Consider the following 67,984-nt stretch of genomic DNA (forward strand, 5'->3'; position numbering starts at 1 on the left):
CCAGGGAGGATGCTTTCCCACCCCCAGGGAGCTCAAGCCGCTGCTGCCATGGTTACATCTGCTTCCTGTTTGATTCATCTCAAACAGCAGAAGTGGAGGTGGGGTGGGGGGCGACGCTGGCTCCTTGCTCAGGCGGCCGCTGCGTGGGGCTGTTTACAACAGCCGTGTGTGGGATTCCCAGAAAGAGACTCCAAACCGGACATCCTGCGGCTGCAAAATACCCAGGTGTCAAGAGCTAAAAATAGCTGCCTCAGGGCCCCAGCTGCCCTGAGGTGGCAAGAAAGAGGCACGCTCGCTGTGGAGGCAGGAGGCTGGCCTTGCCACCCATATATCCAGCCTCCTGCTTGGTGTGCAGGAGCTTCTCTGTCCCTTGCCTCGGACTGACGGAGGCCTTCGTCTGGGTAGGCAGACATCCTGGCTGGCTCACCTGGCAGTTAAGCCGCTGCCCTGATGGGCAGCTGGCTCCTCTGCCAATACAGAGAAATGGTGGAGCTTGCTTTGGGACGCTAATGAGAGAGTCCTAGAGGGACTTGGGAACTTCTAGAGAAGGGATATGGCAGGGCACTGAGAGCAGGGGAGTTGGAGCTGAGGGTCCTCTAAGACCCCAACCCATTGCCAGCCACCTATTCCCAGCATACAGTCCCAAATCATTGCTTGGTTTCTACAAAGTCAACAGTTGCTCCAAATGATTCTTTGGGATTGTCTTCATGGGTACCCAAAGATGACATAGCTTCTGCCCTCTCACCTGCACAAGGCTGGGGATTGCTGCTGGCATGGGTTTCTGTGGGTCTGTGTGATTTTTTTCATCTTTCTGCATGCCCATCTAGGTCCTGCATGTGTCCTGTGCTGGCTAGCCTGTGGCGAATGGGAATGCTGGAGAGGAGGGGTAGAGTGTATTGGTTGAGAGCGTGGATTCTGAAGCCCAATTTCCTGGGCTCAAGTCCCAGCTGAACCTCTACCACTTGTCTGTGGCCTCAGACAAGTTATCTAATACTGCTGGGCCTCAGTGTACTCATTTACCTAATGGGGATAAAACAAAAAATACCTCATAGGTTTGTCATGAGGACTAGATCAGTTAGCAAATGTAAGGCACTTAGAACAACTCCTAGCACATAATAAGGTGTTCGCTTACAAAAGTTCAGGTGAAAGAGAAAGGGAAGAGTTGGGAGAGGCTGGCGATAAGAGATAGGGCAGGGGGCTGGGCACAGTGGCTCACACCTGTAATCCTAACACTTTGGGAAGCTGAGGTGGGCAAATCACCTGAGGACGGGGGTTTGAGACCAGCCTGGCCAACATGGCAAAACACCGTCTCTACTAAAAATACAAAAATTAGCTGGGCTTGGTGGCTCATGCCTGTAGTCCCAGCTACTTGGGAGGCTGAGGGAGGAGAATTGCTTGAACCCAGGAGGCAGAGGTTGCAGTGAGCTGAGATTGTGCCACTGCACTCCAGCCTGGGTGACAGAGCAAGACTCCATCTCAAAAAAAAAAAAAAAAAAAAGAGCGAACGAGCGAGATGGGGCAGGGGCATGCATCCAGGAGAAAATGGTCTGTGGTAGAGGAGGGAGGAGAGTTGGGAGCAGACACTGAAATGCTAATGCCAGGAAGGAGGCTGCAGACAAGTGCAGCAGGCAAACTACCACGAAGGAAACCACCCCCCCCCACCCCACATGTGCTGGGTGCATCACAGACAGCATTGCTAATCTCGGGTGACCTCTTTGAAGTAGGTATTCTTTTGTTTTGTTGTTGATGTTGTTTTTGAGACAGAGTCTTGCTCTGTCGCCCAGGCTGGAGTGCAGTGGTGTAATCTCAGCTTGCTGCAGCCTCCACCTCCTGGGTTCAAGCAATTCTTGTGCCTCAGCCTCCCAAGTAGCTGGGACTACATGCTCCCGCCACCATGCCTAATTTTTGTATTTTTATTAGAGATGGGATTTCACCATGTTGGCCAAGCTGGTCTCGAACTCCCGACCTCAAGTAATCTGCCCGTCTTGGCCTCCCAAAGTTCTAAGATTATAGGCGTGAGCCCCCACGCCCAGCCTGAAGTAGGTATTCTTATCTCCTGGTTACAGATGGGGCAGCCTAAGCAGGTTAAATTGTGTTTCTGGCTTGCCTTGCCAGTCACTGAGGGAGTCGGGTCTTAAACCCAGTCCCATCTGACTGTAAAGCAAATGTCGTGTGTGCTTCAGACCTTCGATTCCCTCACATTTTGTGGCCTGCCAGACCTCATGTGGCGGGGGCTTCCAGCCCACTCTGAGCCCCCTGCTGGATTCTGGATAAATCTAAGCAAGAAGCATTCAGTGCCAATCCATGAGCAGTGTAGAGAATTCTGGAAGGGAGACACAAGAAGCTGTTAGAAAGGGTGGCTTCCAGGGAAGTTCTAGGGAGTCTGGGATGAATGAGAAACTTATCCTAACAACTTTTGGGCTCTCTGAATTTTTTTAGTATCTGCAAGTATTGTACTTGTTCAAATATGTTTAAGGCTGCAGGCTGTATTCTAAACTCCTTGAAAGTGAGAACCAGGTTTCACTCGTATTTCTGTCTTTTCAACCCCTAGATCAGTGACTTCCCATGGAAGTAGTACCTGCATTCGGGGTCAACCCCTGTACTGGTCTGGCCTGGCTGGACCACTGGCTGGCTGGGTGGCTGTGACCTTGCCCCTTCTTTCTCTTTCCTCCTGTATCAAATGAGAGTGTTGGTCTGAATGATCTCTAAAGCCTGGAAGAGGAGCTGATCCTCTGTGCTCAGCCCCCACCCTGTGTCAGGGAGGCCTGGCAACCACAGTGTTCTTTCTCCTGTTTGTTTATTCTTGGATCTTCCTGAAGCTATTTCACCACCAGCCTTCATCTTCTCTGCCAGCCCCATGGAGACTCAAGCTTTTTCCAGCCTATGTCAGGGAAAGAGAACCAGAGACAGCAACCTCGGGTGTGAAGGGAGTCAGCTCTGAACCCAGGACTATGGCCTCCTGCCACTGCCTGCTTTCCTCTTGCTGCTGGGGCCTAGGTCTTCTTGCTGCTGCTTCCTTTTCAGCTAATCAAGAGTCCAGGGAGGTGGGAACAGCCTCAACAAAGACATTGAAGGTGAGCGAGGAGGATCGCTTGAGCCCAGGAGTTATAGACCAGCCTGGGCAACAGGGGAAGACTTTGTCTCTACAAAAAAACAAACCAAAACAAAAAAATTTAGCCAGGCATGGTGGTGCATACTGTAGTCCCAGCTACTCGGGAGGCTGAGGCAGGAGAATCGCCTGAACCCAGGAGGTCAACTCTGCAGTGAGCCTTGTTCACACCACTGCACTCCAGCCTGGGCATCAGAACAAGACCGTACCTCAAAAAAAAAAAAACAAAAAAAGACCCTGGAGGCATTGGGAGGGGGCATTCTAGGTGGCAGTGCTCCTTTCTGTCCCACTGAAGACATGAAGCTCCTGGGAGAGCAGGTGGTCGGCAAGGCTCAGGTTTTCATCCACCTTGTGCAGATCTAGGAGGCAAAGTCATACCTGCTGGGCAGGGAGGACCAAGACTGGAGCCTGAGGCAATAAGGTAGGAGCAGTAGGGAGGTCAGTTTGTTCCAGGTGCTTAGAATTGTGTTTATATCTACTCTGGAGGTTGCTGAGGGCTGGGGTGCACCCATTGGAACAGGGGCTCCACAGGTTTTTGGGTAAAATCAGGTGTTCTGGTTTAAGAAGGTGACTTGCTGGCCCACGTGCCCCAGTGCCAAGTAAACTGTTTCTTAAGTCTGACTGCAGTTGCCTCCAAAGAAGATAGAAAAGGGTAGAGTAGCCAGGATTCCAAAAAGGAGAGTTCTCCAACCTGGCAGAGAGCCATGTGGAGAAGGTTCCAGTGCTAGATAGTATTCCTGGTACCTTGGGTCCATTTACTTCTCTTTTTTTTTTTTTCAGGCTGACCCCAAATTAGTAGTAACAGCCCTTGGAGAGAGGCAGTGATGGGAAAAGAGGTCCCCACACTCAAGCCAGAACTGGGATGCAGGATGTTCATGTTCTGGCTTCAGTTCAGCTACTAACGGGGTGCCATTAGATACCTTTCCTCTCTCTAGGACACAAAGAGAGCTGTTCCCAGGTCTTATCTCTGTTGCTCTGGGTTCTTCTGAACTTGATGGCCCTCAGCACGGGGCCAGGGAGCGGGGGAAAAGCAGAACTTTTTCCAGAAGTTGCTATTGGAAGCAGCCCCCATTGCCAGCATACACGCACACATGCACACAGCTTTTCTGGACAGACTTTTTATTATGGATTATCACCACAAAACATCCTTTTGGGTCCTGGTAGCCAACACCACAGAGTTCAGGGTCATTAATTTTTCTCCTATCCAGAGAGTGCATGGTGTCCAAAATCTGTGGTTACCAGGGGAGCAAGGCGCAGAGAACCTGGCTCTGCTCCCAAGCATGAATGCTTCTGACCAGCCCCTGGGTAGGGACTGGGGAGGTGGGACAGAATTCCCAGGAGGCAGGGGACTCAGCCTGACACAGTCTCTGGGAGTACACCCTGGAGCCCAGTCCAGAAACCTCTGGGAGGACTAGGTCCTGCAGAAGAAAGAAGAGGTATAAGAAAGCCTGGGATTGGGGGTTACCATGTCATGGGGAGGGGAGTTTGCCTCTGAGGCCCACCACCTTGAGAAATAAGCATGCTCTGTCTCAGGCAGGTTGTCAGGAGAGAGTCATTGTATTTGGTTTGCCAGTTACTAACAGATCCTGCCATGTGCCCAGTGAGGTGTTTGGTGCAGATGGCCATGGCTCCCACAGGGCACCGCAGAGATCATGATAAATGAAGTGTCAAGGTAGTAGACACAGAGCGAGTGCTGTGGAAAAGGAGGAGGGGAGGTCACGGGGAGCTTCCCAAGGAGGTGGACTTGGGCTGGACCTCAGAGGATGGGCAGAATTTAAATAGGTCAAGGTAGTAGACACAGAGCGAGTGCTGTGGAAAAGGAGGAGGGGGAGGTCACGGGGAGCTTCCCAAGGAGGTGGACTTGGGCTGGACCTCAGAGGATGGGCAGAATTTAAATAGGTCGAGCAGCATTTTCTGACCGAACTTTGTCACCCAAAGCGTGGGATTTTTTGAGGGCAGTCGGTGGGAGTCTCCCTGTGCCCAGGCTGCCCCCTCCCCCAGCAGCGCCTGCCTGCAGGAAGTTCTCATTTCTCAGCTCTGAAGAGGAACTGTGGCTGCCTCTGTGACACAGAACCAAAGGAGCACCCTGGCAGTTTCTCAAAAAATACCCCTTTTGCCCCAAGTCTGGCCAGCAGAGGGCTTCTGTGTCCACCCAGTACCCCCTCCAGGCAGCCTCTGGGTCTCCTGGCCTCCTGTCCCCTTGACCCTGAACTGGACAGCAAGAGGGAAAGCTGTCTGTCTTGGACAGGTGGCCTCAGGACTCATCTCTGTCTTCTCCAACCCCCGCCGGCCTCCACATCCCCTGGGGGCCTTCTGCTGCTGACCAGAAAATCTGACCAGCTATAGGTTTTCCTGTTGGGCTTAGAAGAGGTAGCCATTTCCAAAAGAAAAGATTTCTGTCTCAGATAATCTGGGAAAGAGGCTGAGTAGGTCCCTTCTCTGAGGAAACAGAGGCAGCAGGACATAGGATGGGGCAGTGTGAGGAAAAGGGTCTGCACTACGGGGTCCTTAGGCTGTGCACTCCTGCCCTTACCACTTCACAGTTCCCACCAGATCTGACTTGACCTCCGGGCCGTGACCCAGTCCCTCCCCCACTCTGGAAACCTCTGTGTCCCCTCCTGCTCCTTTCACTCCCACTTGGGAGGCTCTGAGCAGGCCAGGTTCCCTCTCTCCAGGCCTGTTCCTCCCCATCTCCTCCTGCCCCCACAGCCGTCCCCCCAGCCGGGCTCTCCCACCTCTGGCCCCACCTCACCTCTCGGCCCTCTTCTTTCCCTCGGGCGATGGGAGCCTGGTTTGGCTGCCCAGGGAAGATCGTATCTGACCACAGGAGGGAGGGCTAAGGGCATTGCTAGGTGACCTGAGGCCTCCTTCGGTTCTTGTTCTGTCTGAGCTGGAGTCATTTAGAGTGAGTGACTTGAGGAAGAGGGAGCTGGGAGCCCTTTTCGCCAGCAGGGGGATTGGAGAAGTCGAATGGGGTAGGGTCTTCTCATTTTGATTAACTTCTGGTGGAGGTCCCAGGCTTTGGCGTGCTCAAGCTTGGAGTGGCAGGGAGCAGGTCTGGCTTGACCCTCTTTCCTTCCTGCTCCCTCTCCTCACCCCTCCCTGCAGCTCTTTCACTCCGTCTCTCTTCTCTCTACAGATGGGACCCAGGTGAGCCCGGGTGCCCACTATCGCAGCCCCACTGGCACAGGTAAGAGTCAAGCCCAGGGAAGCCCATGGTAGGGAATGGAAGATGAGGGGTGGAAAGGCTGTAAGAAGGCGAGAAGCTGAGGGGTTGGAGAAGCAGGATCGCTGCCTGATCTGCCAGAGAGCCAGGAGGTGGGGGCTCCAGGGAGGGGCGAGGAGCCGGGGTAAGAGAGGCAGCTCTGGATGCTGGCTGGGCGCAGTGCTGGGAAACACAACAGGAAAAGGAAACACAGGATGCCCTTCTTGTTCTTGCTGGGAGCAGTGAAACAGGAAGGAAAGTAAGAAGCTAATATTTATGCTGAGATCCCTGCCCCATGTCAGGCACCAGGCAAGGTGTGTTCTTGTGTGTGGACTCATTCGGTTCTCACACCGGCTCTGCAAGGTGGGCATGGCAGCCCTTGCAGAGCCCTTGCTCTGCTGGAGGGGAAGTGTTCTCTCACTGCCTGCACCTCCTCCCTCTGCTGGCCCGAGCCTTCTCTGCTGCTAGTCTGCCCTGGGGAAGGACTGGACTTCCTGCTGCTGCTTTGGTTTAGGACATGCCCATAGGGCCAGGTCTGGACTAGACGCGGTCTGCCCTTCCTTCAGCGCAGCCAATAGCAACTGAGGGCCTACTGAGTGCAAGATACACAGCCTGATGCCTAGTAATTCCATATAGCAGGGAGAAATGGAGTCCAGGTATCCTCCTTGCTTTAGTCCTGGCTGTTGAAAAGCTAACAGGCAGGTTAGGGAGGAAGCAAACACAAATACAAAGAGAAAAAAAAATAGTAGAATGCAGTAATGTGACCAGTGCCCAGTGAGAGGACACTGATTCATGAGTTTATCCATTTGTTCAAGAATCATTAATGAGCTCTGTCTCTGTGCCAGGGTACTTTCCTCGACATTTTAGGAGAGACACCGATTTATTCATTGATTCTATGTTTGTGGAGTGCCTGTCATGTGGTAGGTACTATTCTAGGTGCTGGGAATAATAAGCAATGCATGAAACCAAGTCCCCGCCCTATGGAGCTTAACTCAGACATGGTGCCTGCCCACAGATCACTGATCCTGGTATGGAACGGCCACATGATTGGAGTCCAAAAGAGGGAGGGATGCTAGACGACCCTGGTTGGGTCCAGGGATGAGGGAGGACTCCAGCTGAGCTTTGAGCAGAGAGTAGGATTTGGAAAAGTAGAATGTAGGGATGAGGACAGCACAGGCAGGGGGACATTGTGAACAAAAGGTCAGAGAACAGAAGAGATGTGGATTTGTGACAGGTGGAAGCTGATGGCCAAGGTGGAGGGTTTATGTTCAGATGCAGACCAAGTTGAGAGAAGCCAAGTTAGGACCAGACTCTGGAGCCTCAGGAGTGCTACAGCACCCCAAAAAGTATTTCCAGGGCTCCAGGCAGAGCCCATCCTGTATTCCCTTCTGCTGTGGAGGCAGTGGCCATGCCGAGTGTGAGGGGAAGGGCCGCTGCTGGGGGCTGCTCACAATCCGTGTGTGGCTGAAGCCACTGATCTTCGGTTCAGGTGGCTGGCCTTGGTTCCCACAGGCCCCTCTTGCATAATCAGGGGAGTCACCCCGGGAAACCAGGACACAGAACATGGAAGGACTGAAACCCTTCCTGGGGCAGGAGTGTTTTCGTATTCGAAACCCAGACTCAACCCAAATGAGAATCCGGATTTCTTGAGAGGCACCGTGAACAAGGGGTGGGGCATCAAAGCTGTGCATTTTCTACTGTGGGCGGCATCTGGGTGCATAGCCATCACCGTCCCTCTGGGCCTCTTGATATTCGGGGGGCATGGCGGGCACCTCCTTGCTGGGCTCCTGTCTTGTGTTCATGTCACAGTCAGGGAATGTTAGAGTGAATGCCCTTTCATGACAGCCTACTGCAAACCCCTGTTCTTTGCTTAGTGAGAAAGCCCCTTGAGGGGAGGTGAATTACTGAAAGTTGGTGGAAAACTGGAGTACCTGCCTTGGTAGGACCAGAACCCATGTTAGCTCTGCCCCTAGCTGGGTGACTTTGGATAGGGCCCTTCACCTCCGAGACTCAGTTGCCTTGTTTAGAATAACGAGATAGTAATGACTACCCCCCAGGGCCAGTGGGTTGATGAGGTGAGAGGGTTTTGTACATGTTCACTCGCAAGTGCTGTAGATGTAAAGATTGTGGTTAGGAGTGGCTGGCTTGGGCCTGGAGGCTATGATTTCTGACTCCTGGACTGGTGCTTTGCCACAGGCCTTTCCAGCCCTCCTCAGCCCCAATCCCTGAGGACAGTCTGTGGCTGCCCCACTGGGAGATGCCCAGCTTTGGAATTGCTGAAGAAGACCTCTCCAGGAAGGCTTCTCCACTTGTGTGCCCCCCCCATGGGGCCGGCCTGCTCCCACCCCACCCACTTCCCCTTCTCCAGGATAAGCCCGATGCAACAGCTCCATCTCCCAGTGTCTCAGCCTCTCTGGCTGCTCAGCCCAGCCTGGTCCAACTGGCTATGCTGGCATGGACCCTAGTCTGGTGGCTAGTTATAAATAGCCCCTGCACCCACAGCCTTGGCAGGGTGCTTCTAGCATGGGTGCAGAGGATTCTTGAGAAGAGGCAGCCGTGCCTGCCATCCTGACCATGCCAGGCCCAGAGCTGCTGTGGAGGCACCCAGGAGCAGGCCCAAGGGCACATGGGCCCTGTGAGCTGAGGAACCTGCCCTGGGCACAGGGTTTTGCAGGCCCAACGTGGCTGGTCAGGGCTGGCTGTCGGCTTGAGGCATCACTTTATCTCATGACTGGGGATAGAGCATGGGAGGGTGGCGACCCAGAGGGCCTGTGAGGCTTGGGGCTGGAGGCGGAACAAAGTGGGCCTGTTTGCCTGCCTGATTGCTTCCTTTGAGCCCAACTCATTAAAGGGCAGCTGGGCAAATCCTCTGATTCCAGGGAGGAATGAAGGGAGGGAGAAGGCAGGGCCAAGAATGTCCCACCATAGGACAGTGTCCCATCATAGATCACCATAGCCCTCAGCCCTAGGCCCAGGGAGGAGCATGTTTAGTGGAAGAGCACTGTGGTGAAGTCGGAAGGCTCCATTCCACCACCACCAGCGATACAGTGTAACTGTGTTCAGTTCTGTGACTTTTTTCTCACGAGTAAAATGGAATTGATAACACCTACTTTGCAGGACCGTGACAGGATTAAGTGAGGAGAAACCCCCATGAGAGTGTTTTGCCATTGTCAAGTGAGCCTGATGAGGGAGGCTGAGGGAGGACTAGGCTGTAGTCATGCCCCCGAGGAGAAACTTTCCAGCTTACCCTGCTCCCTCTCTCTGTCCCCAGGCTGCCCCAGGCCCTGTGCAGACACACCAGGCCCTCAGCCCCAGCCCATGGACCTGCGGGTGGGCCAGCGGCCCCCAGTGGAGCCCCCACCAGAGCCCACATTGCTGGCCCTGCAGCGTCCCCAGCGCCTGCACCACCACCTCTTCCTAGCAGGCCTGCAGCAGCAGCGCTCGGTGGAGCCCATGAGGGTAAAGATGGAGCTCCCTGCACATGGGGCCACCTTGAGCTTGGTCCCCAGCCTCCCCGCTTTCAGCCTCCCTAGACCCCAGTCTCAGTCCTCAACTTCTTGTCCTTTTCTGGGCTGCCGGCCCTGCCCACAGCTCTCCATGGACACACCGATGCCCGAGTTGCAGGTGGGACCGCAGGAACAAGAGTTGCGGCAGCTTCTCCACAAGGACAAGAGCAAGCGAAGTAAGGAGGAGGCCGCCCCAGCCCAGCCCAGCCCAGCCCCACCAGCCGGGTGCCTGTGGCTGCCTCTGTAGCTTGTGAGGGGTGAGGTGGGAGGGGCGCAGCCAGCTGAGCCGAGGCTTTCCCTCTGCTTGCCTGGGCTCTGCCTGTGAATGTGTGTGGGATGTGGGGTCGGGTGGGGAGTGTCTGGAAGCTTCAGGGAGGGGTAGGACCTCGGGCTTGGCTCTTGCCCGGGGAGTCCCTGGGACGCTTCCTACTGAGGATGGGGACAGGGCAGTGGCCAGGGAGTGTCATGAGGCTGCCTGTCCACCCACCTCCAGCCCCTTCGTGACTCTGCCGCTACAGGTGCTGTAGCCAGCAGCGTGGTCAAGCAGAAGCTGGCGGAGGTGATTCTGAAAAAACAGCAGGCGGCCCTAGAGAGAACAGTCCATTCCAACAGCCCCGGCATTCCCTACAGGTAACACCCTCCTCACCTGCCCTCCTGACCCCACATGCAGCCTCCACCCCCACCCCCAAGTTAGCCATGAACACACACACACGCCTCCTTCCTCCCCAGCTGCCACAACCAGTCCTTAACCTTCCTCTAAACATAATGCCCCCAAGCCCCTCTCTCAACTGATACGTGCCCTCTTCTCGCTTTAAATTCTCTCCCCACTCCCACCCCACCCGAGGCCCTTCACACACACATATACACACCCTACTGGCTTTTTTCTTGCACATGAGCCCCTTCTCTCTTTATATTTTCCCTGAGCACAAAAATGTCCTGGTTCCCAGAGCAGGTTCCTAGTGCAGGTGACAGAGCCCCCAGTGGGCTCTTCACCTACGCACCAAGCACCTGGCTTCTATGCCTAGGTCAGAGCTCTGCACTGTAGCTGCTAGAGAGGACAGGTGGCCCACTGCTGCCACCTGGAGATGGTCCCCATTCCTACCAGCCCCACCTTGCCCAGCCCCACAGGTCCCAGGGCTGGTGCTCAGGGTGGTGCCTGTGCAGTGTCCTCACCGCTCTGAAGCAGCCTTGGCACTCATTCTGTAGAACCCTGGAGCCCCTGGAGACGGAAGGAGCCGCCCGCTCCATGCTCAGCAGCTTTTTGCCTCCTGTTCCCAGCCTGCCCAGTGACCCCCCAGAGCACTTCCCTCTGCGCAAGACAGGTGAGCTGGACAAACAGGTGGGACCTTCCAGGCAAAGGAAGGGGGAAGGGCCTTAGACGTAGGGGAGGAGTGTGCAGGGGTGGGCGGGCTGGACTGGGCCAGGCCAGGGGATCGTTGGTAGGCTAGGATCTTCTTTCTGGTTCTGCCTTCTCTTTCCTTGACTGATAGATATGACTGGGACTGAGGGACTAAAGGGTGGAAAAAAGGGTTAGGGGGGCCTGAGTGACGCTGGTGCTCCCTGCAGTCTCTGAGCCCAACCTGAAGCTGCGCTATAAGCCCAAGAAGTCCCTGGAGCGGAGGAAGAATCCACTGCTCCGAAAGGAAAGTGCGCCCCCCAGCCTCCGGCGGCGGCCTGCAGAGACCCTCGGAGGTGAGGGCCGGCTGAGCGGGTGCAGTTGCCATCCTCAAACCTGGCTGGTCTTGTCCCTTTGGGTCAGGCCCCACCTAGACAGGGGTCCCCTCCTTAGGACTGCCATGCATGGTTGTATGGAGGTGTCCCACACACTTGCCGAAGCACGGGACTGGGGCTGAAACCCAGTCCCTGCTCTGTTAGCTAAGGTGACATCTCCCAGAAAAGGGGACACCCTTCAAAAAATTGTGCAGAGGTTCTGTAGGCCAAAGGTGGCCTGCCTTCCTCCTGCTCTTATGGGAAGAAAGCAGGAGGCCAGGCGCGGTGGCTCACGCCTATAATCCCAGCACTTTGGGAGGCCGAGGCAGGTTGATTACCTGAGGTTAGGAGTTTGAGACCAACCTGGCCAACATGGTGAAACCCTGTCTCTACTAAAAATACAAAAATTAGCCGGGCATGGTGGTGCATGCCTGTAGTCCCAGCTACTTGGTAGGCTGAGCCAGGAGAATCGCTTGAACCCAGGAGGTGGAGGTTGCAGTGAGCCGGGATCGTGCCATTGCACTCCAGCCTGGGAAACAGAGCAAGAGTCCGTCTCAAAAAAAAAAGAAAAAAGAAAAAAAAGGAAAGCAGGAAGCAAAGGTGCCCGTTAAGGAAGGGGCTGCTCCTGGGTCTCCTGCACCAGGTGGCCTGGCTGTACCCTCCTGCCCACCCTGGCCTCTGACTGCATTTCCCTCTCTCCCCAACCCTCAGACTCCTCCCCAAGTAGTAGCAGCACGCCTGCGTCAGGGTGCAGCTCCCCCAATGACAGCGAGCACGGCCCCAATCCCATCCTGGGCTCGGAGGTAAGGCCTTGCTGAGACTGGGCTCTCCTGGGGCAGTTCTGAGGCTCAGCCTTCTTCCAGCAAGCGGCCCTACCCAGGCTGGGGCTGCAGGGTCTGGGCAGCCCCTCAGAGCCTCCTGGGTGTTCTGGGGAAGGTGCGCTGGGGTAGAGGTCTGGGACCGGTGACCCTCGCCCTGCTCCCTATGGCAGGCGCTCTTGGGCCAGCGGCTGCGGCTGCAGGAGACTTCTCTGGCCCCGTTCGCCTTGCCGACAGTGTCCTTGCTGCCCGCAATCACGCTGGGGCTGCCCGCCCCTGCCAGGGTGAGTGGCTGGGGTGCCCACCCCCACTCCAAGCCCCCGCAGCTTCTTTCACTCCCTTTTCCTGCTGCCTCACCCCAACACCTTCACTGTTCTCTGCTGGAATCTTCTTCCCCATGACTTCTCCTGCCTCTCCCCCAGGCTGACAGTGACCGCAGGACCCATCCGACTCTGGGCCCTCGGGGCCGATCCTGGGGAGCCCCCACACTCCCCTCTTCCTGCCCCATGGCCTGGAGCCCGAGGCTGGGGGCACTTTGCCCTCTCGCCTGCAGCCCATTCTCCTCCTGGACCCCTCAGGCTCTCATGCCCCGCTGCTGACTGGTGAGTCTGCTGCTTCTCTAGGGAAGGGGCTGGGTCCCTGCATCCTGCTGAGGGCCCAGCTTGGGATGGGCCCATCCTTCCTCCCCATCTCTGTCCCCCTGTCCTGTGCATCGCCCTGCTGCACCCTGGCTCCCCACCCTATACCCTCACTTCCTTCCATTGCTCCCTGTGGTTCCCTCCTTATTCCATCCCCCGATTCTTTCCAGTGCCCGGGCTTGGGCCCTTGCCCTTCCACTTTGCCCAGTCCTTAATGACCACCGAGCGGCTCTCCGGGTCAGGTCTCCACTGGCCACTGAGCCGGACTCGCTCAGAGCCCCTGCCCCCCAGTGCCACCGCTCCCCCACCGCTGGGCCCCATGCAGCCCCGCATGGAGCAGCTCAAAACTCACGTCCAGGTGATCAAGGTGAGAGGAATTGGGTAGTGGAGGTGTTGAGGGGGTGCTTAACTGGGACCTTAGGGGCTGAAAGAAGAGGGGTACTTAGAAAGGGCAGGGACTTGGAGGACAAAAGAAGGGGATGTGACTTCTGGGAACCCAGAGCTGCATGGCAGCTAGAGTCCTAGCAAGATGATTGCTGCCTGGCCCAGCGCACTACCTCCCACCCCATGCCCCTCGCTCCACCATGGCTTCTCAGCCAGGGGTCTCCCCTCCCCAGAGGTCAGCCAAACCGAGTGAGAAGCCCCGGCTGCGGCAGATACCTTCGGCTGAAGACCTGGAGACAGATGGTGGGGGACCGGGCCAGGTGGTAGACGATGGCCTGGAACACAGGGAGCTGAGCCATGGGCAGCCTGAGGCCAGAGGCCCTGCTCCTCTCCAGCAGCACCCCCAGGTATGGCAGTCCCCACCTGCCCCTCAGAAAGCGTCCTCAGAAGACTCTGGCACCTGGCATAAGATGGGGAAGGGAGGGAGATACGACATTAGTGCAAGAGGCAGCTCTAGGACCCATGGTTGTCCTATAAGATCCTGGGTGCTGGATCCACACCAAGGTGTAGGCACACACACACACACGTATGCATACTCACACACCCATATACACACATACACAACAGCTTGCCAGTCTCAGGTGAAGCATGTCCCTTTTCCAGCAGGGAGTCTGGCCTTTCCTGGAGCCACACACACTCCTGCCCTGGTATGTCTCCCTCTTTCCAGAAAGGTGGCTAGGGCCAGAGGTGGAATGCAGCCAGGCTCCAGCATGCCCAGCAGAATGCTCTCACTGTGGGAATCAGGACCCAGTGCATTAGCTTGCCAGAGCTGTTGGGATATGTGCTATAGGCTGGGTGCCTTAAACAGCAGGCATTTACCGTCTCACAGTTCTGGAGGCTGGAAGTTGAAATTGAGGTGTTGGTAGAGTTGATTCCTTCTGGTGGCTGTGAGTGTGAGGGCAGGGGCTGTTCCAGGTCTCTCTCCTTGGCTTGTGGATGGTCATCTTCTTCCTGTGGCTTCACGTGGTTTCCCTCTGTGTGTGTCTGTTCAGATTTCCTCTTCCTATAAGGACAACAGTCATACTGGGTTAAGCCCACCCTAAAGACCTCATTTTAATTTGATTACTTCTGTTTGTGAAGACCCTATCTCTGAATAAGGTCATGTTTAGAGGTACTGGGGGTTGGGACTTCAGCATATAAATTTGAGGGTGGGGAACATAATTCAATCTGTAACACATGATGACAGGCCACATACATGTTCTTGAGCAGTTACACAGTCCAGGAGATGAGGACATCCTGGTCAGCGCAAGATCCAGTGCCCCTCCCCTGCTTCCTGGCTTTGGAGTCCCAAGGGCCCGGGGAGCTCTGATGGAATGAGTGGTTAGTCTGGGGTGCAAGCCTTTCAGGGGGCTGCAGGGGTCAGGGGGCTTAGAGAGTCAAAGGCCAGAGCCCCACTGGACAGCAGTTCTAGGTTTATCCTGGAATCTCTCTAGGAAAGGGGCCTGCTTGGCAGTTCCCGAGATCTCAGGCAGAAGTAGAGGGAGCAGGACCCTGAGGCACTGGAGACCAAGGCCTCATCTTTCCCCTAGGTGTTGCTCTGGGAACAGCAGCGACTGGCTGGGCGGCTCCCCCGGGGCAGCACCGGGGACACTGTGCTGCTTCCTCTGGCTCAGGGTGGGCACCGGCCTCTGTCCCGGGCTCAGTCTTCCCCAGCCGCACCTGCCTCACTGTCAGCCCCGGAACCTGCCAGCCAGGCCCGAGTCCTCTCCAGCTCAGAGACCCCTGCCAGGACCCTGCCCTTCACCACAGGTGAGACCAGGAGGAGGGTGGCAGGTGGAGGGAGGGGCTCGGCTGCACGAGTCCATGTGGGTGTCGTGGTGTCACTTGGGACGTTTTTAGAGGCCACAGAGCGCTTAGCCTTGTTAGGCCCACGCAGTACCCATGGAGCACATGGAACAGCTGGTTATTGCATTTCCCCTTTGAAGACCAAGGAAATCTAAGGTGACAAAGCCTGTGGTCAAATAGCAAGTGGTAGTCAAGCCAGGATAAGAATTCCAGTCTCCTGCCAATGCACTCAGACCTTTTAAAAATGATATTTATTATTGTTTGCTCTGCTTGTAAAAAGAGCTCAGAAGTATTTTAGACATTTTGAAGAGTACAGAAAACCTAAGAAGAAAAGAAAATCACCAACCAGTATCCCACCACCCAGAAGTAACGCCTCTGAAATTCTGCTGTATTTCAGTCCAGGCTTTGTTCTGGCCATATGTACATGTGCAGATGCCATGAACACATGAACTACGTTTTGTATCCTACTTAGTTAACATATTATGAATGCTTCTTGGCATAATTAGTCTTTAAAACTGAGAGTCTCGTAGTATTTCATCATTGTATTTTATTTTTACTGAGGGATTCCTTATCAGTTAGACATTCAGATTACAGTTTATTTGAATTTCCTTATGCATAAATCTTTCCTCATGCTTGGGATTATTTCCCAAGGTTCACTCTAAAGGAGTAGCATTCCTGGGTCACATGGTGTGAGCATTTTGACAGTTGTTACTGTCCTAGACGCACAGAAATTGACCCTCCCACCCGCAATGCACAGGTCCCTCCTCTGAAGACTTCCCATGGGTCAGACTGAAATAGTCACTTCTCCAAAGCTGGATTTGTCTTATCACAAGGTCCAGTGTCATTGTGGGCTTCTTAGCTCCCGGTTTTGGGGTTTCCTAGGAATTCTTTCCCCTCCCAACACCCCTTGGTAACCTCTCTGGGTTCATGACACCCATGTGAGATGCTGTACATTAGACCTCGACTTCATGCTTTGCTCTGAGCACTTGAGTGCCTGATGCTGGGCCCTCGAGTGCTGGGCCACCCAGCAGTCGTGTCCGCATGTGGGAAGGCCATGGCTCTGTGGCAGCCGTGTTGGCTGGAGCTGTGTCGGTGTGTTGGCTGCCGCCACCTGGGCAAGTGTCTGGGCGTGTGTGGACAGGTATGAGGGCCTGGGGCTGGGGCAGGGGGCAGGATGAAATGCAGGCCTGTGTGAGTGTGAGGGGTGTGTGCCTGCCCGGCTCCGTGTGGGTGCCTGCTGTGGCGGTGCTGGCATTTTCTCTGCAGCCAAGGCCATGGGGCGTGAGGACTCCCTGGGTCCCCGCTCTGACCCTTGCTCCCGCAGGGCTGATCTATGACTCGGTCATGCTGAAGCACCAGTGCTCCTGCGGTGACAACAGCAGGCACCCGGAGCATGCCGGCCGCATCCAGAGCATCTGGTCCCGGCTGCAGGAGCGGGGACTCCGGAGCCAGTGTGAGGTGAGGAGGTGCCGGTGGGGCCCGAGGAATGGGTGGAGGGAGGAGTCATGGGAGGGGAGGGGTGGGGGGCCCTGGGGCCCATGAGAGATGAGGGGCACATGAGCTGGTGGTGATGGGAGGGAAGGGGCGAGCATGGGCTCAGAGCTCTGTGGTCCCCTTTTCAGTGTCTCCGAGGCCGGAAGGCCTCCCTGGAGGAGCTGCAGTCGGTCCACTCTGAGCGGCACGTGCTTCTCTATGGCACCAACCCGCTCAGCCGCCTCAAACTGGACAACGGGAAGCTGGCAGGTAAGGGCCTAGTGGCCCTGTCTCCCCGTGTGCGCTCACCTCACCCAGCTCCCATGCACTCCTGTCTTGGCTCTGCCCGCCCAGCTGGCCTCCTCCCACTCCCTGGACGTCCCTACTCCAGCTTGCTGCCGAGCCCCTCTGCAGCCCACCTCCACCTCTCCCTTCCATATTTCTCTCCCCCAATACTCACCCAGCCCTGCTATCTGGGTTCCCTCCTCCCTATTGGGCCAAAGGCTGAGAGTATTCACGCTGACGCGGGCTGGGCCTCTCCTCGCAGGGCTCCTGGCACAGCGGATGTTTGTGATGCTGCCCTGTGGTGGGGTTGGGGTAAGTGTGCCCTAGGGTCTCGGGGCATTGCCAGGGCTCTCAGCTCTCCTCCGTGTGGTTCTCCCAGGCCCAACCCCTGCAGAACCTCTGCTTGTTGTGGTTCTGCCAGACAGGGTGGGCCAGGGACTTCCTGAGGTGCCCTCTGCAGCAGGAAGCTCCTTTTGGACAGGCGTGTCTCGGACCCACAGTGTCCCCCGAATGCGGAGCCCAGCCTAAGCCTCGCCCTTAGAAGGTGTCTGGTAGATGTTGAGTGAGGTTTCAGGAGCAGGGCCAAGGCTGGGGCTTAGGATCATCTCTCCCTTCAGAGACCCCCATGATTGGGCACTGGCCGCCAGGCTGCTCTGTCTGCTCTGAAGTGGGGTACCTCAGCCTGGTCCCCAGACCTTGGGCTGCCTGGCGTGACGTCACGGTGGTGCTTCCAGTGTCCTTGGCGATCCCAGCACTTCCCTAGTCCGGGACACAGCCCCAAACTCATGAGCTTTGCTTCCTCAGTCCTCACCCCTTTGTGAAGGGAGCTTCCCGCCCCCTCTGGCTCAGCTCTCCTCGCCTAACACTATCTCTGCAGTAGTTTCTCAAGCAAGGTGTGTAGAGGCAGGGGATGGAGGCCTCATTCTGGAGGGAAAGTGGGAGCTGTAGCTGGTGGGGGACTTTGGGAGGCAGTCAGTGCCCTGTTCACAACTTCTCATTTCTTGCCACTTTCTGGTTTTTCCAACTGTTGTTGCTTCTGTTTTCTCCTCCCTCCTCTCCCTCTCTGTCTTTCCCTCTCTCTCTCTTTCTCCAGCCTCTTGCGACTCTCTCTGCCTTCTTCGCCTCTCTTGGTCTGCCTCGCCCTTCCCATCTCCCCATCATGCCCCCCGGCCCCTCCCTAGCCTTGAGGCCCAGGGACTGGGTTTGGGGGGCCTCCCAGCCTGGGCTAGGGGCCCTGAGTGGAAGACAGTGGTGCAGACGGCCCCTCCAGCTCCGACCGTCCCGCAGGGCCTGAGCAGAGTCAGCTGGGGCTTAAAACCCCCTCCCGGCCCAAACCCCAAGTCCCGCCCAGGTAACGCCATGCCCCCTCCCCTGACCGGGGAGGCAGGCGTGATGCTGCCAGCAGAGTGCTGGCCAGATAATGGGCTGGTGCTGGGACTTAAGCTGGGAAAAAGTCATGCTGGGATTGGGGGACACAGGAGGCCTTGCCTTTGGGCGGTGGGGCACTGGGGAGGCAGCACTGTCTGCCCAGCTCCCTGCCCCTGGGGTCCTGGCCGTGGGGTGGGGACCGCCCCCTTGGGCCCTGGCTCCTGTGTGAAGCCTTGGATGATGCGGGCCCTGACTCTGGCTCCCGCAGGTGGACACTGACACCATCTGGAATGAGCTGCATTCCTCCAATGCAGCCCGCTGGGCCGCTGGCAGTGTCACTGACCTCGCCTTCAAAGTGGCTTCTCGTGAGCTGAAGGTAGGAGGTTTGGGTTGAAGGTGAGCACACCACAAAGGAGGCAGCAGAGCGGGGTAGTGGGGGATGTAGGCCCAGAACCCCAGGCATTGCGTTCATCTTAGAAATTGCCACAGGGTTTTCGAGGGGAAATTGAGGGCTCTGGGGACCAGGTTGAGATTTAAACTGTTGGGGTACGTTCATGCAGCTGTGGGAGAGAGCTGTCTGTTGATTGACAAGCATTCTTTCTTTTTCCAGAATGGTTTCGCTGTGGTGCGGCCCCCAGGACACCATGCAGATCATTCAACAGCCATGTAAGACTAGGGGAAGACCTGGGTGGGATGAGGTGGGGGGCAAGCCCCCAGGAACTTCCTTTAGGGACATTCTTTCTTCTTCCCTGAGCTTTCTCAGGCTGGGCCAACCCAGGGGCCTGGGGAGGTGAGGGCATGTGGGGAGAATGGGCTGGCAGGAACTGTCTCTCCTTCCAGGGGCTTCTGCTTCTTCAACTCAGTGGCCATCGCCTGCCGGCAGCTGCAACAGCAGAGCAAGGCTAGCAAGATCCTCATTGTAGACTGGGTAGGTGCCTGTTCGTAGCACCCTCTGATTCGAGAGCCCTGGGGGAAAAGCCCTGAGCCTGATGTTAAGAGATATGGCTTCATGTCTTAGTTCTGCAGTAGCCTCTCTGAGCCTCAGTTTCCCCTTGTATAAAACTTGAGTGAAGATAACACCCACATCACAGTTGGGAGGCCTAGAGGGGATGGTGTGTGGGAACGCATTCAGCCCTCGCAAACCCCCGCGATGGGTAGGAGCTGTCATTTGAGTGTTGTCTTTTGACCTCTATTGGCTTCTTTTGGCAGATCTAGTAATTCCTGCATTTCCTGTACAGGTAGCGATGATGAGAATAATAGCAGATAACATCAGTACACCACTAATTACATCTAGACACTGATGGTTTTACACATGATAGATTTAATCCTGACTATAACCCACTTTACAGATCAAAGTGAGCACAGAGAGATTAAGTAACTCACACACAGTCATTCGTAAGTCGTGAGATGGATTTGAACCCAGCCCGGTTAGCTCTAGAGTGCTTGCATTTAACTGCTAAGCTATGTCCCTTCTGCACTGACAGCTGTGAAAGAGACATTTCTAAGCAGATGTTGAGAACAGTGGAGGACCTTTGCACACTTGAGTCCCCGCGTGGTCCTGTGAGTCAAGTGTAGGGCCCAGCTTTCCCTAAGAGGGATGGGGCTGGGCCTCGGGTACCTGCCACTCTGTAACCGAGCTTGGTTTCTGATCGCCTCATAACTTCATGACTTTATGCAAGACAGAGTGGTTCCTGATGTGTGTCACCCTGAACCCTTCCCTCTCCTTGCCACTAACCCCATGTCCACACAGTTACTCTCTCAGGTGGGCTGGCCTGAGATTGGGACACCTCCTCTCCTTCAGGATCTTATATTACAGCCAGCCCTGTCCAGCACAGAGAGGCCGAGGTTCAGAGCTGGGCAGTGGATTACGTGGGGCCACTCAACCATGTGGCTATAGGAACCCCAGGTTCCTGATCCCCAGTCTAGGGTCCTGACCTCAGAATGGCCACTGACCTTGAAACCCTTCTAATCTGTCCTGGCCTCCGTCTCTCTGCCTTCCCTAATCACTGCCCATCTCCCTACACAGGACGTGCACCATGGCAACGGCACCCAGCAAACCTTCTACCAAGACCCCAGTGTGCTCTACATCTCCCTGCATCGCCATGACGATGGCAACTTCTTCCCGGGGAGTGGGGCTGTGGATGAGGTAACCGCATGTCAGAGCTACATCCTCCAGCCTCATTGACTCTCCTCCTGGCACTTACTCTGTCTCTGTCATGATGAGCTATGTGATCCTGGGTAGACTGCTGAGCCTCTCTGATCCTCAACTTCCCTATCTGGAAATGAGGAGTCTGGATGAGCTGGGGTGGCAGCTCTAACAAGCTGGTGTTCCCCTTCTGGGACTCTGCTGTCCTCATGTCTCTCTTGCCTCCTGCTTTCCAGGTAGGGGCTGGCAGCGGTGAGGGCTTCAATGTCAATGTGGCCTGGACTGGAGGTCTGGATCCCCCCATGGGGGATCCTGAGTACCTGGCTGCTTTCAGGTATGTGCTCTGGGGGCCCAGAGGGGCAAGGCCACCCTCTCCTGTCCGTTCTCCCAAGAGCACCAGGGTGGAGGTGATCATTGGATTGTCAGCCTGTCCCCACCAGTTCCTAGACATTGTAGGTGAACACTAGTGAGAATAGGACACACAGAGAGAAGAACGCAAAAGTCAAAGCGTGCTTTGCAAAGGCATACATTACCAAGAGCCAATGTCAAACTGATTGCTGGCAGATGGGCAGTGGAGTGAGCAGAGCTGGCACATTTAGTCAGAGAAGGCTGCCTGCAGGAGGTGGGCTTTGAGCAGAAGAGCAGACATTTAAATTGTGGAGAAAGAGAGAAAGCAGATAATGTCCATATTGGGGGAGTAACTTAAAAAAAGTCATTCTGGAAGAGGGCCTTTGGGATTTGTTCAGGAGACCTTATATATTTCACACTGGGGTCCCTGCACTCCATTTGGGAAAAGAGAATTCTGGAAATGGATCTTCAAACACTTTTCTGGAGTTATATCCATGACAGCTAATTCTATGAGAGCCCTGGGCTGGAGTTCCTGGAGTCTTCTCAGAGCCCAGGGCTATGAAGAACACCCAAGCAGACCCCAGAGTTGGATCAGGGTAGAGGGAGGCAGTTGTGGGGGAGGGCTGGAAGAGGGAGAGGATGGAGAGAATGTAGCCAGGTGGCCCAGGACCTCAGAGGACCTAGCTGGAAGAGGGAGAGGATGGAGAGAATGTAGCCAGGTGGCCCAGGACCTCAGAGGACTAGCTCTCAAGTAGTGAGTAGCTGGGTGTGGTCAACTCAGTCCAAAGGACTGAGCATTTCTAGTCCCTGAAGCCTCATGACCTGAGTCCATCTCTGCAAGGCCGTGAGATTACCCTTTCCCTGTGGCTCAGGCCACTGCACCCCACAGATGCTTCCGTGCACACACACTCCTCTTTCATTCTCTCTGGTGCCCCATCCTTGGCTCCTTTCTGCCTTTTGCTAGTTAAGTCCCCTAGGGGGCTGAGTCCAGGGTGTGTGTGCCAGGGACATGGGTGGCCAGCCAAGATCAAGGAGGTCAGAGAAATCTGCCAGTTGTTCTGGGGCACTGGGAGCCTTGGAGGCCTAAGAACAGGGTGCCCCACTGCAACGTTGGCAGAACCGCCCCTGGCAACCCTGCACAGTATGATGATCACCACTTCTTGTGATCTCACAGGACAGTCGTGATGCCCATTGCCCGAGAGTTCTCTCCAGACCTAGTCCTGGTGTCTGCTGGATTTGATGCTGCTGAGGGTCACCCAGCCCCACTGGGTGGCTACCATGTTTCTGCCAAATGTAAGGGAGCCTCAGCTGAGGGGGAGATATAGGGACTGAGAGCCAGGCGGTGCGGGCAGTGGGGAGGCGGTGCGGGGAGTAGGGAGGTGGTGCGGGGAGTGGGGAGGCACTCCCAAGTCTGAAAGGGAAGGTGGGCAGTGGCCAGCCCAGTACTTTCAGCCTGAGGACTGGAGTATGGCGGCTGGCCCCCGGGATCTGAGCACAGCCCAGGCCCTTTCTCAGGACCAGGCTGGTTCACCATAGAGGGCTTGACCAGGTCATACTCATGGGGACTTAATTCCAGTAGGCAGGAAGCTCAGCCATGGGACTCCCCACCCTAGCTGGGTTGATTCCAGGTGGGCTGGCAGCTCCTCCAGAGGAAGGGAGAGAGGAGCAGCACTCTCAGAATAGAGGGCGCCCACTCAGCCCACTGGGCCACAGGGCCCACAGGACAGAAAGAGGAGAGGGTGCAGCTCAGTGAAAAAGACACAGGCTACAGCCAATGACCCAAGTTCAAGTCCTGCCTTGCTGCCACCTACTAGCTGTGGGGCCTTTCCCAAGGCCCTTAACCTCCCTGAGCCTTGAGTGAAGCATACTAGTAGGTTTTGCATGACATTCAATGTGAAAGCACTTTGGAAATAGTGATTGATACATGTGAGTCATTCTTTATTAGGGAGGAAGCAAGCAGGGAAGCCACAGGGGTAGGGAACGGGGTCACCTCTCCACTCCCGCCCCTCCCATTTCTCCCCACACAACCTCTAGGTTTTGGGTACATGACGCAGCAACTGATGAACCTGGCAGGAGGTGCAGTGGTGCTGGCCTTGGAGGGTGGCCATGACCTCACAGCCATCTGTGACGCCTCTGAGGCCTGTGTGGCTGCTCTTCTGGGTAACAAGGTGAGCCATCTCCCTCCCCTATCCGTGTTTCTGTCAGGCAGGTTAGCCTGGCTCTCCCAGGACTACCCAAAGAGCGGCAGATGGGATGGGACAGGGTGGGAGTGGCCAGGCCTGAAACAAGGTAGGCGAAGCGGAAGCCTCTATTCCGAGTTAGGTCCGGGCAGCGCCTCCTGGCCTCGGTAGAGTGTGCTTGTGGCTAGCAGGCCGGGGCCCCTGGGGTGGGAGTGCGCTGGGCCTGTGGGTCCCTGAGACTGGTGGCTGATGTACTGTTTTCTATAGGTGGATCCCCTTTCAGAAGAAGGCTGGAAACAGAAACCCAACCTCAATGCCATCCGCTCTCTGGAGGCCGTGATCCGGGTGCACAGTAAGTGTGGAGATGGGACACTCACTGAGCTCAGACTGAAGGATCTTGGTGGTACCCTGCCCCCCGTGGCCAGAGTCCTAGGGCTTCCAGTGCCAGCCAGGTGACCTGCTGTTGGTCTGGAGTAAGATCCTGTGAATGACCCAGGCAGCAATGGTGAGCACCCCCCGAGCGAGGGGGTGTCCTCTGAGCCTTCCCGATGGAGCCAGCAGGGCGCAGTAGACAGTGGCCCCTCAAGGTAGTGACTGGCCTCCATCTCTAGCTACAGCCCTAGACCAGGGCCAGGTGAACAGCAACACTCAGGCCTTGTTTGCCAAAAGGCCTCGTTCCCATCCCTCCCCTCAGTCCTGGCCACGGGGGTCTCAGGAGCTCTGCTGGCTTGGGGGCTGGGTCTTAGGATAACCCCCACATTTGTAAAGTACTTTAAATTTTCAACTTCATCTCAGTATCTATGGAGCATCTTATGTCAAGACTCATAATCTATACTAGGGATAAAAATGAATAAAATAGATTCCCATATCAAGGGCTAGGTACAGGAGCCATGATGGTAAAGACATGTCTGATTCCTCTTACGGTGGGTACCCTCACACTGAGCCAGGTTCCAGGACATGGTTCCTCACAGCAGCAGGCAGGAGGAGCATTCTTCTGGCCTGGGCACCCATGCAGAGCGGCCATGGTGATGGTCAGCTCTCCCACGTCGTGTTCTTCCCACCTCCCAGGCCCTGCTTTCCTGAGTGCTGGGCTGAGCACTGGTGGGGGCTGCATTTAAGTGGGAGGCCCGAGCTTGGGGCTCTGGGAGGTCACTGCGACACAGACCCTGTCTGCAGGCAAGCAGGCCCTCCTGATGCTCTCAGGAGCCCCGCACCTGTGGGGAATGAGTCAAAGGTGGCCTTGCAGCCACAGGGGATGAGAGAAAGGCTGGGCACCTGCTAGGACCCCCTCACAGCCATGTTGAACCCACTCTGCTTACCCTGTCAGGCTGTGGGGGAGAGGGAGCGAAGTGAGGAGAGGGGCAGGTGGGAGAGCCAACCCCAAGTGGAGGACAGGCCCGCTACTCCGGGGCCCCGGGCCTGAGACACCAACCTCAATATCCAGTCTAGGACATGGTGTTGGGGGGCTTGCTTTCTCCAACCCTTTCTGACCTGGCATCTTACCCCAGGTAAATACTGGGGCTGCATGCAGCGCCTGGCCTCCTGTCCAGACTCCTGGGTGCCTAGAGTGCCAGGGGCTGACAAAGAAGAAGTGGAGGCAGTGACCGCACTGGCATCCCTCTCTGTGGGCATCCTGGCTGAAGACAGGTAATGCCAGACCCCCCGCCCTGGGCCCACAGCCTCTCCACCGCTTCATTCTTCCCTGCTTGAAGACCCCAGGTCCCCTATGCAGCCACCCCAACCCTCAGGCTTCCTGACCAGGGTTGAGAGGAAGCTCAGCTGAGGCCCTTCCTGCAGCCCTGGCGCTCCAGCATCCCACCCTTGTCCCTCCTCGCAGGCCCTCGGAGCAGCTGGTGGAGGAAGAAGAACCTATGAATCTCTAAGGCTCTGGAACTATCTGCCCACCCACCATGCCCTTGGGACCTGGTTCTCTTCTAACCCCTGGCAGTAGCCCCCATTCCTGGGTCTTTAGAGATCCTGTGGGCAGGTAGTTGGGACGAGAGAACAGCCTGCCTGCCTTGACAGTCATCCCAGGGAGCCTGAGAAAATCCCTGGGTCTAGAATGGGGACTGGAGAGGACCCTGAGAGGAGGCGGGCTGGGCAGCGACCCCCACAGGGCTCTCGAGAACACATCCTCCCCTCCGGTGTGGGCCCTGGCTGTGGCCCCCCTTCCTCAGGACTGCACAGAGGAGGACTGGCTCCGGCTCCGTCGGGCTCACCCTTAACCACTATCCTGGCTCTGCAAACCCCAGACTTTGCACACAGCCCCGGGCTCCACACAGAAATGTGAACTTGGCCTCAGACAGACTGGCCCTTCCTAGACTCTAGGGGCTGGCGGGTAGTGGGGAGCCAAAAGGTCCCATATTCCTGAGTGCAGGGGGAGTCCCTCTCACCTGCTTCCTCAGATGACTCTGGAAGCTTCCCTTACCACCGGGCACTGAGACGAAGCTCCCTGACAGCTGAGACTGGCAGCCCTCATCTGGTCTGTGTCCTCGCCAGAGGCCCCCTACATCAACCTCCTGGCGATGCCCTGGTGGAGCGGATGGGTGCTCTGGGACTCCTGTGCTTCCTGATCCAATGGTGCCAAACCCTTCATCTCCCCCAGAAGCACAGCATACCCCTGGGATCCCTCGACCACTGCCCCCTCCGGGAGCCTTCTGTTTCTGGGGTCTCCCCCACCACAGCTCTGACTCCCACCCCACATAGGACTAGCCTGGCTGAGGGGGAAGGGGTGGGAGAGAAGATACCGACATGGAGGAGGGGAGGCTGCTCTGGCAAAGTCTTCAAGGCTGTTGGGGGTCCAGGCCTGGGGTCAAGAAGGAAAATGTGTGTGAGCATGTGCGTGAGGAGTGTGTGAGCGTGTGTGAGGGGTGTGTGTGTGTGTGTGTGTGTGTGTGTGTGTGTGTGTCTTTCCTAGGGCCCACCATACCCTGTGTATGTATGCATGTTTTTGTAAAAAGGAACAAAATGGAAAAAAATCTGAACAATAAATGTTTTATTTGCTTTAAAAGTGCCTCTGCAAGGCCCCCCCGGAAGTGAGCAGTGTGCCGTCAAGCGGGTGTGCAGGGCACACAGATGCACGGCACAGTGTGGGTCTGAGTCAGTGCCAGAGGAGGGACCAGGGTGGTCTGGGCTGCAGCCCCTCTAACTCTTTGCCCTTCGTGCCCTGCAGGAAGAACCCATTCTGAACATACCCTGGCTATCCCTGGCTGCCCCACTTTGGGGTGACAAAGAGGAGGCAGCCCTGGGCTGAGTCCACAGAGACCAGCCCTGATATGGTGGAAGTGGGGGTCGGGTGGGGGCGTGGGAATACAAGAGCTTAGCCCCAGCTCACCACGGCGTCCCCAAACAGTTGTGACTCAGACACACCTGGGTTTAAGTCCCAGCTGGAAGCTCAGGTAAGTCAAATAGTCTTCTGGGGCCTCTGTTTGTTAGTACAAGGCTCCAGAAGTATATACACTGTTGATAGTTCCTTCCTGCTCTGATGCACCATGCCTGATTAAGCATACGTTGAGCCTAGAAGAGAGAAGTGGTGAGGCACAGGCCTGGACAAGCTCGCCCAGCCTAAGCAGAGAGGAAGGCGCCAGGCTGGCAGCACCTGCCTTTGTGGTTCTGAATCAGCCCGGTTTTTCCAGCAGGAAGAGGAGCACCTCATTACCTTAGACCTGGCCCAAGCTCCCAGCAGCCTGGCAGGGTGTGAGGGAAGAGGTGTTAATCCTTTTCCCATCTGGCCTGGCCTCTTGGGTGTGGACACCAAATCCCACAGGGGTTGCTGCAGCTATGCCCGTGGGCATCCTTGCCCTGGCTGGGGTGTGCTAGAGAGAGGAGAGTTGGAGGAGGAGAGCTGAGCTGGTGGTTACCCCATGCCAGGAGGGCCAAGGCAAGAGGGCCTCCAGTCCCAGAGAGACTAACCCTGTCCCCTGCCCTCCAGGGCACAACTGAACTAGGGGAATGGCTTAATCAGGCAGCCCGAGAATTGCCACTACCACTCCCTCCCTGCCCACTCCTCCCAAAGTCCACCTGTCCCCACAGGATTCCCACCTCACAAGCAACCACCAGAGGCTGATACAAATGGCCGCTGTATTTTTGCTAAAGTGACAGTGACACAGATAAGGCAAAGAGCTGAGGGGCAGGACACATCAGGTGGGAAGGGGAGACCGTGCAAAATGGCAGTCTAACATAAAATCATCCTTGTAACAACAGCCCCTTCCCTCCCAAGTTAGGTGAGCCCTTGGGCCAGTGTATGGGCAGGAAAGCAGATTTGTGTCCTTCAGAAGGGAAATGTAAAAAGGTGAAAGCTCTAGTTGAAGGGCAGTGAGGGGCTGGAGTGGAAGAGAAGGTCTCTCCTGGCCAGTGGTCTGGGTGCAGTAAGGGCACTCTGAGAAGGCAGAGTGGAAACACAGGGCTAGAGGGGCATGGGAACAGGTTTGGGGGCTCCTTCCAGCCTCTGCCATGTTGCCCCCTGCCCCAAAGCCCTTCCAGGGGCGAGAGCACATTCCTCATGACCCTGAGTCTGGCCTCATTTGGGAAGTCCTCCGGGGTATACGGATGCCTGTGTGTGTGAGTGGGATGGGTGGGGGGCCATGGCTATCTGGCTCTAGCACACTCATGGGAGACCAGCTCTGGGAACAACAGGATGGGGTGCTGGGATGGGGGCTTAAGAGGTCTCTGCTAGATATTCCTGAACTGACCTCCCCAGGTGCCCACCCTGGCCTTGGGAAGAGAGTGCCTAGGGCAGCAGGGATGAAAGCCCTTGCCTGCAGCATAGGTCCAGGCCTCATGGCCCTACCCCTTAACCTCTTGACTTTGTTGCCCTGGCCTTACATACAAAGATTCCTCACTGCGTGCTAAGAAAACAGATCCAGGCTGGGCACAGTGGCTCACGCCTGTAATACCAGCACTTTGGAAGGCTGAGACGGGTAAAATCACCTGAGGTCAGGAGTTCAAGACCAGCCTGGCTAACATGGCAAAACCCCGTCTCTACTAAAAACACAAAAATTTGACAGGCATGGTGGCAGATGCCTGTAATCCCAGCTACTTGGGAGGCCGAGGCAGGAGAATTGCTTGAACCCGGGAGGCGGAGGTTGCAGTGAGCTGAGATTGTGCCATTGCACTCCAGCCTGGGTGATAAGAGTAAGACTCCATCTCAAAAAAAAAAAAAAAGAAAAGAAAACATCCATTTGAAGAGGTCTAAAGCTGCCCTCTGGACAGGCTGATGAGCAACATGGCAGGATCCCCTGTCTACCACACCCAGGTCTCCCCCAAAGGGGACGGGTGGGACAGCTTCCTGGGAGACCACACTCATCCTGCTGTGTATTTTCTGCCACAGTTCTGGGGTCCCCAGGGGGTGGGAGCAGCCTCTCCCAACGTCTCAGAGGCTGAGTCCAGGTCCTAAGGACCCCCCGGGGTACAGAGACCTCACCCCCTGGGTCAGAAATCGCTGAGGATGCTGATGTCGGCAAAGTCAGCCCGGTAGCGGTGGGCATAGAGGCTGAGCAGGAAGGCCCACTTGAAGGAAATGAAGCTCCAGACGCTGGAGAGGTAGTAGCTGGTGGGGTCTGTGAGGCCTGCAGGGAGAGAAGAACCGACAGTGACTTGAGCAGGCCCTGCCCTCAGCCTCTGCACTGGCCACGAGGCCAGGGCCACCCTCCCCACTCAACATCCCTGCAACCTCCCGGCAGCTGAACCAACCCTTCAGAAAGAGATTGTGATGGAGGTTTTACAGCCATGGTCCCCAACCTTTTTGGCACCAGGGACTGGTTTTGTGGAAGGCAATTATTCCACAAAAAAACTGGGGGAACCGTTTTTGGGATGAAACTGTTCCACCTCAGATCGTCAGGCATTAGATCATCAGGGGCACGCAACCTAGATCCCTCGCATGTGCCTCACAACAGGGTTTGTGCTCCTAATGCCCACCGCTGACCTGACAGGAGGCGGAGCTCAGGCGGTAAGGCTCCCTTGCCCTTCACCTGCTGTGCGGCCTGGTTCCTAACAGGCCACGGGCCACTACTGTTCCACGGCCTAGGGGCTGGGGACCGTTTTAGAACATTCCAGGGTTTTCAGGCAGGAGGCCATGGGGATTAGGAAAGGGCAGGGCTGGCCAATCACAGGTCTGTATCATCCACTCTGCTTCTGTGACAAGTACCCTAGGACACTTCCAACCTGCTTTAGTTAGCATCAGACTCCAGGAAGAAGGGCCTCTGGTTACTTCCAGCCACAGCCACCAGAGGGCGCGCCCATCCCAGAGCTGGGCAGAGACTAATGGGTCCCAATATCATGGGTGTTTGTATGGGCTATGCACTGCTCAAGACTGCACATCAGTTTCACTGAATCCACCTAACTTGGGAGGTGGGGACTTGTTCTCTCCACTTGAACATAACAAAACCCGTGCTCAGGGAGGTTAAGTGATCCACCCAGTCTCTTTGGAGGTAACCTGTGGAACCAGGATGGGAATGCTGCTAAAATCCCCCCTGCTGTCCCTCCCATGCCCTCTTTCCCTGGGACCCGCCCTCACTCTGATGCCGGGTGATGGCCAGCACGAGGAAGGTGCAGAAGGCAGCGATGGAGACAGCCGAGAAGAGGACACCCACGAAGAAGAAGCCGCGCAGCCCCTTGAGCCAGGTCCTCCAGTAATCTTGCATGTACATAACGTGAGTCACCAGGACCCACAATGCCAGCACCCCTGCAGGAGAGACACATCAGGGCCCGTCCCCAGGGTGCTCCAGGGCCCTGTAGATCCACTAGGCCAGGCCTATTTACATAAGAATACCAAGAATATGGTCTTGTCACTCACTCCCTCATAGAATGGAGTTTTCCTTTTCAGGGGCTGTGGTATCAGAAGCAGGTAAGAGACTGAGCTGCTTGCTAGTAAGCCCAACATTAGAGAAACCTGCAGAAACACAAAACCCTGCCATTCTCTCTCTCTTTTTTTTTTTTTGAAAACATGACTATCTCTCACAAAATGTTATGTTAATTCATGTTATTTTTAGTATTACTTTAAAATGCTAAAAAATGTTCCGTTTTAACTTCTAATATAGTATATATCAATAGATAAAACTCACATACATAAAATTTGCATGGAGTTTCACTACTTTTCAAGAGTATAAAAGGATCCTGAAAACCAGAAAATCTACGCCTCAGCAGCCCAGCCTGCTTTCTGGGAACTTGTCACTGTCTACCCTGAGGGCCACAAAGCAGGGAAGCCATGCTCCTGCCCCATGCTCCTCCTCCACTCAGCCCTCAGAGGCCACAGTCTCAAAGTCACAGGGCCTGCAGGGCTCTGCCCAAACTGCCTGAGTTGGTTTTGCAGGATGAAGAGGTCCAGCCATGAAGACTCCAGGGTCACGCAGCCCCTGAGTGGCCTTATTGTTCTTAGCCAGACTTCATGCCACTCCCTCCATTTTGCGGCAAAGGGCAGGCCATCACCACCTGTACCCCCCCGCCCCGTCCCCAGCTTTTCCTGGGCCTGGTCTCTGCGCCTGGGTGGACACTTCCCCTAGGATGCCAGCTGCCACCCAGCCAATACAATACAATACAAAACAACCCTCTGTGCCAGGCAGTGACTGCTGGTGCAGCCCAAAGAGTGGAACAAACATCAACTCCATTGGCAAGGGTCCGGGCAGGGCGGTGGATCCCGGCAAGGGACAAATGAGGAAAGAGGCAGAGCCAGCTGCAGGCTCTCAGCTGGTTGGACTGCAAGGTGTGGGCCACTCAGGCCACTGCATCCTAGGAGTCAGGAGGCCTTTCCAAAAGGCGGCTGCATACATGCCACTCAGAGTAGTTACCAAATGTGCACAGGAAGGATAAGCATCTGGTTGGGGAAAGTGGTTATCTCTGGGAATGGAGACAAGGAAGGGAAGTTGATGGGGTGGTTCGGGTGGGGAAGTGCTTTGAGGGAATCTATGCTATTTTATCTGCGCTATTTTCTTAGGCTGGGTGATTAATACAAGGGTGTTTGTTAAATTGTCTATCCTTTTTTATGTGCCTAAAATATTTCATAGTTTTTTTAAGGGGGAAAAAGGCAGGGGGAAGCTAGTCACCATGGAGCTATGCTCTGGTTACCAGCTCAGAGGCTGTCCCAGTTCGGCTGTCCCCAGGCAGTCCAGTGAAGAACAAAAATCCATGAGACTCCAAGCCAAGAAATCGGGAGCCTGGCACTGCTGTGTCCCAAAGCCTTGGTGTTTCCACGTCTAAAAATGGGTGGGCCCAGGGGTCCTGGCAGTTTGGGTAACTGGGCCCAGGGTTCTACCCTAGTGAGGGCGAAGGCCTACCAAGCCTACAGCTTCCCTTAGTCCCTGCCACTGTTTGACCCCTCGAACACTCTCCCAGCCCTGCCCCTGCCCACCTCCACTCTTCCTCAGGGGGTGGGGGCCTAGAATGTGGGTCCCCCTCCCACTGAGATCAGGGTGGGCCAGGACAAGCATCTATCCCTCCCTGCCTAGTCTGGATGTTGGAGCGGGCCAGAGGTGGACAGGACAATCATCTCATAACCTCCTACAAGATCTGGATTTTATAGCAGCCACCTTTCCCAGAAGTCCCTCCCACTCCTCACATGTGTCCCATGTTTTCATTTGAGGGAGCTGTTTGGTTTCTTAAAGGGCTCTAGGCACAAGGCTTGTTGTCACTGAGCACACTGAAGGAACAGTCTGATGGGCACCTGTCTGGAACAGGTCCCCTCCCCCTCTGTCTCCTCATACCACAAGGGGCTGGGGAAGTTGAGCTCTAAGATCCTTTCCCACTCAAAGATTCTAGAAGCCAGCTTGGGAGAAAAATAAGGTCAGAACAATTCCTCTGTGACTCAGCAGTTTCTGGGTTAGGAAATGCTGAAATAGGGGCCCATGAAGATGCCATCTCTTAGTCCACTGATCACGATCCAGTGGTTGCCCAAAACTCCCACCCCCACGTACACGCACATACCAAAGAGGGCTGACAGCAGGAGGGAGAGGAAGACAGCCATTTGCGGTGTTTCAGGCCCTGTTCTTTGTTAATAAGCAGGCATGGTTTAACCACCTCTCACCTTCCCTCAACCCTGCTCCAGGCCCTACACAGAGGCCTCCCCTCCAGATAAACACACACCAAGTTTGGAGGCAGGCCTGCTGCCCACGCCCTGGCTCCTACCACCCTCCTGGGAAGGGAGCTCTCCACCAGCCCTACCCAAGGGGGTCACTGAAGGAGATGGAGCCCCTCACTGGTCCCCTCCCACACATCAGGCAGGAGGCAATGTACCTCCCTAATACTCTTCCTTAGCATACTTGGGGACTCTAGGAAGCCTGGTTTGTAAAACTCGGGGTGGAACGGACAGGTTACCAACCCCAACTAGCTGCAAGCCCACACCAGACCACACCATTGCTCCATCCTACCTGTTTCAAGGAGCAGAGCCCTGCTTGGCCTCTGGGCACACAGGCAATAAGCTAAGGGCAAGGAAGGCATAGGGGAGGGCGGTGAAAGCATCCCCAGTGGCTGGGCTGCAGGTGAGGAGACAGGAGACACCTGGGGGATCCCACAGGGTAAATGCAGACAAGAAGGACACTGGGCCTAGGTCAGGCCCCTCTACTCCTTCCTAGGAGGAAGACAGTCCTGGAGCTCCAGGGCTCTTGCTCACAGCTCACGTGGGAAAAACCTAGAGCTGTTTAGACTCCAGGAACAACTTTTCTTTTTCCTTTTTCCTTGGTCTACTAAACCCAGAGCAAGAGTCTGTGTTTTCCCCTAGGGCTCCCACAGCAAAGCCAGACCAGGTAGATCCAACCCACACCTGCCCGCCTCCCCAGGAAAAACAGCCTTGCTTCTGCCACTGCCTTTCTCCAAAGCCACTTCTTCGAAGGTGCCCATCAGGATGGGAGAGGGTGTCCCCACCCGTGAACACTCTGCCCACCAGATCCAGGGGCTCCGTGACTCTGCTCCAGAAACCGGCACACCCAATCAGTCCTTGCCTGATCCAACACGGGAGAAGGAGCACACTGGGGCTGCCCTTGGGTGACTCAGCAGATTCTGAGCTATAAAATGCTGAGTCACAAGTAGGGTGCTCACAAGTTAGTAAATCTGCTGACACTTTAACCCCAAAAGAGGAAGAAGGCTGACTGGCCACAGACCCTCTGAGAACCCACTCATGGTGGGGAAGGTTGGAGGCCCAGGCTTGGCAATCCCTCTCGCTGCCACCATCCACCACCACCACTACCAAGCAGTTTTGGCTCTTCCACCGCCACTGTCAAAGATCAGACCATCAGGGAGATGCCAGGACCCTACTCCAGCTGGCTGCTGCCCTAGCACCTCTCTCTGAAGGCAGCTCCACAGCTGGCCTGCCACATAGGCCAAGGGAAGCCTGTGGGGAGGGAGAGAGGGCAGAGTTGGGTCGGAAGAAAATCCCAGGCAACTCCCTAGAGTATAAGAAAGAAGGCCTTTTCCACAACCCTCTAGGAGGCAGCTGGAGAAGCAGGGAGTGGGCAGCACTGCAAGATTTCAGATCTGGAGGGAATTCAGATGTCTTTCGGGGACATCTCCTACCACTCCTAATAGATGAGGAAACTGTGGCCCAGGATGGGGTCAAACGGCCAGGTAGGGCTCACCTCCACTTGCACCAGGCCAGAGTCAACATAATCTGCTGGGATCCCAGGCTGGCCCTCCCTCCTCATCCTTCTCTCGCCTTAGGTCTTAGCAATGCAATCACAGGGCTCTGACGCTGCCTTCCTGAGGGGAAAGCAACAGGCCCAACAGGAAACAAAAAAGTGGCAGGGAGAAGTGAACCTTGAAAAACATGGAGGGTGGCAGGGTGCAGAGGGGAAAGGAACTAGGGCTCTGTAGATAATGCGCAGAGATGGGCCAGGTGTCCTCAGGAGCCCACAGGTGGTGAGGCAGCTGGGCAGGCAGAGAACACCCTAGCCACGGTACCCACCCCCCCTTCTTGGTGACCCAGTGCTTTGTTGGCATTGTGCAGGGTGGGGCCATGTATGCCCCTCTTCTAAGGCATTAACCCCACCTCATGCCACGATTCTACCCAGGGATGGCACTCAGCATGCCCCATGGCAGTGAGTAAATTAGTTATTTTTAGTTATTCCATTTAGGGTTCTTTTGGCTGAGGATTTTAGTAATGGAATATGATCATCATATGTAAAAGTATTATCCTTATCCGTATTTTCTTCCCAAAGTCCTTTCCCACACATATTATTTCATATAGCTGTGTAATCCCGAGTAAGCAATTTATTTAACTTCAGGCCTCAGTTTCCTTATCTGTAAAATGGACATCGTAATAACGCCTACTTCTTGAGACTAATGTAAGGATTAAATGAAATAACAGAAGCAGGTTGCTTAACATAGTGCCTGACACATAGAAAGCATTTTTTAAATGTTAGAAAGTAGAGACAACATTTTTCATCTTCATATCAACCCTATGGCACAGACAGGTCAAACTGCGATCCCAAATGTGCACAGCAAGAGCACTGGTCAGCCCAGAGCCTCCATCAGCGGACCGATGCTTCCCCTTCCCTCCCAGAAGCACAAAAAGGGCGGCTGGGCTGCAGGATTTGGCAGACCTTGGCTGAGGAGCCACAGCAGACGGGTGGCAAAAAGGCACCAACATGGGTGGAAAGAGAATGTCCAGTTTCTATGAGATCCCTAACACGGTCCTCCCGGTGGGTCTCAGCAGAGGGCTCTGCGGAGGATGGGGTACGCACTGGAAGGAGGCAGATGGGCTTCCCTAGCCACCCCTAGCCCTCTTCCTTTCCCACTTATTTTCTCTCTGCCCTCAACCAACACCCGGGAAAGGGGCGCCCGGGGGGCAGGGGATCCCTCAGAACAAGCGTGTGTGTGTGTGTGTGTGTGTCTGTGTTTGGGGACAGGAGAGGACCAGCGCCGCGGGCGCGCTGAGGGGACACTGTCGTGGGGCAACTGGGCGGAGGGCGACAGGCAGTGTGCCGGGACAGATAACCCAGGCGGCGCGGCAGGTCTGCGCAGCCGGCAGTGGCGGGCCATCGGCACCCCCAGGTGGCGCCCGGGCGGGCATCGGGTCCCGGAGGCACCCAGGAATACCCAGGAGCCCGGGCCCGCGTGGGGCCTGCCGCCGTCAACCGCCGTTTTCTAGTAAACACTCCACCCGCTCCGCGGGGAAGCGCCCCCCGAGAGGAGCGTCCTGGAGCAGCTGACAGCGCCCGCCCCGCAGCCGCGCACCCGCCCCGCGCCGCCCAGCGTCCCGGGGTACCTGCGAGCCCTCCCATGGCCGCGGTCCCTGGCTGTCGGTAGACCACCGTCCAGACGAGGAAGATGGAGAAGCCGGCCACGGAGCTGATGCCGGAGTAGGCGGCGCGGAGGCCGAGCTGCAGCCGGGACGGGGCCATGGGGCTGCGGCGCCGGGCGGGCTGAGGGCTAGGGCTGCCGAGACTCACAGGTGCAGGGCCCGAAGCCGCCAGCCGGAGCCGCGGGAGCCGCGGGAGCCGCCAGAGCAGCCGGAGCCTCGCGCTCCGCCCCCGGCCCGCCCCCAGCGCCGCCGGCACAGCGCCCTCCCCGGCCGGAGGCCGCCCGCGCCCGGAACCGCAGACGCCACCGCCGCTTTGCGAAGCCCCGGTGTCGTTTGGGGGATTCCTGCTAAAAAGGCGGATTCCTGGGCCCATCCCCAGACCCGCCGTGTCAGGATAGTTGGGCCTTGGAAGGGACCGGAAATATGCCTTTATACGAGCCAGCCGCGGGGATTAAAAATCTTTACCTCTGAATAAGAGGCGTATTTTCGTTTAAAATTAAAATTAAAATTTCTTGTTAAAAATTAATATGTAAAATTTACGAAATATTAGAGTACGCTGTGAATAGAATTCCTTCTGCCTGTCCCTCTATCAACCAGGTTCCCTCCCATCGTATCGCAGAAGATTCCTCCACACACTAAAGTCTGAGAACCCCTGCGACCAACACCTTCTGACTGCAAACACTCTATCCTCACGTACAGCTCCCCACAAATCCCTACTTTAAAAAAAAAAAAAAAAAAAGTCTCACTCTGTTGCCCAAGCTGGAGTACAGTGGCGCCATCATAGCTCTGCATCCTTCAACACCTGCATTCAAGCAATGCTCTCACCTCAGCCTTCCAAGCAGCCAGGACTACAGGTGTGTGTCACCACGCCTGGTAATATTTTTTGTTATTTATTTTTTCTAGAGATGGGGTCTCGTTATGTTGCCCAGGCTGGTCCCCAACTCCTGGCCTCAAGCTATCTTCCCACCTCGGCCTCCTAAAGCGCTGGAATTACAGGCTTGAGCCACTGCATCCGATCTCACCTTTCCTTTTATCAGCACAAGCCTCATCCTCCTAAACGCCTCACCCTGACCCTCGGGATCATACTATTGTAAGGAAGAGACAGATCTGTAGCAGCCAGGAGCTGGAGAGAAAATCCCAGCACAATAACAAGGGCTTTGACAGAGCACTTAGGATCCACATGGGGAGGGCCATCATATACCTGCACAAAACATAACCAACACCCCTTGCATTCTTCTTCTTCTTCCTCTTCTTCTTCTTCTTCCTCTTCCTCCTCCTCTTCTTCTTCTTCTTCTTCTTCTTTCTTCTTCTTCTTTCTTCTTCTTCTTTCTTCTTCTTCTTTCTTCTTCTTTTTGCTGCTGTAACAAATTATCACAAATTTACTGACTTAAAATAACATAAACTTATTATTTTACGGTTCCGTAGGTCAGGAGTCCAAATAATGGTCTCACTGGGCTAAAATGAAAGGGACATCAGGGCTGCCTTGCTTCTGGAGGCTCTAGGGGAAAATCAGTTTCCTTGCCTTTTCCAGGTTCTTTTTTTTTTGATACAGAGTCTTGCTCTGTCACCCAGGCTAGAGTGCAGTGGTGCGATCTCAGCTCACTGCAATCTCCGCCTCCTGGGTTCAGGTGATTCTCCTGCTTTAGCCTCCCGAGAAGTTGGGATTGCAGGCTTCCACCATCACACCCAGCTAATTTTTGTATTTTTAGTAAAGATGGGGTTTCACCATGTTGGTCAGACTGCTCTCGAACTCCTGACCTCAGATGATCCACCCACCTCAGCCTCCCAAAGTGCTGGGATTACAGGTGTGAGCCCACCATGCCTGGCTGCCTTTTCCAGCTTCTAGAGTGAGGCTACCCACATGCCTTAACTCCCTCTTCCTCCTTCTTTTCTCTTCTAAGGACCCCTGTGATTAAGGGGATAGTCCAGGATAATCTCACCATCACAAGATCCTTAACTTCATCACATCAGCAAAATAAATCCCTTTGCCGTGGAAGGTGACATGTCCACAGGTTCTGGGATGAGGATGTGGACATCTTTGGGGGTCATTATCCCACCCACCACATCCCCTCTGGACCATAAACTTCATGAGCAGGGACAGTGCCAGTTTTGTTCACATCAACACCTAAAAGTGTGTCTGGCATATAATGACCCCTTAATAAATGTTTGTTGAATAGGTGAGTGTGAGTGAATGAAGGTAAGAATAAAATAAGAACAAAAGCAATTACACACAAGGAATCTAGACAGGGTGTGCTTAATTGCCAAACAAGGGATGTAAACCAGTGTTAAGCACATTTGCCTCACTCTAGAATAATCTGGGAGCTTATTTAAAAATAAAAAAATAAACCCAGCTCCACCCCTGCCTATTAAATTTTGAATCTTGGAGTGTGTATTTTAATGAGAAGTGATGTCAAGGCTGTGAGCTCAGCGCCAGCCCTCCTTTAGGAGCCGCTGGTGGAGAGTAAGTGCTCGTCCTGTGGAGGAGGAAGCAAGCCCCGTGGTCCGGAGTGCATTGCCATGGATGGCTTCAGAGCTGGCCAGGATGGACGGTACTCCAGGCAGTCGGAACCACATGTGTGATGGCCCAGAGGGAAGAAATAACGCAGCTTTGGGAAACTGTAAGTCATTTGTGGCTGGAATGTCAAGTTTGAAGGTGGAGTAGCGGGTTTGGAGATTAGAAAGGTTCTGAATATAAAGGACCTTGCATGCTCTGTTAAGAAGGCTGTCTCTCTCCCCTTGGGGCTGGGGAAGAAAACTTACAATTCTGTGTTTTAAAACTATGGCCAGAGTAATAGAGTGAAGGTGAACTGCCTGTGAAACACTAGAAGCAGAGAGATGAGGTGGACAAGTTTCACTCCACAGTGCTTTAATTACCATGTCTTTAAAATGGAGACTGCAGTAATACCTACTTCAAAGTGTTATGATGAGGAGTGCTTGGAAGAGTGCCTAGCACATGGTAGATACTCAATAAATGTCAGGAAGTGGAATTAGTAGCAGCAGAAGGCTGCCATGGCAAGAGATGATGAGGGGCTTCAGAGTCGGTTCAGGCAGAAGCAGGGAGAATGGAAGAGAAGAAACTGCTTCAAGAGCTATTTCAGCTATCTGAACCTAAAGGTCAGGGGAGAATTCATTAGCTGAGCAGACAGAAGGAGGACAGCAAAAATATTATGAGTGGACGTATTAGGAGCATGGGAGAGCAGTGAGCAAGCTTGCTGTGCTGGAAAGTGAGGTTGTGTAAGAAAAGAAAGAGAAATAATTATGTATAAGTAGTACTAGACCAGGTTGTACAAGGCTAAGGCCAGGCTTAAATGTTTTTTAAATTGTGGAGGCAATGAAGAGCTATTGCAGAGCATTAGACTCAGGTGGGGTCAGAGGCCCAGCTTCACCATTTGCTGTGACCCTGGGCAAGTGCCCCTAACTCACAGATGTCCAATCCAATCGACTTTCTGCCTGAAAGAAAATATTCCGTATCTGCACCCTCCACAATGGTGGCCACTAATCACATGTGGCTATTGAATACTTGATATGTGACTAGTGTGATTGAAGAACTGAATTTTTAATTGTATTTAATTTAAATTAATTTAAATGTAACATATTTAATTTAAATCAAATTAAATTTAATTAATTTAAGTAGCTGCACATGACTAGTGGCTACTGTGTTAGCACAGCGAGAACCTCTCAGGACTCCTGTCGCTCCATGTATACACAGGGAATGATGATGATACATCACGGGCTTGTTACAAAGATCGAGATATATTGAGATACTACATTCAAAGTGCTCCACACAGTAATTCAACAAATTATTGCTGCTGCTGTTGAAATTGTTATTGTTATTATTGAACAGGGATTGCATGACATAGGCCAAGTCTTAGGAAGATTAATTAGACTATAATATCCAGTTAGATTTGATGTGGGAAAATTGTAGAGGATAAAGCATTCACAAGGTTATTTCAGTGATAAGGTGTGAGAGAATTAAGATCTTATCCAGTGGAAGACCTTGAGAAAGGGAAAGAATGGAATGATTGTTGAGCCGCAAAGCACATGGGTGTGCACCACTCATACACATCCTCTCAAATCAGCTTCCTTCCAAGGTATTCTCAGAGAGCACACTCCCATCCCAGCCCAGGACAGACACTACTGTGACCCCTACAAGATGCACAGCCATTCTCACTGCCTGCGCCAGAAACTACTAGCGCTCCACAACACACACCAACATTTGTGTATCTCTTTCTGGGCACAGGACCTCCCAAATTTGAACTACACTTCCCAGCTTCCTTGCAGTCAAACGGATGCCATGGGATCAAGTTCTGAACAATGGAATGAAGGCAGAAGCAATGTGTGCCATTTCTAGGCTGGACTCATTTGAAAATCTCCCATACAGCCTGCACTCCCTCTTCCCATTCTGTGATGATTTTAGAGGCCATATGTAGCAATATCACGTAATGGAAAGAACCTAGCCTTGAATGAATGGATGGAGCAGAGCTACCCCGTCCCCTAGATCCTCACTGGACTACAGAACATGAGTGAGAAGTGTCAGTGGCTTTGTTATAGCTCACTTGTTTGTTATAGCTAACCTTATTATCCTAATACATCATCCCTCATTCCACTGAAGGTCATCTAAACAGGTCCTATGTAGATTACCCATCTAAACCATCAATCCCTCTGAAGTCTCTTTTGAACTGGGTCCCACCAATACTAAGACAGATTTCTAACTCCCCATCTGTAGACATCCTGCCTGCTGACATTCCTTTCTCACTCCTCCCAAAAACACACATTCCAGACATATCTTCTCCCACAATGCTAGGTCAAGGATATACCTACTGAGCTGTCTTCCAGAGGATTGAGTTTATTGGACATGCCAGGGCTTCCTCCTGTCTTCTTAATCCCAATGCAGAGAGACCTCTGATGTCCCTGGGGCATGTCCTTGTTTAATGTGGCTCAGACCCAAACCTGGGTGTTATCTCTGAGTCTTCTCTTTCCTTTGCTCCTACATCAAATTCATTACAAAATACAGTTGGATTTGCCCTGTCCTCTTTCTCCATTCCCTCTGCCACCCTAATCCAGCCACCATCATCACCACCTGCCTACCTGCAGCAGCCTCCTAATTGGTCCTCCTCTGTTCATTCTTCCCCCTCTGATCCTCTCTCCACTCAGCAGCTGGACCAATCTTTTAAAAATAATAACCATGGCCAGGTGCAGTGGCTCATGGCTGTAATCCCAGCACTTTGGGAGGCTGAGGTGGGTGGATCAACCTGAGGTCAGGAGTTTGAGGTCAGCCTGGTCAACATGGCAAAACCCATCTCTACTAAAAATACAAAAATTAACCAGGTGTGGTGGCACATGCCTGTAATACCAGCTACTTGGGAGGCTGAAGCAGGAGAATCACTTGAACCTGGAGGGCGGAGATTGCAGTGAGCCAAGATCACACCACTGAACTCCAGCCTGGGCAGCAGAGTGAGACTCCATCTCAGTAAGTAAGTAAGTAAGTAAGTAAGTAAGTAAGTAAATAAATAAATAAATAAATAAATAAATAAAACAACCAGAACATGGTACTCCCCTGCTTCAATCACTCTAATAGCTTCCACAGCTCTTAGAGTAAATTGATTGGGGTCTTGCTGGCTCCAACCAGCCTTACTCACCCTTGCTCATTTTGCTTCAGACACACTGGCTTTCTTTCTGTTTCTCAAACGTGCCACACTTGTTCCTGTCCCAGGTTTTTTGTGCTTTGTGCCCGGAAAGCTCTTCTCTGAGTGTTTGTAAGACTGATCTCTCATTCAAGTCTCAGCTCAAATGTTACCTCCTCAGAGGATTCCTCGCTCTGTTTTATTTCCTCCACAGCACTTACCACGACAAAAAATTGTATTTATACTTTCCACCCCTACTCCTGCTGTCCCTACTGGAATATAATCTCCAGGAAGGCAGGGTAACTGACTCGTCCTGACTCACTGGGGACTTTTCCAGTTTTACCACAAAAAGTTCCATGTCCCAAAAGACCCCTCAACATAGGGTCAACTATGATAGTTATTCACTTTACGCCTGCCTTGATCACTTCTGTATTCCCCGTCGCTAGCATAATGCCAGGCGCCTAGGTAGGAACTCAATAAATATTCATTCAATACATATGAAAAGAAGGGCTGAATGTCCTAAAGAATTCTTTGATTCTGGCTCTAGGGGGCAGCCTTCCCCAACCTTGTGCCTGAACAGACAGCTTTGCAGGTTGGGCTGGTAGCTTGCGTACATAGGTAGTTGAGTTCCACAGGATTCTCCCTAGACCTTATGTGGTCCCCTTGCTGCCCCCCCAGCCACCCCCCAGCCCTTGTGGAGTTCACAGCTGAGGACCCTGGCTGTGGCAACCCAAGGCTGTGCCTGACACAGAGGTAGATTCCTTTCCTCTCCCCATTTTACCCCACCCAGGCCCCCATCCTGCAGCTTCACGTTCCTCCTGAGGTCAGGCTTATAGACCACAGAGCAGAAAGGGCTGTCCTAGACAGCAGCAGCAGGTGGCTGGCTGCAAGGAGGAGCTGGCCCCATCACCATGCATTCTAGGAGGTTGCAGGGAGGACTCAAATCTAAGGGTCACCTTGGACCCAGAATGCTGCTCCCCAGGGCTAGGGCTGCCTTCTGCCCCTTTAGAAGGGGTTCTCCTCATTTCTCAGGGCTAGAGTGAAACTGCTCAGAGTCTGGTTTCTCTCTAAGACCCCATTTCCTCTGCCTGCCCACTGACAGCCTAGAGGTCTATGCGGAGGGCAGGATGGCAAGTGAGAAGATGTTGAGTGGAAACAGCAGGTCTTTGAACTCAGGAGCTAAGAAAGCATCGGGGCAGGTGGCCTGGGGGGTCAGGGGGAGGGAAGGGGGATCACAGGTGCAGCTGCCTGGGGAGAGCAGCGTGAAGGAGCTGGGGCCCAGGCTTGCCTCCCTATCCTGTGTTCTCTAGCAATCTCCATCTCTTGACCTGAACCCCCAATCACAGGTACCTGACCTGATTCTCTTTCCCCTTTTACTGAGGGAGCTGTTGCTGGATGGGGAGGGTGGGGTGGATAAAGCCTGCAGTTCACTTCCACAGGGACTTGGGCCTGGGGGCAAATGGGGCTGACTGACTTCCTTGACTCCTTGGAAGCTGCCAGGGGCTGGAGAAGGGCAGGTTGCAGCGCTGTGAGGAGTGAGAGCATAACAAGGCTTGAGGGCAGGAGGGGAGAGAATTAGCTCTTCCCTGAGGGAAAAGCCTGGCAGAGGGTTCATCAATATTTGCCCCTTAGATTTGAGTTTGAGAATTGGCTTTACTTAATGAGAAAGTCACCATGGAGCTTTCATCAGGGCATGTGGGTCCCCCTCTAGTCCAGCTGCATGGGCATTGGGTGAAGTAAAAGACTAGAAATAAGGCTCTCACCTGTGCTTAGTCCAGAGCAGGGACCCCAAAAATGGCACCCTAGAGAGACTTGAGTGGCCACATCTCATGATACTTCTTGGAAGAGGAAGCATTGGACAAGAGATGGAATAGGACAGTGGGAGGAATGACAATTGGTCAAGAACTGGGTGGACAGGCCCCAGGAAGGAAAGACAAATCTTGGGAAGCTAAGAGGGAGGTGAGAAAGAACCATGGCAAGAGGGGGAGAAACTTGTTTACTATTAATGCAAGAAACCTCTCCTGAGGGCCTTCTATGTACAAGGCACTGACCACACAAGGCATGCATTTTTGAGCACAGCAGAGTGGCTCTCACCCTCTGGCAGCTAACATTCTCCTGGAGGAGGCAGCATGCAATACTTATGCAACACTTTGATTTCAGTGTGGTGAGTGCCAGGCATGTGGCAGAGAAATGATGCCCTCCAGGGGGAAGCCTGACACAGGCCAGGCCCTGAGGTGGGTGCAGAGCCAGACTCAGGGGCAGTGACAGGTCAGAGGCTGCCACTTTGCCTGGTCCCCAGGGCCTAGCAGGCACCCTCAGCTGAGGTCCCAGGAGGCTGGGCTTGGGGAGAACTGAAGCAGTTGGGGAGATTAAGTCAGGATTCGGTCTGGCCCCGCAGTGTGGTTAGGTGGAGCTCACGGACCAGGCTCCCCACTTCCACCAGAGGCAAAGCAGGCAAAAGAGGCTAGAGCAGGAGGGGCTGAGGCTGAGGGGTGGGAAGGCAGAGCAGTGGGGCTGCCTCTCTATCCCCCGCAAGGCCTGAGGGGGACCTGTGCCCTCTCTCAGGCAGAACTGCAGACTTTCCCTTACTTCTGTTTCCTTCTCTGGACCCCACTTTTCTGTTCCTCTCTCTGGATCCCACTTTTCTGTTTCTCTCTCCAGACCCTCATCTTTGTATCCTCCCCTAATTTCTTTCTTTCTTTTTTTTTTTTCTTTTTTCCGAGACACACTCTGTTGCCCAGACTGGAGTACAGTGGTGCGATCTTGACTCACTGCAACCTCCGCCTCCCGGGTTCAAGTGATTCTCCTGCCTTAGCCTCCCGAGTAGCTTGGACTACAGGCACACACAACTGTGCCCAGCTAATTTTTGTGTTTTTAGTAGAAACGGGGTCTCACCATGTTGGCCAGGATGGTCTCGACCTCGTGATCTGCCTGCCTCGGCCTCCCAAAGTGCTGGGATTATCGGCGTGAGCCACCGCACCTGGTCTAATTTCTTACCAAGTTCTCTCTGAAGGGAGGAAATGGGCAGTGGATCTCATGCCAGGAAAACTTTGGCCTATTTGGTTTCCTCTCTGACCCCAGCACTTCCAGAGTGGCATTTAGGGGTGGGATGGCTCTGCTCTGATGCTGGGAAGGGGACCTTGGCCCTAGCCTGCTTTCCTTGTTACCTACATCCTCCCCCCACCCCCAGCCAGTGCTCTGGTTCCAGCCTGACTGACCAGGCCTGAGAGACAGAACTGGGCATCTCCTGAGCAAGGGCCAGGGCCCTGCTAGGACCCCTCTTTCAGGCTCCTGCAGTCGCCCCTACCAAGACTCTGAAACAGAGGGACAAAGTGGGCACAGGGTTTGAGTCCTGAACAGAGGCCGTGAGCCCAGGATGAGTTGGCAGATGAGAGCACTTAAGACAAAGGTTTTGGGAAGGCTGGGAAAGTTGCAAAGAGGGGAGTGGTAGGAGGCAGTGGGTAGTGTGGGTGTTCAGCCTCAGAACAGAATACAGGGGTGAGGAGAAAAGTGACTCTTAGGGAAAGTGGCCACAACTGGAATGGGGCAGCCATTGCAGAACACTGGTCACTCAAGGTCAGATGCAGTGTCTCGTAGGACCCAAACAAGACACACACATACACTCTCTCTCTCTCTCTCTCTCTCTCTCTCTCTCTCTCTCTCCTTCTTTCTCTTTCTCTCTCTCCTTGAGAAGCATAAGTTGGGGGGAGAAAGCAGTTACTCATTTCTGTACATTCCTACAACAGTAAACTTGCCGGGAGTCAGGCTGCTTCCCTCCCTTCTAGGGGCATCTCCAGCCCTGCCCGTCTTCACCTGCTCTTCTGGCTTCTGCCACCCTGTCCCTACCCTCCAGCCCAGCATCACTACCACGGGTCTGTTCGACGACTATTTCCTCATCTCTGCCATGCACGGCTAGCTTGAGCACCAGCCAGAGGAATGTGCCTCCAGGAGAGTGTGGGGTTCCTGCTTTCGCCTCTGCAATTTCCGGCAGCTCCCAGCCCTGACTGTGAGCCCCAGCTTGCCCACATTGGCCTCCTAGAGGCAGGAGCCCATCCCTCCTCTCCCTCCTATCACTGTCATAAGTGGCTCATGAGTGACTGGTGACCTGTTAGTCCTAGGAAGGTTTGGCTTGGCGCCCATCAAGGCTCCAGCTCCCTGCCCCTGCCGCTGACCCCAGAAATGGGCAGGGGAGGAGATGGAGGAACTGAACTGGAACAGCCCTTGGGGGATGGAGTCTGGGCAAGAGTCAGAGGGCCTTAAACCATGCAGAGCCAGGAGGTAGAGTCCAGAGGAGGATACCTGGATCTCTGCTCAATCTCTTCCCACTGTTGACCAACCATAGGCAAGGTCGACTCCTAGGGGTGTTGTGGGAGGCTAAGCCGCAGGCCAAGGTCCTGGCACAGCCCTTATATCCCCTACGGCTTTATCTCCCAGTTGGCCTCCAAGCTGGTCATTTCCCGCAGTCCCATGGGAGGCCTATTAGTGAAATTTTCCTCCAGCCTCCCTCTCTCCATCCCACCAATCACCCTCAAATGTCACAGCTGAGCCTTATGAACAAAGTTGATAGCACAGGATAGAGGAGAAATGAGTAGGAGACAAGAAGCCAGCAAGGAGGGAGAAAGATGGCATGAAAGGCCTTGAAATTGAACTGGGAAACTAGCTCCTCTCCCTTCCATCCTGCTGAGGCTACAGGCCCATAGCAGGCACCAGCTGACTGCTCACTGTTCCTGTTCATTTCAGTTCCACCCATAATCATTAAGCGTCAACTTCACGCCAGACACTGTGCTGAGGAGGGAGAGCCAATCAGATTAGTGTGTTAGGGAGATAAAAGATAATTCCAATAGGATCTGGGGCCCTGAAGATTTGGGACAGTGTCTGCTGCTCGGTTTGAGCTCTCCAGTTTACAGCAAAGTTCCCAGCACTTAGAGTAAATGTTGTTGAATGAATTCAAGATTCCTTGAAGATTCTTGTGGCATTGCATAGTAAGGACTGAGGAAGGCAAGGTTAAGAGTAGTGATCGGGGCAGGAGGTAGCAGTGTACAATGGTGTTTAGGAATATGGACTCTGCAGTTAGACTGCCGGAGTCTGGCTGTATTACTTATTAACTGTGTGACCTTGGGAAAGTTACTCCGTCTCCCTGTGACTCAGTTTCCTCACTCACAAATAAGAATTATTCTGAGGATAAAAAGATGTATATAAAGTGACTAACAGTATTCTGCACATAGTAAATACTGGAAGAGACCATTATTGGGCTAGAACAGTTGCAGTGGGGATGAGGCATAACAGAGAGATGCAAGAGATGCTTCATTGGTTGAATCAACCTGACTTGGTGGCTGCCTGGATGTGGGAGAAGGAGGAATGTAGGGTATCAGGCAGTGGTGGAGTTTGGGAACAGGGAGCTGAGAGAGGCAGAGCAGGAGGAGAGGCCTCCTGGGGCAGGAAGGGAATATGAGGTTCCTGTGAAGATCCAGGAAACTATGGGCTCACCTTGTGTAGAGCTCAGCAAAGAGGCCGAAGTGGGGAAAATCAAGCCCAGAGTCAAAGGCTGGTCTGAGAAGCCCCCTTCAACCTCCCACCCTCCTCAGCTATCCATGGGAGCCTCTGCCACCTGCTTGAAGGGAATGGGGGAGGGTTCAAGGACGTCCATGCTCTGGCAGGAGCTCATTGTCCGAGTAGAGTGTATTAAGGGGTCCTACTGTTCAGTTTCCATCATCTGTACCAAGGTGTAGGCAAATGGCTGTGGATATGAGTTTTTCCCCCTTTATAGGAGCTGTCAGTATGTTTCAGAGGCAGGAGTGCAGAGTGGCAAAGCACACAGGGTAGAAACCACCTAGGCAGACTTACTCACGGCTCTACCACTTCCTAGTGTGGGACCTTGGGCAAGTCATTTAACCTCTTTGTGTCTCAGGTCCCTCATCTGTAAAATGGGATAACAATAATAACAACCTCATCTCATAGGGTGGTTGTGACAATTCAATCAGTGAATATATATAAAGTATCAAGAACAGGGCCTGGTGCATGTTGACTATTGTTATTATTATTTATCTTACTTAACACACCTGCCAGGCTTTTAATGACAGTCAGTGGAGGGTGGAGGCGGTACCAGGACATGGCATGATTGTCCCCAAGATGATTCACCATCTTGCTTGGATGTGTTTCTCAGACACATTCCCAGTCCTCTGCCCCTTCTAGGCCTTCGCCATGATCAAATATCTGCTGAGCAGTAATTCTACTGGCCGGTCCCCATCCAGGGATTCTGAGAAGGCAAAAAAGGCCTTCGCCATGATCAAATATCTGCTGAGCAGTAATTCTACTGGCCGGTCCCCATCCAGGGATTCTGAGAAGGCAAAAACCTGCCCCGTCATCTGCTTTGATGGCAGGCTGGGGGCCTTGCCTGTTAGAGATAGGACAAGCTAGAAATGGGACACATAAAAGATTCACTCACTATGGTCTCCCCAGGCTAGGAGCCAATAGGTAATTGCCCCAGGCCCTCTTCTCAGTCTACCCAGAGAGGGGGAATGAAAAAGAGATGGAAAAAAGAAAAGCAAGAGTAGTGTTGAAGGGAAACATAGATGGGGAGTGGGTTTGGGACACTTTCATTTTCACTGATTTGAAAGACTTTCTTCCAATCCTTGGCTCCCTGAGGTTCCCCCACACCTCGACACAAACATATTCGATTTTCCCTTTTTTTTTTTGAGATGGAGTCTCGCTCTGTCGCCCAGGCTGGAGTGCAGTGGCGTGATCTCGGCTCACTGCAACCTTCGCCTCCCGGGTTCAAGCAATTCTCCCACCTCAGCCTCCTGAGTAGCTGGGATTACAGGCACACACCACCACGCCTGGCTAATTTTTGTATTTTTAGTAGAGACAGTGTTTCACCATGTTGGTCAGGCTGGTCTTGAACTCCTGACCTTGTGATCCAACCCCCCTCAGCCTCCCAAGGTGTTGGGATCACAGGCGTGAGCCACCGTGCCCAGCCTCAATTTCCCTTTTTTGAGTAGGCTCTCCTAGGCAGTCTAGTCTACATTAGAAGAGAAAATAGAATACATACAGAGTATACACAGTATACCATGGGGAGTACGTGGAGACAGACAACCTGGATTCATGCCCGAGCTCCACCATTTACTAGCTGTGTGACTTTGGCAATTTACTTAATATCCCTGAGCCTCAGTTTCCCCATCTGTAACGTGAGGATAACAGCAGTACCTACTTCACAGGATCGTGGCAGGAATTAAACACACGGAAAGCACTTGAAAGAGTGCCCGCACATGATTAGCTTTTGTGGCTCTACTGAAATGTCTGCAGGTATACAAGTGTCCTGCCTCACTCCCCAGCATCTTTTCCACCTGCTCAGAGTAAGGGCTGCAAGAATAGGAAATAGGGAACCCCTTTGTGACCCTATTGCCAGTCTCAGGAAGCCTTCCTGCAAGGGCAGGGCACTGGCCCCAACAACCCAAAACTCATGACTCCATCCCCCTAACTCTTCCCCATGCATACCTGTGACTCCCAACTTGTCATCCTTTCCTACCAGTTTCCAAGTTGCTCTTCCTTCTTCCAGATTACCAGAACTTGGTTGAATGAATTTGGGTCTGAGGTCAGATTCATTCTCAGGCTTCCCTCCTTCCCCGGAGAGGCATTTAAAACTCTACCAGCATTTCTTAATATGTGGACACAGCGGATGACCTGGGGTGTTTGTTCAAAATACAGATTTTCCATTTCATGCCAATAGGATTGAATATGAATTGCTGGGGACAGAGCCTGCATTTTAGTAAGCTTCTGGGAAACATTTTTTATACATATATACATTAAAAATGAGATTTTAATCACAATTAAAATTCCTATCCCCACTTTCAAGAAAATAATCATTGGTGGAGGATGGGGGTTTGGCATCCCAAAATTGGGGTATAGGCTTTTAGAGCTACTTCTTCCCAGTCCTCCCCAACTTCAAGAAAATAATCATGGTGGAGGATGATTGGAGAACATCCCAAAGTTGGGGTATAGGCTTTTAGAGATACTTCTTCCCAGTCTGGGCTGGCTCAACAGCAAAGGGAAAAGGGAAGAGAAGAGGCAAAAAAAGCCTAAAAAGCTGGGGGCCGGGCGTTCGCCTCCTTCCAAACCCTCATGATCATCCTGAGCAATTACCGGGCGCCGCGCGAGTCGCCGTCTCCGGCCACTGTCTCTCCACCCTCTCAGGAGTGGGGCGAAGAGGCCCGAGCTGGGTCACTTGCACAGTGGTGGAAACTGAGGCCCAGGGAGGCGTGGGGCCTAGGTAGCAAGCCTGCTTAGCAGGGCGCTGGAATTCCTGGTCTCTGCCTCAACCTACCCGGCCACCAGGGAGCGCGCGGTAGGGGGCGTGGTCCTCGAACACCTTCTGCTCCCCTGGAAGCTCTGCCACAACCCCAATCTCCTCTCAGGGCCGCGACTCCGGTCCTATCCGTCCTGGAGAGCGGTCCTTCCTCTCCAGCCTCAGTTTCCTCATCTGCTCCCGGTGTGTGTTTGCTGGGGCAGGGGGTAGTGGGGCGTGGGTCTGGGAACGGAACTGCGGGAGGCAAAGCGGCGGGATTCCCAGCGGGAAAGCCGCCTAGTCCCTCCCCCGGGCGGCTGGAGACCCTGAACTGAAACAGAAGGCAGACGCCCCCGGCCGGGAAGCGGCCCCAGCCCGGATTTCCCTCCCGGGTGGGGCCGCAATGACTCACCCCCTCCCCCCTTTCCCCGGTTTCCTTGTTTGCATTTCTCCTCCTGGCCACGTGGCGGCCAGTGCAGCCACTCACCGCCCGATCCCCGACACCCCGGCCGTTGCTGCCTTCTGCACACACCTCGGGGCGGCTCCTGCCCCCTGGGGATGCTCTGGGCTCAGGCGGATGTCCACTCTACGTACCCCCGGGTGCGGACTACAAAGCCTGCGGGTGCCCGCCCCCTTCCCCTACGTTCTCCTCTACCGTAAGGCAGGGCGCCTCCTCCCCGCCCCCTCCGCCAGTCAAGGGGAGGGGAACGGGGAGGGCAGAGCAGGGGGTGTGACAGCTCCCGCCCGGACCGGAGCCAGCGCAGCCTTGCTTCAGCGCCCGGTGCCAGCTGGCTTCTTCGTCTGGGACGAAGGGGGAGGCTCGGGGCTCCTTGTCGCCTGTGGCTGGGTGGCGTCCCCCCACCAAGCCCCCACCTCTCTACTCACCCAAGAGGCGCCTCTCCACCGAGCCCTGCATCCTGCTGCCCTGGCAGCCGGTCCAGCTAGGCACTGGCCCCGTTCGCTGTACCTGGACTTACCCACCGACTCACTCCCTCCCGATTCCCTTATCAAAGCTGATGGGGGTCACTGGGGACCGCCCAGCCTTTTGTTAGAGCCTGCATGGCTGTGCGAGCTTAAAAAGAAACATGAAGGTGGGTAAGGTGGGGTCAGGGTTGAGGAGGAGCAGGAGAGGGCGGGAGAGGAAGCTGACACGCTGGGGAGTTTGGGTGAGAGAGAGAGGGTTGGTCAGGGCTGAGGAGGAGGGGAGAAGAGTTTGAGCCGAAGCTGCATTTCTGGGAGACCCAGTGAATCTATAGCCTCATACTGGGAGGTGGTGGAGATCCCTGCAGGGGCATGGGCAGTGAGATGGGACAGAATTCCAAAGAGGACTAAAAAGGGCCTGATCTTTTCCAAGAGCCAGCTGGAGACCCCTAAGTGCGCCAGACCGGCAGGCCCCAGTAAAGGTCTTCCTGTTCCTCCCCCCAGCTCCTGGCAGGGCTGCAGCACCTCCGCCTGACCAGTCCAGAGGACTCTAAGGAAGTAGTTCTGCCTGGGGCAGTTGAACTGTGGTCCAGCTGCCCCAGTCGCGTCCCATGGCTGTCCACTTTCCTCCCTGTGTCACAGGTGGGCTGGCCAGGTGAGAGCTGCTGGCAGGTGGGCCTGGCTGTGGAGGATAGCCCAGCTCTGGGAGCACCGCAGGTGGGAGCCCTCCCTGACGTGGTGCCGGAGGGGACACTACTCAACATGGTGTTGAGGAAGATGCACCGGCCCCGAAGCTGCTCCTACCAGCTGCTGCTGGAGCACCAGCGTCCGAGCTGCATCCAGGGGCTGCGCTGGGTGAGTCCCTTTCACCTGCCCAGGTGCCAGGGTCAGTACCAGGGCTAGAGGGGGGCCTGGATCGTGGCTCGGCATGCTGCTGGTGGTCCAGCTTGCTCTGGGGGTCTAGAGTGGTACAGCTGCCCTAGACAGTGGGTCAGGAAGCTTGTCTGCAGTATGCGTGGGTGGCTCACACAGCTGCAAAGTGTGTGTCTGTGTGTGTGTTCTGCCCAAATGTCTCTGGGCATAGGGGGAAGGGGAACGGGATTTGTTATCTGTCACCTCTGTGAGCCAGGCATTGAGTTAGGTGCTTGTGTGTTCTCTCCAGGTGGAGGTGGGAGGTATAGGGGCCAGGTCAAGGGGTTGGAGTGAGGTAAGCTTGGTTACGGTTCTTGGATATGTCACTGTGGCAGCATTCTCCTTTAGTGAGTTACTGAACTGTGCTAATTCTGTGTTTTGGGCTTGGGGTGAGGTAGTCATGTGGACGCTGCTTGGTACCTGCCTCTGGGGTCTCAGGGAAGGATTCTGAGACATTTGGAGAATCTGAGATGACCAAAGTGCCCTTTGCTAGTAAGAAACATTTCTAGACCTGAAAGAATGAAGGAGAGAGCAGGAAGGGGAAAGAATGGTGGGATTTGGGAGGCAAGATAATGGCTGTACTATCCAAATCAGCAGAGACTAAATAGAGTAGCTTAGCTTGAGATTCAGTTATGTATTTACTGCATGTGTCCACCCGGGTTTCGCTATGTTGCCCAGGCTGGTCTTGAACTCCCAGGCCCAAGCAATCCACCTGCCTTGGCATCCCAAAGTGCTAGTATTATAGGTGTGACCCACCGTGCTTGGCCAGGAGAGTTCATTCTTTTTTTCTTTTTCTTTTCTTTTCTTTTCTTTTTTTCTTTTACTGGAGTCTTCCTCTGTCACCAGGCTGGAGTGCAGTGATGCCATCTCGGCTCACTGCAACCTCCGCCTCCCAGGTTCAAGCGATTCTCCTGCCTCAGCCTCCTGAGTAGCTGGGGCTACAGCTGTGCACCACCATGCCCAGAAATTTTTGTATTTTTGGTAGAGATGAGGTTTCACCATATTGGCCAGGATGGTCTCGATCTCTTGACCTTGTGATCTGCCTGCCTCAGCCTCCCAAAGTGCTGGGATTACAGGCATGAGCCATTGTACCTAGCCGAGAGTTCATTTCTTATTGGCAAGTCCTTTCGAGTAGAATAACCACTACCCTCTCCCTCCTTCCCCCTACCTTGCCCAACTGCCATTTACGCTGAGGCTGAGTTGAAAAAACTGAGACCCACCAAGATGAGGGGCTCGTCTTTGCAATCAGAATTGAGAGGAGAGTCCAGGTGTCAGTACTGGTAGAGCTGTTCTCTACTAGGGTCTTCCTTATCATGAACCTGGGTCCTCCCCTGCTACCCCTCCAGCTCTCTTCTCCGGGTCATTGGCTGTACCTATTGCCTGGAGCCAGTGGGCTGGAACCTTCCCTCCCTCCTTCCCTCTTAGGCTATAATTATTTGTGCATTTCCTGTCCCCTTCCCAGCTTGTAGAGGCAAGGTAGGGGGTAGGGAGACGGTCAGGTGCCAGGACAGTGAGGTCACTGGAGGATCCCCTGGGACCTGAAGTCTGGGAGGGAGTGGAGGAGGCCACCAGGCTGTTTCCTGACTCCCCACAGCCCCCAGAAATGAAGGGCTGGTGTGCATGGGGAGGCTGGAGAGGTGGGGGTGAAGGTTGCTGGAGTGTAAATGGGGTCAAAGGCACAGAAACAAGGCCCTTCCCTGACAGGCAGGCGTTGGTGACTAGAGGGAACTTAGATTTTTAGTGTTTAGAGGCAGGCGGCCACTCCCTCTTCTGATGACCATCTTTGGGGACTAGGGTGGGGAGGTTTCATTCCATCATTCCTATGTTTGAGAGGCTCTGGGTACCTGTGAAGCTGTACTTCTTACCTCTTGATGATGCCTTTAGCCCAGGAAAGGCTTCCATGAGGGAATGAATGAGTGCCAGCTGTGAGCACGCACACCCACAGTAAAGGGGTGGAGCCCGAGTCCCAGGAAGACAGCACGGCCAGTTATTGATGCCAGACCTCCCTCTTTGAAAGCCAAGGGGAAAACCCATTAACCTCCCAGAGAAGAAGTCTGAAAACAGCTCTTTCTGTTCCTACCTAGACTAGGACAAGAGAAAATGCAAGCGGGTTACAGTAGGAGAGCTTGCAGTTAGATACAGACTAAGATAAGACTTAACAGCTATGGCAAAGGTGACAGTGGAATGGAATGGAAGAACATCTTTGGAAAACATGAGCGGGGGAGGTGAGACCTTGTCTGATGTCCGGGGGCAGGGGCAAAATCAGTGACCTCTGGTGGGTTCTATTAGCTCAGGGAAGTCTGAGATGATTCTCTTTGTGCGACTGTTTTTGGGGAAGTGGCCCTATTTCGTAACTCAGAGAACACACTTTCATCCAATCTGTCCAAATAATAGCAGCTAATAGTTATACAGTACTTATGTGCCAGACATTATTATAAGTGGTTTACCTTTATCATATCAAATAATTCTCACAACAGCCCTGTGAGATAGGTATTAATGTCATCATCTCCATTTTACAGATGTGAAAACGAAGTCACAGAGAGGTTAAGTGACAGGTTCAGAGGTACGCAGCTGCTAAGTGGCAAAGCTGGGCTTTGGTCCTAGGCAATCTGGCTGTAGAGTCCAAGCTCATAACCACATAACCACCATGCTGCACTTCTCTCTTGCTACAAATAGTAACACTGACACCTTAAGGCATCACCTCACCCCATGCACCCTTCCCCTGTCCCACCACAAGCAGCTTTAGCCTAACACGTTAGCTATGGCCCAAGGGAACTGGTCTGACAGGTCCCCAGGCTGTCTGGCTCTGTGCCTGTCTCTCCAGCCCGGCTCTGACATTCAGTGACAGGGAGTGAGGGTGGGGCAGGCCACAGTGCTGGTGCCAGGGGAGTTGGCGCCTCCTCTTCCACCCTGAAACCTTTCTGTTCAGGAAGGAGAGGAGGTAGTGGGTGAGGACCTTCACCTTGACCCATATCAGCTGCTTCTTCNCCTCCCTGACGTGGTGCCGGAGGGGACACTACTCAACATGGTGTTGAGGAAGATGCACCGGCCCCGAAGCTGCTCCTACCAGCTGCTGCTGGAGCACCAGCGTCCGAGCTGCATCCAGGGGCTGCGCTGGGTGAGTCCCTTTCACCTGCCCAGGTGCCAGGGTCAGTATCAGGGCTAGAGGGGGGCCTGGATCGTGGCTCGGCATGCTGCTGGTGGTCCAGCTTGCTCTGGGGTCTAGAGTGGTACAGCTGCCCTAGACAGTGGGTCAGGAAGCTTGTCTGCAGTATGCGTGGGTGGCTCACACAGCTGCAAAGTGTGTGTCTGTGTGTGTGTTCTGCCCAAATGTCTCTGGGCATAGGGGAAGGGGAACGGGATTTGTTATCTGTCACCTCTGTGAGCCAGGCATTGAGTTAGGTGCTTGTGTGTTCTCTCCAGGTGGAGGTGGGAGGTATAGGGGCCAGGTCAAGGGGTTGGAGTGAGGTAAGCTTGGTTACGGTTCTTGGATATGTCACTGTGGCAGCATTCTCCTTTAGTGAGTTACTGAACTGTGCTAATTCTGTGTTTTGGGCTTGGGGTGAGGTAGTCATGTGGACGCTGCTTGGTACCTGCCTCTGGGGTCTCAGGGAAGGATTCTGAGACATTTGGAGAATCTGAGATGACCAAAGTGCCCTTTGCTAGTAAGAAACATTTCTAGACCTGAAAGAATGAAGGAGAGAGCAGGAAGGGGAAAGAATGGTGGGATTTGGGAGGCAAGATAATGGCTGTACTATCCAAATCAGCAGAGACTAAATAGAGTAGCTTAGCTTGAGATTCAGTTATGTATTTACTGCATGTGTCCACCCGGGTTTCGCTATGTTGCCCAGGCTGGTCTTGAACTCCCAGGCCCAAGCAATCCACCTGCCTTGGCATCCCAAAGTGCTAGTATTATAGGTGTGACCCACCGTGCTTGGCCAGGAGAGTTCATTCTTTTTTTCTTTTCTTTTCTTTTCTTTTCTTTTTTTCTTTTACTGGAGTCTTCCTCTGTCACCAGGCTGGAGTGCAGTGATGCCATCTCGGCTCACTGCAACCTCCGCCTCCCAGGTTCAAGCGATTCTCCTGCCTCAGCCTCCTGAGTAGCTGGGGCTACAGCTGTGCACCACCATGCCCAGAAATTTTGTATTTTGGTAGAGATGAGGTTTCACCATATTGGCCAGGATGGTCTCGATCTCTTGACCTTGTGATCTGCCTGCCTCAGCCTCCCAAAGTGCTGGGATTACAGGCATGAGCCATTGTACCTAGCCGAGAGTTCATTTCTTATTGGCAAGTCCTTTCGAGTAGAATAACCACTACCCTCTCCCTCCTTCCCCTACCTTGCCCAACTGCCATTTACGCTGAGGCTGAGTTGAAAAAACTGAGACCCACCAAGATGAGGGGCTCGTCTTTGCAATCAGAATTGAGAGGAGAGTCCAGGTGTCAGTACTGGTAGAGCTGTTCTCTACTAGGGTCTTCCTTATCATGAACCTGGGTCCTCCCCTGCTACCCCTCCAGCTCTCTTCTCCGGGTCATTGGCTGTACCTATTGCCTGGAGCCAGTGGGCTGGAACCTTCCCTCCCTCCTTCCCTCTTAGGCTATAATTATTTGTGCATTTCCTGTCCCCTTCCCAGCTTGTAGAGGCAAGGTAGGGGTAGGGAGACGGTCAGGTGCCAGGACAGTGAGGTCACTGGAGGATCCCCTGGGACCTGAAGTCTGGGAGGGAGTGGAGGAGGCCACCAGGCTGTTTCCTGACTCCCCACAGCCCCAGAAATGAAGGGCTGGTGTGCATGGGGAGGCTGGAGAGGTGGGGTGAAGGTTGCTGGAGTGTAAATGGGGTCAAAGGCACAGAAACAAGGCCCTTCCCTGACAGGCAGGCGTTGGTGACTAGAGGGAACTTAGATTTTAGTGTTTAGAGGCAGGCGGCCACTCCCTCTTCTGATGACCATCTTTGGGGACTAGGGTGGGGAGGTTTCATTCCATCATTCCTATGTTTGAGAGGCTCTGGGTACCTGTGAAGCTGTACTTCTTACCTCTTGATGATGCCTTTAGCCCAGGAAAGGCTTCCATGAGGGAATGAATGAGTGCCAGCTGTGAGCACGCACACCCACAGTAAAGGGGTGGAGCCCGAGTCCCAGGAAGACAGCACGGCCAGTTATTGATGCCAGACCTCCCTCTTTGAAAGCCAAGGGGAAAACCCATTAACCTCCCAGAGAAGAAGTCTGAAAACAGCTCTTTCTGTTCCTACCTAGACTAGGACAAGAGAAAATGCAAGCGGGTTACAGTAGGAGAGCTTGCAGTTAGATACAGACTAAGATAAGACTTAACAGCTATGGCAAAGGTGACAGTGGAATGGAATGGAAGAACATCTTTGGAAAACATGAGCGGGGAGGTGAGACCTTGTCTGATGTCCGGGGCAGGGGCAAAATCAGTGACCTCTGGTGGGTTCTATTAGCTCAGGGAAGTCTGAGATGATTCTCTTTGTGCGACTGTTTTGGGGAAGTGGCCCTATTTCGTAACTCAGAGAACACACTTTCATCCAATCTGTCCAAATAATAGCAGCTAATAGTTATACAGTACTTATGTGCCAGACATTATTATAAGTGGTTTACCTTTATCATATCAAATAATTCTCACAACAGCCCTGTGAGATAGGTATTAATGTCATCATCTCCATTTTACAGATGTGAAAACGAAGTCACAGAGAGGTTAAGTGACAGGTTCAGAGGTACGCAGCTGCTAAGTGGCAAAGCTGGGCTTTGGTCCTAGGCAATCTGGCTGTAGAGTCCAAGCTCATAACCACATAACCACCATGCTGCACTTCTCTCTTGCTACAAATAGTAACACTGACACCTTAAGGCATCACCTCACCCCATGCACCCTTCCCCTGTCCCACCACAAGCAGCTTTAGCCTAACACGTTAGCTATGGCCCAAGGGAACTGGTCTGACAGGTCCCCAGGCTGTCTGGCTCTGTGCCTGTCTCTCCAGCCCGGCTCTGACATTCAGTGACAGGGAGTGAGGGTGGGGCAGGCCACAGTGCTGGTGCCAGGGGAGTTGGCGCCTCCTCTTCCACCCTGAAACCTTTCTGTTCAGGAAGGAGAGGAGGTAGTGGGTGAGGACCTTCACCTTGACCCATATCAGCTGCTTCTTCCCAACTGAGAACCCTGAAACTGACATGGTATAGCTTTTTTTTTTTTTCACTGTGTCCTGGTAATAGGGCCCATCATGAAATAATAACATCTGATCAAGTCAACTAACATTTACTAAGTGGTTACTATGATCCAGGCACCATTCCAAGTACTTTATATTATTAACTTTTTGATCCTCATAACCCTATGTGATAGGTACTATTCTTATCATCAACCCCAGTTTACAGACTGAAACTGAAGCACTGAGAACTTCAGTAATCAGCACGAGCTCACATAACCAGATGGTAATGCAAAAGCTGGGATTTGAACCCAAGCATCTGGCTGTGGAGCCCGTATACTTGACCACTGCCCTTGAATAGCAGCCCTCTCTCCACGCCATCCTAGAAGGTTGCCATGCACACAGACATCCTGGGGGCACGGAAAGGGTAGAGTAACAAACCTATCTACCTTTGTCTAACCCAGTGGTTTCCAAACTTACTTGTCCACGGAACTTGCCTGATGGCAGAATACCTCTACTGTCTGTGTCCATAGCACAAAGCTGAGGAAACATGGGGATAGGCATCATGGGAGACGGACGGTAGGGTGTAATGCTAACAGCATGGCCTTTGGAATCAGACAGACACAGGTATGAATCCTGGTGCCCTTACTGACCAACAGTTAGGGCAGGTTGTAGAACCTTGGAGCTTTCTTTTCTCTAGCTGTGAAATAGGAAACAAATACCTACCTCTGGGGTCAGCACCAATAGCAGAGTTATTCAGTAGAATCTTACCTTTCTAAATAGTTGTGTGATCTCTCTGGGCTTTTGCTTTCCTTGTCAAAATGAGAGGGATTCCTTAAGGTCCCTTCCTCCGTGCTCATGGGCTAGGGCCTGTTCTCTGACCTGCATGCTCATCCCCTGGGGAAGGACAGGAAATGACCAGCCTGGCCATGTGACCCAGCACCTCCCCTCCTAATGTGCCCTCTTCCAGGTCAGAATAATACCAGGAAGGGGGCTGGTGCTGGAGCCTGTGTTGTGGGCTCCAATGGGAGTTGGGGCAGGGACTGGGGCCACCTGGGCATTTTGACATGAACAACAACAAGTCATTAGCACTCAGGCACTGTTTGTTCCTACACAGGGGGCTGGCTGGGTAGCATTCCTCCCCTTCCTCCCTTCCCTGGCTCCTCCTCCTCCTCATTTCCTGTCGTTAAGTCTCCAGGGCTCTATGTCTGGCACTGGGCTCGGCCCCATGACCCGGGCAGGGATACCCTTGGGACACCTAGTGACTTCCGCCCAGCCCTGGGCCAGGCGCCTGCGCATGCCAGACCTCAGGCCTCTGCCTGGGCACGCAGTGCCAAGATGCCTGTGCTCAGGTCCCTGCCAGCACCAGGCCTGGTTGTACTGCAACTCCCCAGCAGGTCCTTTTCAGGGACCCAAGGGCAGATGGGAAGCTAGGAGAGAGGGGGCTGGTGAGGCGAGAGGAAAGGGATAGGTGGGGTGGGTGTGGGGAGACTGAGAATGGGAGCACTTCTGGGTGGGAACTTGAACTTCTCCACAGCTGTCTGGCTGTCCCAAGTGTGTGCGACTGAGTTACACAAGGTACCTCACCTCCAGGCTTTTATTTCCTCGTAAGTTACAGAGAACAGACAATGCCTGCTCTGCCTATTTTACATCTGATCCTATTTTACATGAGATCCAATGCAATCAAGGGGGTGGTTGTGCTTTGTAAACTGTAAAGTGCTTTGTAAACTGTACAGTGAGCTCTTTGAGACGGCTCATAGACTGTAGAGCATCCTGTCCAGAGATGCCCATAAACCCCAGTTCTCAGGTGGCAGGAAAAGAAGGGTTGTGAGGGGCTGTCTTGGCCATTATTCCAGGGTATACAGGCCTGGGAGTTCCAAATGGCTTGTTACCAAGGGCAGGGAATCCTTACTAAGCAGTGTTTCCGTGACAAAGTGCGTCTTCCTGAGCCAGTCCTGTGTGCCACCAAGGACTTATTCACTCTTGCAGGGCATGGGCTAGCAATGTCTCAGAGAAGAAAGACACTTTCCAGCAAGCAGCCCCACCCTAATGCCTCACAGATGAGTACTAGCTAACATGTGCATACAGCTCTATGCCAGGCAATGCTTTAAACATTCGACGTGTAGCAGCTCATTTAATTCTCCCAAAGCCTCATGAGTTGGTATCATTAGTGCTTTATAGATTTTATAGTTAAGGAAACTCAGGTCGGGAGGGAGAGGTTAAATCACTTGTTTCAGGTCACATCTTCAATCAGTCGGGGAGCAGATCTGAATCCAGGAGCCTGGCTCCAGGGTTTGTGTTTTTAACTACCAGGCTGATCTGAGGCCCAGAGATGGCAAGAGACCTGCTCGTGGGTCTGTGGAAGGGCACAGAAGCTGGCTGGGGATCAGGCCTGTGACCCCAGCCCAGGAGCGGTCATTCCTAGGCTTCCTGAGCTGCTCACATCCTGGCTTCCGTCTCACGGGCCTTCTTATCTCATGTCCTCATGCTTCTTTCAGCCCCTTCACTTCTTTCCCCCAACAGCAGCAGTTCACCTGGGGGTGTGGGCACCCCTGGGCCCTGAGTAAGCAGAATGGGTGCCTTGGGGCCCTCATCTGTAGGGAGGCAGTCCTTGGGTTGGGTCTGGTGATCAGGATGGCAGGGTGGGAAGAGGCGATGGCCAAGGCACAGGGTGCTGAGTGAATATTTGTTTATTTGCTGAATAAATGGCCACATGGATGCATTTGGGGTTGGGGCCTAGGCAAGGGTGGAAGTGATGGGGGAGGGGAGGTGTCCAAGAGCTGGGCTTGAAGGCCTCACACTGATGTGCACACTTTCCCTGCTGCCTCCAGACACCACTCACCAACAGCGAGGAGTCCCTGGATTTCAGCGAGACCCTGGAGCAGGTAGAAGCCTGGGAGGGTTGGAGCTGGGACAGGCAGCACCATGAGAGTTTCAGAGCCTGAACCACTGTGCCCTTCCTCCCTCCAAGGCCTCCACAGAGCGGGTGCTCAGGGCTGGGAGGCAGCTGCATCGGCAACTGCTGGCCACCTGCCCAAACCTCATCCGAGACCGGAAGTACCACCTTAGGCTCTATCGGTGAGTGGAGGCCCTGCTGCATCCCTGCCCAGCCTCCTTGCTTCCTCTCCGTTCCACTCTATTTCAGGCACCTGGGCCTCACCCTGCTTCTAGCAGAGGGACGAACCAGGCTTGGGCCTTAGAGGGTGCCTTAGAGGGTGCCTTTCTAATGCAGAGTTCCTCCCTCTCCCTGCCACCCTCCTTCCACTGGCCTGTCCCCTTCTACCTTCCATAGGCAGTGCTGCTCTGGCCGGGAGCTGGTGGATGGGATCTTGGCCCTGGGACTTGGGGTCCATTCCCGGAGCCAAGTTGTGGGAATCTGCCAGGTGCTGCTGGATGAAGGTGCCCTCTGCCATGGTGAGCCCGAGCCCAGGGTGGGGTGCCCTGGGCTGGGCTGGGCAGTGATGGGGACAGGACAGGGCAGTCCTGGGAAGCAGGCATTCCTTGGGGAGTGCTGAGGGGTGGCATTGCTGTGGGGTTTCGTACCCACACGGCCTCAATTTCCTCTCCTCCCCCACACCTGGGCCTCTGCCCCCCAGTGAAACACGACTGGGCCTTCCAGGACCGAGATGCCCAATTCTACCGGTTCCCCGGGCCCGAGCCCGAGTCCGTGGGAGCTCATGAGATGGAGGAGGAGTTGGCTGAAGCTGTGGCCCTGCTCTCCCAGCGGGGGCCTGATGCCCTGCTCACTGTGGCACTTCGAAAGCCGTGAGTCAGAATCCCTGTACCCCGTGACCCCAGACCCCACACAGCACTCAGATTCCATGGTTTCTCACACTGATCTCTGGGGACATCTCTCACCTGTTGTGGAGGGAAGGGAACCTGGCTGGCCCAGAAGCCCGTGGCCCTGACTGCCATGGACTCGCTGTGTGACCTGGATCCCTCCACACTCCCAAACCGACCCCAAGTCAGTTTCTCCCTCTGTAAATGCGGGTGTTGGGGCAGGGGGATATCTGAGGACCCTTCTCACTCAGAGATACAGTTGTGGCTGAAAGCAAGGGAGTTTTGGAAACTGCAGTCTGGTGGGTCCAGGTTCAAATTCCAGCTGGACCGGCTACTGGCTGGGTGACCTTGAGCCTCCCCATGCTAGTTCCTGTTCTGTCAAGTGAGGATAATTGAACTGCTCCTTAGGCTTGTTGTGAAACAATGCATGCAAAATGCTCATCACAGGCGCTGCCACATGTGCGCACTCAGTAAAGGTTAGCCTCTGCTGATAACCATCACTGCTGAGGCACCGTCTGGGCTTCGGCTGGGTGGGTGGAGTGGCTCCCTGCGCCTGGCGGGCCCACAATTCATGGTGTGCTCCCATCCCTCCTGTCCCTGCAGCCCAGGTCAGCGCACGGATGAAGAGCTGGACCTCATCTTTGAGGAGCTGCTGCACATCAAGGCTGTAGCCCACCTCTCCAACTCAGTCAGTCCCGCCCCTCCCAGCCCTGCCCTGTCCCAGGCATCTCCTCTTCCTGTGACTTCCCTGAAACTCAACTGCTGGGCCAGAGGGCGTTTCTCCACTTCCATCTATGGCTGGAAATTTTCAGTCTGATTTCTTGCCCCCAGCACTACTCTATCTGAAAACCCTTCTGCCTCTCTCAGCCCATTTTCTCCACTTGCTTTGTCTCCTGCCAAATCCTGGGAACGCCTGACCTGGCCACATCTCTGTCCCTCAGCACTTGTGTCTTTGGACCTAACCACATCCCTAGCAAAAGCCTGGCTGCTCTGCATATGAACTTGTCACCGCTGACTCTCCTATCTCCACCACACAGGTGAAGCGAGAATTAGCAGCTGTTCTGCTCTTTGAACCACACAGCAAGGCAGGGACCGTGTGTAAGTCCAGCAGGGCACAAGAAGCCAGGCACAGGGCCTGGACATGGGCAGAAGGATGTGTGAAGGAGAGGTAGGTGCCAGGAGGGCCTGGTCTGAGGTATGCCTCTGTCAGTGTTCAGCCAGGGGGACAAGGGCACTTCGTGGTACATTATCTGGAAGGGATCTGTCAATGTGGTGACCCACGGCAAGGTGAGCCCTCCTTCCTCCCCGCCCCAGTGCCCTGGGTCCTAACTGCTCCCTGGTCCGTTCCTCATGGGTAGTGCCTTTGTTAATCTACTGCTGCTGACCCTCTGTGTCTCCTGTCTGGGTTGTTTTCCTGCTCTGGGTCTGCCCTGGCAAGGGCTGGGGGTGGCAGGGGTGGGCTGAGACTGAGGCCTGGCTGCAGGGACTGGTGACCACCCTGCATGAGGGAGATGACTTTGGACAGCTGGCTCTGGTGAATGATGCACCCCGGGCAGCCACCATCATCCTGCGAGAAGACAACTGTCATTTCCTGCGTGTGGACAAGCAGGACTTCAACCGTATCATCAAGGTGCTGCTGCTGGGGTCGGGGAGGGCAGGGGCCGTTTGTCCAGAGAAGTGATGTGGGGCGAGGAGTAGGGACCAGAGCAGAGGGCCTGTAAGAAGCAGGGCAGGTAGGAGATGCTGGGCTATGACGGCTGGCAGTGGGGACCATGGCCCTGGGTATGTGTGAGAAGGTGAAGCCTGTAGGGCACAGCAGGGGTTCAGCGAGACCAGTGACCTCAGGCTCAGTGTGGGAGACCAGGGGAAGGATGGGTGTGCATGGGGCAGGGGACTAGGCTGTGGGGCAGGAAGGATGCATGGAAGGAAGGGAAGGCTGAGGAGGTGGAGCCAAAGTCGGAGGTGGGAGAAGGGCTGTGGGTCCCTGTGGGACCCTCATGGGGCTTAGGGGCTGGAATGAAGGAGGTAGATGAGAGAGTCTAAAGCTGGAACATCATGTGTTGAGCATGGGGTGTGGCCTTTTCTCCAGGATGTGGAGGCAAAGACCATGCGGCTGGAAGAACATGGCAAAGTGGTGCTGGTGCTGGAGAGAGCCTCTCAGGGCGCCGGCCCATCCCGACCCCCAACCCCAGGCAGGAACCGGTAACATACCTGCCATGCTCCCTCTCCACACTGTCTCTCCTTTCATTTCCCAGTCTTTGCTCCCTTCCCCTGTGTCATATCCCTGCCCTCTGACCACCCGTCGATGGAGAGGTATTGAGGGACCGGGATGCACCCACTGAGTCAGTCTCCTCCCCGCCCTAAGGTGGGACAGGGCTGGCTAATCAAGAAAAACGATGTAATTGATTATTGATGTCTGCTCAGGTGTGGGAGTGGGGAGTGGTGGCACCAGTGCCATAGATTGGCCATTTCTGCTAGGTATACAGTGATGTCTGGCACCCCAGAGAAGATCCTAGAGCTCCTGTTGGAGGCCATGGGACCAGATTCCAGTGCTCATGACCCAACAGGTAAGGGCAAGAGACACCCTGCCTGCTTTCTGACTCACTGGGTGGTCCATGCAGCCTGGGAGAGAGCCAGGTACCCTGCATCTGACCTCACCGAATGCTGGATTGGTCTGTACAGTGGTTGGCAATAAGTCCTCTTACCTGTGCTCTTGGCTTAGTGGGGAGCACTATCACAGGGGCTGGACACTGCTGGTACCTTGCAGGTGGTGGGATGTGGGGAAGGGTCCTTCCATCTGTCCATACACCTGTGCTCAGCAGACTTGGCCTCTGAAGCCTCCTCCCATCCCCCTACCCTGTCCTACAGAGACATTCCTCAGCGACTTCCTCCTGACCCACAGGGTCTTCATGCCCAGCGCCCAACTCTGTGCCGCCCTTCTGCACCAATATCCTTCCAGCCCCCATGGGGATGGTGTGCGTAGGGGATAGGATGGTGCATAGGGTTGAGAGAATCTTACCAGCGTGGCTGTGCTGAGTCCTCTAAATGCCAGCCTGCTGCCAGGCCCAGCTTGCCTGGGGCCTGGCATCCCTTGCCCGTCCCTTTGCCTCAGGTGGTGTGGCCCTGGTTGGATATTGTGGTTCCGCTTGACTGGTGCCGCACCTGCCTGCGGAGCTGGCGGGTGGCAGTGAGCAGGAGCGCAGCACCTACATCTGCAACAAGAGGCAGCAGATCCTGCGGCTGGTCAGCCAGTGGGTGGCCCTGTATGGCTCCATGCTCCACACTGACCCTGTGGCTACCAGCTTCCTCCAGGTACCTGGGAGTGAGGTACAGCAGGGCTGGGCTGCCTGGGGTGGACGCAGCTACAGCCATCTCAGTGTATCTTGGCTCTTCTTAGAAACTCTCAGACCTGGTGGGCAGGGACGCCCGACTCAGCAACCTGCTGAGGGAGCAGTGGCCAGAGAGGCGGCGACACCACAGGTGATGCTTTGATTCCGTTAATTTGTCATTTCCATAACTGGCAGTGCCACGGGGACCAAGAGCATATGCTCTGGAGTCAAGCACTTGGCTTCAGATCCAGGCTGAACCACTTACTTCAATTCCTTGTTCTTATCAGTCCCCTTGCTGTTCACCCTCACGCCACATGTCCATCCATTCTCATGCATCATGCACTCATTCATTTATTCATTCTCATATCCTGAGTGTACCTGCTGTTCTCACTTCCTCCATTGGGCATGCATTTATTACCAAATACCCTCAGTGCCAGTTTCTGCCAGCCCCGCCCAGTACATTTCCTAGACTTTACCTTCACCCTTGCAGGTGTTCCCACGGGAGCAGCTGAGATTCAGGGGGGTGGGGAGCTCATCTGAAACAGCACTTGATCTGAAACCCTGGGTCTCCATCTGCCTTTAACTTTTTCCTTCCCCTCCTGGCCTTGGAAAATCACAAAGTCCAGGGGCCTGGTTTTAAGACCGTGTTTGCCCCTCTTTATGTGATACTTACCTGGTCGTGCTTACCTCTGAACCTCTGGTGAGGGCCGGGGGGATTCCAGAGCCCCAAGGGCCTCTGTGCTGCCGGCCCAGGAATACCCGGGCTTGCTCACCTCCCTTCTCTCTTGTCTGCAGGTTGGAGAATGGCTGTGGGAATGCATCTCCTCAGATGAAGGTGTCTGCCTGGCCCCAGCTTCTTTCCTCTGCTCCTCCTGGACTGCAGGCCCCTCCTTCACCCCCTGACCCTGAGGGGCTCTGTGTGCGTGGGAAGCTCTCCTCCCACAAACACACCCTTGAGTCTGTGACAGGTGTTCACAGGGCCCTTGCTGCATGTGGTGCCCTGGGCCAGGCCGTGCCCGGAGGCGCAGAGGCCTAAGGTGGTCTCCCTCCTCCCCCACTCCCTGACTCCATGGGCCTTTTATTCCTTTTGGGAGGTAATTCATGCCCACAGGTAGAGCCTGGGAGATGAGGAATAGTGGCTGGAGTTGGCCTCTGAGGCCCACAGGGCTCCTGGTGGCCAGTGCTATGGGAGCTCAGAGGAAGGCAAGGCCCCTCCCTGGAAAGTCAGAGGTGGCCCCAGGCCATTCTCAGCTGGGGCTTAAAGGGAAGCAAAGAGGGGACGAGAAGATGTGACTGCAGCCAGGATTTGGTTGAGGAATGGTGGGAGAAAGAACTGGAAAGGTAGACTGGGTTGGTGGTGGGGAGAGCTGCACTGGGAATAAAATCCAAGGGCCTCACCGGCCAGCAGGCTCCCCGTGCTCCCACCCTACTGTGCGTCCCAGCCTCTGCCTGCTGGAGGCTCTCACTGGCTTCTTCTCCTCCGAAGGCTAAGCCTGTTATCCCCTCAGGACCTTTGTACTTATCCCTTAGCCTGGAAGTGTCTTCCTCTGGCTCTGCCTGACAGGATCCTTCTTGTTCTCATCTCAGCCAAATGCTGGGTTCCCAGACAGGCCCCCTCCCATCTCCCTATCTGGAACACCCTCCCCTTTCTCCCCACCACACTCTGCCGTGGTGTCCTCTGTGATTTTTTTCAAAGCACTCTCTCCAGGTGGAGTTGTTTTCTTTGCCTACTTGTTTTCTGTCCTTTGGTATCTCTCCTATCCCACTGGAGGGTTGACTTCCCTCCTGCGGGCCCCCACCTCCGCTTCTCCTTGCTCACATGCTGCCTGGCTCTTGGCTGACACTCAGAGACTGATGTGGGCTCGCCCTCGCAGGCTGGGCACTGTGCTAGGTGCTGATGCTGCACTTCGGCCCTGGCCTGTGGGGCTGCAGTCAGGCAAGGGGCAGAGCAGTTAAACAACCCGTGATGTGCAGTGACACGGGACATTTTCCGTGAATCTGCACTGGAGTCGGCTCCTCCAACTGGAGTCGGCTCCTGAAAATGGGAGGGGAAGAGGCGACTCCAGTGCAAATTCAGGGAAAGTGGCCCATGTAAGCAACTACTGGAGCTGAGAGCTGCAGGGGGCGAGGGTGGAGGAAGAACAGGATACCTGGCAGGCAAACCCAGGAGGAAAGGGAACCCAGGAGGAAAGGGAACCCAGGAGGAGGATCCCTTGAGGAGCCAGAGTGAGAGCAGGACCCCAGAGCAGGCAGGAAGTGGGCAGGGCCCCATGGGCCAGGGCCAGGGGGTCTGATCTTTGTCCTAAGAGCAGTGCAGACCACTGAAGGGGTTTGAGCCAAGGTTGGCAAAGTCTGATTTGTGTTTTGAATAGGTCAGCTAAAGAGCCTGGGCTTTCTCCAGTAGACTAGTGGCCGCCATTGAAGCCGAGGGCGGGAGCTTCACGGGGCTCTGGTCAGGCAGACTGGAGGAGGAGGGTTGGAGGCACCTGGGAGGGAGGAGGAGGAGCATAGTTGGGCCATTGGAGTAGATAAGGAGTGAGGCCTCGTGGGCAGTTGGAACTGAAATTAGCCTGGGCAGGGGAGGAGGGGGCATGGGAGACCCATTTCAAAGAAGAATCCTCAAAGCAAGATGACAAGCTACAGGAAGTATGGAGGACCCTGGAGCCTGGGAGAATGGCCGGGGAGCAGAGTGGTCTGGGAGGCAGGATGCAAGGATCCGATGGGTATATGGAGTGTGAGGTAATGGATCACTCATGTGGAAGGATCCAGGGGGTGTTTGAGACCAGAGTTTGGAAGAGAGTTCAGCACTGCTGGTAGTTTTGGGAATCACCCATGTACAGGCGACATATGAGGCAGTGAGGAACTCTGCAGGGGGCCCTGAGATGTGGAAATGTAGGGAAGAGCAATGGATTGAGGTCTGAACCTGGAGGATCTGCCATACACAGAGCTGGGAGGAGGGACAGAGTCAGTACCAGAGTTGGAAAAAAGCAGGGTGGGAGGGGGAACCTGCGTCAGGAGCCTTGCCCGGCAGGTGCTGCCCCACCAGCAGGGGCTTGGCAGTGGTTACCACGCACTGCATCCCTGCTGTGGACTGGGAAAGGGCCGCTGGCACAGTGTTGGAGCACAGAGGGGGAAAGGAGCAGGAGGGATTCCAACTCTGCCAGTTAGCAGCTGTGTGGCTTTGGGCATGTTACTTAACCTCTCTGAGCCTCATTTATTTCATCCATAAATGGAAATAATAATACTTTTGTCAAAGGTGCATTGTGAATATTTAGATCCTCAGAATAATGCCTGGCTTGTAGCAAATGGTAGCTGGAGGGAAAGGAAAAAAAATCCAAGTCAACAGCTAAAGGGTTTTCCTATCAGAACTGCTCTGGACCTATCTGGCAGAGGCAGAAGCACACATGCGGAGGGGCATGGATTTGCCCCGCCCTTAGACATGGTGTGTCTTTTCCTGGAGTCTTGGTCCCAGGTGCTGTACCTGGGCTCAGGTGAATGTGGCAGGCAGAGCCCTCTGGTGGTGTGAGTGCTGTGTGGTGCCCGTGCTCCTGGTGACACAGGGCCCTCACAATCCCTCCCTCCACGCTCTCCTCTCGTCCTCCCAGTCTTATTTTCTTGTTCCTCTTCCTCCCAGGCCCGGAACTTGCCTGTTTGGCTCCCCAACCAGGACGAGCCCCTTCCTGGCAGCAGCTGTGCCATCCGAGTTGGGGATAAAGGTTGGTGGTCTGAGCCAGTCGGGCACAGCCTGACA

General features: G+C 54.4%; 3 protein-coding genes across 4 annotated transcripts in view; 2 read left to right on the forward strand and 1 right to left on the reverse strand.

Moving 5' to 3' along the window:
• Nucleotides 1–3,055: 3,055 nt before the first annotated feature.
• Nucleotides 3,056–26,034, forward strand: HDAC7 (histone deacetylase 7). Its single transcript, XM_017853126.1, is given in 27 exon segments — nucleotides 3,056–3,074; nucleotides 6,249–6,299; nucleotides 9,586–9,773; nucleotides 9,906–9,996; nucleotides 10,339–10,450; nucleotides 11,027–11,142; nucleotides 11,387–11,512; nucleotides 12,242–12,333; nucleotides 12,522–12,632; nucleotides 12,771–12,807; nucleotides 12,810–12,950; nucleotides 13,157–13,353; nucleotides 13,604–13,777; nucleotides 14,960–15,179; nucleotides 16,540–16,673; nucleotides 16,838–16,958; nucleotides 17,236–17,285; nucleotides 18,610–18,717; nucleotides 18,952–19,007; nucleotides 19,182–19,269; nucleotides 20,368–20,487; nucleotides 20,724–20,821; nucleotides 22,010–22,128; nucleotides 22,870–23,003; nucleotides 23,283–23,367; nucleotides 24,524–24,662; nucleotides 24,853–26,034. Coding segments are annotated over 25 exon segments (2,856 nt in total). The 5' UTR covers nucleotides 3,056–3,074; nucleotides 6,249–6,299; nucleotides 9,586–9,632; the 3' UTR covers nucleotides 24,899–26,034.
• SLC48A1 (solute carrier family 48 member 1) lies at nucleotides 25,994–35,956 on the reverse strand. Of its 2 annotated transcripts, XM_017853127.1 has the most exons (3): nucleotides 35,206–35,491; nucleotides 29,530–29,697; nucleotides 25,994–28,582 (listed from the first exon to the last, which is right to left on the reverse strand). In XM_017853127.1, the coding sequence occupies exons 1-3, from the start codon at nucleotides 35,339–35,341 to the stop codon at nucleotides 28,446–28,448; spliced, it is 441 nt and encodes a 146-aa protein (XP_017708616.1). In that variant the 5' UTR covers nucleotides 35,342–35,491; the 3' UTR covers nucleotides 25,994–28,445. The 2 variants fall into 2 exon arrangements, with proteins under 2 accessions (XP_017708616.1, XP_017708617.1); XM_017853128.1 differs by lacking the exon at nucleotides 29,530–29,697 and having other exon boundaries at nucleotides 35,206–35,956.
• A 1,727-nt stretch (nucleotides 35,957–37,683) lies between these two features.
• RAPGEF3 (Rap guanine nucleotide exchange factor 3) overlaps nucleotides 37,684–67,984 on the forward strand; it is a 39,846-nt gene continuing 9,545 nt past the window's right edge. Inside the window, exons 1-17 of the mRNA XM_017853130.1 lie at nucleotides 37,684–37,859; nucleotides 50,710–50,922; nucleotides 59,956–60,009; nucleotides 60,096–60,202; nucleotides 60,417–60,538; nucleotides 60,721–60,889; nucleotides 61,508–61,592; nucleotides 61,942–62,002; nucleotides 62,115–62,191; nucleotides 62,388–62,534; nucleotides 62,994–63,106; nucleotides 63,383–63,471; nucleotides 63,773–63,879; nucleotides 64,079–64,216; nucleotides 64,302–64,384; nucleotides 65,029–65,068; nucleotides 67,868–67,949. Of these exons, the coding sequence (XP_017708619.1) occupies nucleotides 37,821–37,859; nucleotides 50,710–50,922; nucleotides 59,956–60,009; nucleotides 60,096–60,202; nucleotides 60,417–60,538; nucleotides 60,721–60,889; nucleotides 61,508–61,592; nucleotides 61,942–62,002; nucleotides 62,115–62,191; nucleotides 62,388–62,534; nucleotides 62,994–63,106; nucleotides 63,383–63,471; nucleotides 63,773–63,879; nucleotides 64,079–64,216; nucleotides 64,302–64,384; nucleotides 65,029–65,068; nucleotides 67,868–67,949 (1,726 nt within the window). The 5' untranslated portion in view covers nucleotides 37,684–37,820. The remainder of the gene's footprint in view (nucleotides 37,860–50,709; nucleotides 50,923–59,955; nucleotides 60,010–60,095; nucleotides 60,203–60,416; nucleotides 60,539–60,720; nucleotides 60,890–61,507; nucleotides 61,593–61,941; nucleotides 62,003–62,114; nucleotides 62,192–62,387; nucleotides 62,535–62,993; nucleotides 63,107–63,382; nucleotides 63,472–63,772; nucleotides 63,880–64,078; nucleotides 64,217–64,301; nucleotides 64,385–65,028; nucleotides 65,069–67,867; nucleotides 67,950–67,984) is intronic.

Source organism: Rhinopithecus bieti, unplaced genomic scaffold (assembly GCF_001698545.2).
Source record: "Rhinopithecus bieti isolate Rb0 unplaced genomic scaffold, ASM169854v2 scaffold_36869, whole genome shotgun sequence".
In the NCBI taxonomy this organism is placed as follows: Eukaryota; Metazoa; Chordata; class Mammalia; order Primates; family Cercopithecidae; genus Rhinopithecus; species Rhinopithecus bieti.

What these genes read in the sequence shown, in the direction of transcription:
- SLC48A1 (XM_017853128.1), bottom strand. Translation starts at nt 35,614, where the DNA reads ATGGGCCCAGGAATCCGCCTTTTTAGCAGGAATCCCCCAAACGACACC. An exon ending in GGCCATGGGAGGGCTCGCAG is followed by an intron (nt 28,583 to 35,205) that starts GTACCCCGGGAC and finishes CTCTCCCTGCAG; the next exon opens with GCCTCACAGACCCCACCAGC.